This window comes from Sesamum indicum, unplaced genomic scaffold (genome assembly GCF_000512975.1).
Source record: "Sesamum indicum cultivar Zhongzhi No. 13 unplaced genomic scaffold, S_indicum_v1.0 scaffold00132, whole genome shotgun sequence".
In the NCBI taxonomy this organism is placed as follows: domain Eukaryota; kingdom Viridiplantae; phylum Streptophyta; class Magnoliopsida; order Lamiales; family Pedaliaceae; genus Sesamum; species Sesamum indicum.
In genome coordinates this window covers 169,129-239,641 of record NW_011628056.1, presented here as the reverse complement: position 1 = coordinate 239,641, position 70,513 = coordinate 169,129, and the positions used below count along the sequence as shown (strand labels likewise).

Genomic DNA, 70,513 nt, shown 5'->3' with positions numbered 1-70,513 from the left:
GAGATTTTTGTCATCGTTTTCAATAGACTGGAAAAAATCTGATGCATCCATATGGGTATTGTCTGATATTCCAACCTCAATAAGATTAGTCTCAACTTCTTTACCCTTTGCTTTCACAGAAGCCTGGTATAATTTGACTAGATGTTGTGTCGTACGACAGGTACGGGACCAATGTCCAGACATCCCACATCTATGGCAAAGATCTCCATTTGTAGTTTTCTCTTATTGATTCTTTGCCTTGTTCCCATTGTTCTTTTGAATATTGGGATTAATCCATGTATTACCACGACCATTACCGCGACCACGGCCACGACTGCGACCGCCACAACCACGACCATAAGAATGGCCTCGCGGTGGGCCATGGTATCGACCACGCCCCTTTCGTGAAGAAGTAGCATTTGCTTCAGGCAATGCCGTTGAAATTTCAGGAAGTGGTTTGGAACCAGTGGGTCGGGTGTGATGGTTATTCAACAAAAGCTGATTATTTTCTTCTGCAACAAGCAGGCATGAAATCAACTCTGAATAGGTTTTGAACCCACGTTCCCTGTACTGTTGCTGGAGTACAAGATTGGATGCATGAAAAGTAGAAAATATTTTTTCCAACATTTGTTCATCCGTCACATCTTCTCCACACAACCTCAACTTTGATACAATTCGAAACATTTCAGAATTATATTCAGCAATCGTTTTGAAATCTTGCAGTCGTAATTGTATCAACTCATATCTTGCACGTGGTAAGATTACAGTCTTTTGATGGTCAAATCGATCCTTTAAACTTTTTCAAAGTTGAAAAGGACTTTTGACTGTTAAATATTGAGACTTCATAAACATCAAGAGCAACGAAATCCAATTTTGTGAGATTGGCCATTAAGCTACAACAAGTTAATATTCACTTTTAGCATAATATTCAACATATACATATAAGTAAAATGAAATGTATTACACATAATATAAAATAAAAATGACATGAAACATTATTAACATTAAGTTACATATAAGTTACCATGTAATTAGTATGAATTATTATGGCATGCATACATGGAATTAAATATATTTAAGTTTGGCTTAACTCTTATAATGTTACAAATAGCAATTAGATGGTATTCATGCCAAAATTATTTTCTTAACAAATAAATTTTGTTGCATATACTAGCAAAACATACAAAATACATACATGGGCATATGAAACAAAACAATGTTATCGAAAAATTATCACAAATCAAATAAATAAACGAAGAAGCATCAGGCTTCTTGATCAAGCCATTATCTCAAAACACTTCAGGTGGTGAGAAAATTAAATATTATATTATCATCGCTTCAGGGATGATATTGCACATAATTGGTACAAAATATTTCACCTACTGCTGGAAATGATTTTAACTCATTACTTATTTCAGGAAGCAATAAAATTTTATATAACATATCCACTTCAGGGGATAAAATCAAGAATTATATGCATACTTCTGGAGGCAATATCACATCCACTTCAAGGGATGAAATCGATAATTTATATATATAATATATACATGTCTACTTCAGGAGACATTGAAGTATATAATATAATTACTCATATTTTAATATGAAGAATCAAGAATAAAAGTAGCTATGATATTCTAGAGGTAAACAAACAAAGAATAAAAATTATACTGATAAAATTAACATTTTACCTTGGTCGATCGTAACGTTACGTCGTGCTGATAACGTGTTATAAACTTAGAGAAATTCTAAGTTTATTAGCCTATCACTCTTAATAGAATATAAAGAAAACAATATATGTATTTCTCCAAAATCACTTTATTATTCTCTCCAAAACTATTTACAAATGAAATACATGGTGGTATTTATAGACCACAAAAAATGTGGTTACAAAATACACCATAAATCAATATAATAACAAATCATAATGGGGGATACAAAAGGGTATAACATAATGGGTATTAAAAAAGAATATGAAGAGGTGTATGCATTCATATATACATATTATATATAATACTTGTTCAATTTTTGTAATTTTTTAGATGATTTAAGTATTTTAAGAAAATTAGATTTTCTGGTAAAATATTTACCTTTATTTTCAGTTTAATGTGTAGAAATAAAAAAATATTTTTTATGGTAATGTAGTCGGCAGCGCACAGTGTGCGCGCTCGGGCGCGTGCACTGCACCTAGGCTGTGCGGCCGCTAGGCTGCTACTGTCACTACGGCCGACGGCTAGGCCGTTTTTTACAATTTCTTCCGAAAAATTAGATTTTCTAATTTCTCCATATTTTCTTAAAGATATTTATTTTTTCTGATTGAATTGTTGATAATATTAGATTTTTTCTAGAGTTAAATTGCTTTAATTATTTGGTTGGTTTGCGTGCATTGGATGCATGAAACTTTGTCATCCTTTTAAATTACAAACATTAAACTTGTTGTTTTCTACATATAATTGTTTGTCGTGATATTGGATATTATGTTGTTTTTCTTGGGATGTTCATTTTTTTTTTATCTAGCATGATTAATTGTTATTATGTGGTGGTTGAATGTTAGTGGATGATCACGAAGCCTTAGACTGCATGTATAGCTTTCTATTTTGTTGGGTGGGCCTGTGCCCTTGTGATTTATTTTCTCCTCTCTCTCTTTTTATGCCTTGGAATAATAAGGCTTGCTCTCATCCCCCATATGTACTCCCCCGATTTTTTATCAGGATTTCTTATTTCAATTGTAATGATAGTAACATTGGTTTTCGTTGAGGTTTTATAATTTCTATGTAAAAACAAGCCTATGGAGATGAAGGCCTGCGAAGAAGGAAGGAGTTTGAAGGCCTATTTATATGTTGATGGGTAAATCACTATTCTAATAGCATAGGGTCACCTTGGGCAGTCCTTAGACTCACTGAGCCCACTCACTGCGGGCTCAGTGAGTCGCATAGGTTGGGCTCTTGATCATCCAACAGGGGTTCCTAGGTTTCATTGCATGCGATGCGTTTACATAATGCTTTAAATATTTTATATTTGTGCATGCAATATTAATATGTGATGAGGTCTCGGTCTAAAAACTCAATATTAACTCTCACTTGGTTGGACCAAGTTAAATATTAGGCCTATAATGGACTTCGATCGAAATGGTTTTGATCCGTCCAAGCCTTCCATCCACAGCAATGTGGTGAGGAAGCTACCGATACCCAAGTGTGGTCTCATGAGTCGTGATACATTTAGGATAGAGGAAAGCTGCACCAGTATTGTGAACAAAGGAACATGTTCACCGTTATCCTGTCTCACGAGTCTTGGGGTATGCGAATGAAATGTGATTTGGTTGATGAGTGGGGCGGTTGATGAGTGGGGCCTATCACCGAGTAACAAGATTGGCTTGGAGTCTCGGAATCATGTGAAAAGGTGAGATAAAGGATCTTTGGAATCTCATGAAATGAGAATGGTATTGGATACCTCCCACGAGGCCTTTGGCATGTGAATTGTATAAGTGGGGCATAACAAATTGGCTTGTGGATCCTAAGGTTACTAGAAAATGTTATTCCCAAAAACCCACTTGAGAGTGGTGGGCTTCTGTATAAATAGTGGGAGAGTTAAAGACTAAAGACCAAGTCTTAAGCATAATTCATAATATTTCGGTAAATGTAAATTTCATTAAGTAAAAGGGTACATAAGTACAGTACAACAAGCATCAACTAGGTGAATTCCTCGACAAACCAAGGAATCTGCCATAAACGATAAAATGAGCATGTACTAACTGCACACGACAGTTGAACAGTAAGAATCCTCTGTCGCACATCGTCAAGAATAAGTGTACCCAAAGTCCGTGAATCACGATGGCTCCCATCAAAACGTCGAAGATTACGCTCACGCTAGATGTGATAAATCAAGAAACCAAGTAAGGCACGATAGGACGCATATATCATATGCTTGCCCCTCCATCTGTTAGCAGCCCAGAACACGTCGGTAGGCCACGGGCAGTTCGGCCAAGGGAAGTGAAGTGCGAGTCGAATCACCAGCAAACAACTTCTCGAATAGGGGCAGTGAAAGAATAAGTGATTGTGATTTTCCACCGCACCGTCCGTAAGAAGAACACAGGAGCTATCCAAGTGAGATAACCAAGGTCTGTCGATGGTAGAAAGCTTACCAAGTATGGCTAGCCAAAGGACAAAGGTATGCCTAGGGATATTAAAGGGGTCCAACAGTAGTGAAGACCATCCTACCTTGGGACCCTCAGCCCGGAGCGATCGGAGTACCGTAGTTGACGTTGGAGTCGCTGTCTGAGTCTGCCATAAAATACGGTCATTACAACCATGAATGTATGGAAGGGAATGCATAATCTGTAGAATATCCGCGAGCGATCTTAAAGGGTATGCATGGGATCGCAGAGCGGCCAACGTAATTGTCCATCCTCAATACAAGCAACAACTCTGTCTGTTAGCCATGTATTTGTGAGGCTAGGTCCATTTGGAAACTATCGAATAAATGGGCCTAACTCATGACAAGGATCCTACCATAAATAGAACATAGCCCTATCTCCAATAACATACTCAGCAAACGGTTGAATGAGGGGTCGAAGATGGAGGAGTTTTCGCCAGCCCCATGAACCCCTTCGATCTGACACCGTCCAGATAGTAGTATCTCACAGTCTCATATGATAGATCCAATCTACCCAGACAGATGCCCTATTGCCCCGAATAACTTGCCACAGTTTAACTCCCATAAGAGCACGGTTGAGGGCAGTGATGTCTTGGTTACCTTGACCACCTTCATTAATAGGTCGACATACACAATCCCAAGCGACCTTCGCATTTTCACGAGCAGTCGAATCCTTCCATAGGAAAGCCCTCAGTCGCTTTTCTTCCTCCCGAGTGAAACCCTTAGGCAAAATAAAAGCAGAGGCCCAATATACACGAAGAGCAATAAGAACAAATTTAATAAGTTGTACTCGTCCCGCATATGATAAAAACGTATCTTCCCAACCCTTGTTACGCTAATCGAGTTTCTCAAGCAGGGGTATACAATCCAATAGAGTAAGTCGCAACGATATAAAGGGGAGTCCCAAATACTTCATCGGTAAGTGTCCCTCCTAATCAAAAGCTGATCTTGAGAGAATCATGTGACTCTTTTGTGTATTAATGCGAAGGCCCTTAATTCATAATACTACAATCATCTGCTGCTTTTTATTTAATTTTCTATTTTCTAGAAAATATCTAAGAACCCTTTAACCATGATAATGGAGACTAACAAATTCAATGTCACGAACTACAACGATTAGCTGCGAAATATGAGGATTGTCCTAGATTTCGTGAACCAGGACTATATCTTGGACAAGCCACTCCCAACAGCTTTGCGAAAAGGATCCTCGCTTGAAGAACTTGTCACGTTCGAGAAGTAGCTTGAGGACAACCGCAAGGTCCGCAGTATCATATTGGCTTCGATGTCTAGTGACATCCAAAAGCAATATGATAGACTGGATTATGTTCTCTCGATAATGTTAAGGAAGTTTATGCAGTTCCTAATACGCATATTATATATGTCACCACAAAAGTATCCTCCGGGACCAAGATGGCCCAAGCATCGTCTGTACAAAGTCACGGGGTTAAGATGCTATCGCTAGTGGAGAAGCTCAATGACCTCAAAGTTGGGCTTGACAATGACAGGTACATTACCGTGATCCTTCAATCGCTTCCTCTGTCCTACGACCCTTTTATTATTAACTACAACATGAACGGACTTGAAAAGTCTATTCATCAGTTAATTAATATGTTGGTCTAATATGAGGTGATGACCCACAAATCTATGTCGGCGGTATTGGTAGGAGAGGCTTCAACCTCTAAAGCGAAAGGCAAGAGGGTCGAACGGTGGAAGAGGAAGAAGGGCAAGGGAAAAGCTGCCGCAACCACGATTTGAAAGCACCATGAAAAATGCGACTGGATCAGCCTGGAAACGCACAAGCGGAAGCGGTAATATAAAATTACATAAATTAAAACCAAACATAATAAAATCAGAATTTCAAGGGGTGTACCCTTGGAGTTCCCGAGCGTTCGATGTAGTTATGCAAATATAACAATAAAATAAATAGGGCTATGATTGAATAAAAAATGAGAGATACATAAATCATAAATCAAGAATTACCTTTTGATTTGTTTTATTTTGAATACCCTTTGTCTGACCCGTTCACGCATGGTTTTAACGTAGAAGCCCTTTAAAGTTGCATCCACACCCACCGAAATTTAGGATCCCTCAATCCTCTTTACTAGAGAAAAGTTAGGGAGAAAAATACACACCAAGTGTGTATACAAGAGGGTCGGCTAAGAGGTGGAGTTGGGTGTAGGAAATTATTTTGTGTATTATGTATTTTTTCATTAGTTATTCCAAATAACTAACACACATATATATACCTTGTATTGATACATTAAAATATGTGTAGGTTCATTTAACCATGTATAAAATAATAAAATCCTTTATTCAAAATAAATAATGACTAACATGGCACTTTCCGAAAGTTAACTTGTTAGTAAATAATTTTCTTTTCTAATCATTTCCCCCAACTTAATTAAGGGGCTTGGACCGATTTTAATTAATTAAAATACAAGCCCCAATAATTTTAATTATATTCAATTTAATTAAAGCCCACTTACTTAAGTCCATTATATATTTAATTCAATTAAATATATGAGCCCAATAAGTCTTTATTAATTAATAAATCTAGCTTAACAAATAATAAAGACAAGCCCATCATAAATTAATCCTATTAATTTATTCTTGGGCTTATCCATCTAATGGATCCGTCTTATTTATAAGTAATCCAATAACTTATGGAATTAATTCTCAATTAATTCCTCGTCCCTTCTTGGTGATTTGTATATGACTTTCTTAGTTCACCTTTCAGCTAGACTTGGGTTAGTGTCAAATACTATTATTAATTAAATTCAATTTAATTAATAATTCTTGATCAACCCTTGATCAAGAAAGCCCGTGACCATGGGTGGCCGTCTAGCAACGGTATGTGGCACTAGAGACCAGGCGAATATCCATGTGAATTTTTAGGCTCTCAATTCCATACGGTTATGGTCCTTCCATTTACCATCTCCTAGCCTTAGTCTAGGGCATGGAATTGGGTGTTGGTTTTCATCCTATACTAGGCGTCTATGCTTAATACTTGGGATCGCGTTATGCCAAATTGCTGGACATAGTAACCTCTTTTCCTATTCGAGCAACGACTGTAGCAACAGCTTTATAAAGTGTAGACGCATCTCCAAGTGCATAGGAAATACCTCTGTCACACTTTGACAGGGAGCGGATCCTCTTCTAAGGAACTCACCGTCCTCACTACATACTTTGACTACACTAAACTAGGCTTATGATGACCATGTCTGAGTTACGATCACCTCTCGAACAAATCTAAGATACAGTCATCGCATGCACGTGACTGTCATGATTCTCAAGTCTGAAGACTACTCTCGTACTATCGAAGTCGGGATTCGAGTATTACCGACCAAGCCTTCTAGGCTTCTTTATAATGATCCTTACGAGTCAGTTCAATCGATTCCACACGTAGCCAATCGACCCACTAAGATCCCATAAACATCCCACATTTTTCGCCGATGAAATACGGCACTCATCAAATGAATGCGACTCTTAATGCAATGCTCAGTAGGAGTCTCGATGCCCAGTCTCAAGGCCCTCAACTTGGAACATTTCAAACCCAATCCTTGGCAGTTTGTTTCATGACCGCCATCCAATCCGCAGTCCAACTGTTCTGTGGTTGTTAAAGTGGTCAGTGGGCATCTGTTGTGATGTCAAAGCAGTACTTGACGTAATTTGGTAAGCACAAGAGATACATGTGCGGAAGAAAAATTCTTACCATATTCGTCGGGAAAATATTGCTTAAGTAAAAATTGCTTCAATGAATCTCAAAACCACCAATCCAATTGGCTTTTGGTCACCCATCCCAACTATCTCCCACTTGACCTTAAAGCCAACTACTCATGTTTCCATATTAAATTGATTATGAGCAATCTGCGATATCGGCTAGGTCTTATGGGTCTACTTTTTGTTTCTGCCGATTTTCTGCAGTCCAACCGCACATTACATCTTCCTATCATCACTCAAAGCAGATAATGGTGTGTAAGATTCTTTTTCTTGAGCTTGTGATGAGATCTCGGGCCTTTTATCTTATGCGTAGCTTAGTTATCATCCTCTAAGGTGATTACTGGTGCGGCTATGCTAGGTAGCATACCCAACAAACGGGTGTTGTTTTTCGTTCCTAACCGTTTTCCAATCATAACTTTAAAATTACCAGACATCAATTTTTCATGATAAGGTTCCTTGTGGTATACCATTTTGGAACTTTTCCAATATTACCACATTATCATAAATCTCTAATGTACGTTCATTTTGAGATTAAATATTATTCATATGATCTAGGAAGCTACTATTGCTATAGCCATCTAGAATATATTCTCCATCAATGTGCGTCAAGAGATGTTCTTCAATCCTTATTCAGGCATCAAAGATAGCCCTTCAACAGTTATATGTTGCCTCGTCAGTGCACACTCAACATCTGTTGTTATGCTCAAAAAACATAAGCAACATCGATGTTTAGTGCATCGAACAACATTACATGCTGCTTACAGCAAAGACGTAGGGGATATCAAACATCTAAGCCCATCAGCAATCCACTATGACTGAATCTTGGATAGCTTATCCATAAATAGGAATTTAATTCCTACTATGGAGAATTTTTTAACAATGTTCAAATTTTAGACTTCCATAGACGTCTTTCTATCATTCCAAATGATTGAGACATTCTAACATCTAAAAAACTTGGAACACAATTGAGCTCGCATTGATCTTCCACCTTGTTTTTGACCAAGTCATGTACCCCATGATCTTGTCAAAACAAGTATGTAGGACGCTCAAACCTAGTTTCAACTCCATAGCAAATTTCATGGCTCCACGTCTTTATCCAGATCGATGTCCTACATCGCTTCTCCTTGTTCGATTTTAGAAATTCGTAGTATCGGGTAGACGGAGTTTTCTAATCGTCCTTTGGAGAACTTTAGATATGATCAATTAAAGTTTCGATACAAGTGATGTTTACATTATTCCATATCGAACATATATAAATCAGACTCCGACCCTAATTTTCCTCCCACTAGTCCTTTGACGTGTGCAGGATCATTGCTCATACTCAAGACTTTTGCAGGACATAGGTTTGCCATTCCTTATCAAATATGGTGTCTGGATTGCGACTTAAGAAAACGCCATGCTTTACAACTGGACGATTTTTTGAATGTCCATATCCAGCGGCCCAACTAGTTCAGTGAAGTATCGATTGAACCATGTCCAATCAATGTTCAATTTCTCCCTTACCAGAGACAGTTCAACATCGTCTCTTCCGAAGAAATTTCACTGAATGAGAATTTCATTCTCATTTTCGGATGTTTCAAGAACTCCCAATAAATAAGCATCACCTGGATCCCATCGAGGGGTTTGTCTCAATAACCAGTTTGGTTCTCCACCTCAAGTCTAATTTCTCCAAACTTTCTAGAAGTTCTTGAACTTGTGAACCCTGTACTTGCATTTGTGTATTTAGTAACTTACAGATGTCCATTTTGGATCCAATCCAATAGATCATTTTTGAAAGCATTCTTTGTCCCACAAAGTGCATTCACAACTTTCTTCCTTCTCAAAAAGGATCCACAAGTTAGTGAACTCAAATCATCTATTACTATACTCTTTGAATCTACCAACCTACTCATCCTATCTAGAAGGATATGGCCCTAGCTCATGCATACCATTCTATGTAAGTTATGTTCTTGACCATCCATTTTAGTCATTTATTTTGAGAATGCATACTCCAATTATGCAGTATGATAATAACTCAGCAGACTCGAAAGAATCTTTTATTGATCACGTTTTGTAGTCTAATTTGTCCAACAATTGACGAACGACTTCATCACATTGGGTTACATAATCGTATACTATTTTGACATGAATACTATTAGCTAAGTCTATTTAGTCTTATTGTTTTTCTAGTAATAGCCTAGCTATTCCTTAGCTTTAAGACTACTTGACTTAGCGTTCTATTCCCTTTCATTTCTTCAAATCATTTGGGGAAATGCGTTTCGAGAGCAAGTGTCCAACACTTGGGAATAAGAATAGTAATCATGATTTCTCAACAAATGCCATAGTTGGGTGAAGGGGAGTTCACGACACTCCCTCTTCTAATGCCTTTTGGAAATTATATGCAAACATCATAAGTAAAATTTTACTGGCAAACCGTTATTCCATTTCCTTGTACCCTCGCCCATCAAGGCGACAGGAGCGCAAAAATGTTTGCAATGGCTGACTTAGCTTCATCCTTCTTTCTCATTTGGCGCTATCTCCCTTGCCTTTCGCTCTTGAGGTTGAAGCTTCCAAATTCAATACTAAAGGTGCAGATTCTTCAATCATTGCCTCGTATTGGTTCAACCATTTTATCAACTCATGAAATGGTCTTCTTAAGCCCATTTAGAATTTGTGATAAATAGGTCGAAGGAGGGATGAGGGGACCGAAGGATTACGTCAATGTACATCTGCTTTAAAGATCAACATTGGGGTCTTAGAGCTTTTCCACAGGGGATTGCATCTTAGCCCAATGTTTATGTACAGACGACCTCCAGTCATCTAGGTTTCAAAACGTACTTTGGCTCCCATTGGTATGGACCAAAATTGTAAAAAAATAGAAAGCGATAGGACCTATTTTGCAAGTCTAGTAAGATAAAGAACTAATATGCCAAAATATAAAAAATATAGGACAAAAAAATTGTTCCAGCGAAAATTGACCAGTCGGATTATATTCTTATTCAAATTGCAACATCTCTAAATTTTCTTATTCTTCACACTTGCAAAACTTTAGGCTACATTTTCATTCTGACTATTTTCATTCTTTGTAGTGTTTTGGTCCATAGTGGTGGTGTGCACGGCGGACACTATTATGCTTTCAATAGGCCAACTCTATCCAACCAGTGGTAATGAGTTAGTTATGGAATTTAATCCATAAAAAATTGCATTTCTATATTTGTAAATGTTCTTTAGCTTTGTATAGTCTGAGAAGCTTAAACTTAATGAGCTTCATTTGAAATACTATGTTTTTATTAGGCCATTAACTAATACTTTTTAGGAAAAAATTGATTTCACGTCCTACAAGTTAGTCTCTTTGCGATTTTGGTACACTATTAATTTTTTTATGAAATAAATTTAATAAAATTAAGGCTTGGCATGCAAATTGCAAACTTTTTGGAGTTATGGAATGCAATATGGTGATTTTGAAAACAATGGGACCAGATATTGCCAAAGACTAACTTGTGAGACGTAAGGAAAAATTGCATTTTTGGTCCCATATGTTAGGGCCATTTTCACTTTAGTCGCATTTATTACGATTTTCTTACAATGTATCCCAAGAGTTGAAAAATTTCTCAATTTTAGTCCTTAAGCACATTTTTCATCCAATAATTAATGGAACCCTCATAATCCCCCTTAAAAACCTTCTAACAGCTCCATTAATTATTGGACGAAAAACTATAATGAGGACTAAAAATGAGAAAATTTTGAACTTATGGGTTGCAATGTGAGAGAATAACAACAAATGGGACTATTTGGAAATGGCCCAAACATATGGGACCAAAAATGCTATTTTCTTGAGACGAATGCAAGTTTTCTGCTTTTAGCAATAGATTACATGTAGATCTCTCATTGCAAACTACATAAAGAAAATCATTCTGAATGATTTCAGGTATAAATTCGATGATGAACGAGTGATAGAAGAAGGCATAATCAAGGCTTTAGACGAGCTTTATGGAGGTAAAGAAGAAGTAAGTTTTTCTTTTATTTTTCCGAATTTTGTTAAAACTTGTTGATACTTTGTTACCTTTTCATTTATGTCTTCACAGTATGTAATGACGACAAATCCAAATAATGCCCTCCTCAAGTTTACGAGGCAGTCTAATGCCTATATGCTGGTGTACATACGTGAAAGTGACAAGGATAAAACACGGTGCGACATTTATGACAGAGATATTTCTCAGCATCTTAAAAGGTTTGATAAAAAATCAGCTCAAGTCATTTTTACTTCTATAAAAGAAACTTAGAAGGTGTTTGGCTAAGTTTAATTGAAACATCTTATGCTTCTAGATCTTTTAAGATTTTATAAATATTTATTCTTATTTTAAAAATAGGTTCTTAAATTATTTGGATAAATATGATGCTTGAGGTTGTATGACATTACAGCGTTAGACGTAATAAGCTTTTGGATTAATTATATTTTGTCATCCGCACTATGACCGTTTTTATACATTGGCATCTAAACTTTTTTATGTCAACTTACCATCTTAAATTTACAAAATTTTACACTGCCATTTATAACTATTTCTCAACCAAGTTTTTATCAAAAAAATATCATGTGATATTTTTCACATATGCACAACATGCAATGTTCTTCCGGCATAAAATCAATAAAAGGACGATCATATATGGCAAAGTACTAATTTCGCAAAGTTCATATGCTAAGTTGACACAAAACAAAAACTCTATAGCGAAGTGTAAAAATAGACGTAGTTCGAATAGCAAAATATAATTCACCCTAAGCTTTTTATATTGTACTAATAACCAAAAAATTCATCAAACTGTTAGAATTTAAAATTATGCAAATAGATAATTTTGTTTTGGGGAGATGTAAATTATATGAAGGTTAAAACTGAAATACTAACAAAATTATGAGTGTGTTTTTGTTTTTTGGACATTATTTGAAGAACTTATAAGATATTTTAAAAACAAGATAGGTGAAGTAAACCTTTTCTTAAAGAGCTTATAAGATCCAAAACATCTTACTTAGGATCTCATGAGCTCTTAAAAAAAAAAAAATTTACTAAATGGTTCTAAAGAGCTTATAGGGTTCTAAACAACTTATAAAATATTTCGATCATGTGCTTATAAGCTTAGCCAAACACCCTGTTATTCTTTTTCTATATATTTCGCATTTAGTAAAATTTTTTGTTCGTGTAGGAGAGGTTGAAGAGGGAGCAAAAAGAGAAAGAACTAAAGAAGAAGAAAAAAAGCAGAAGCTAATATGTACATGATTATAAAGGTAAATTATATTGACATTTCTTCTACGTAGTTGTTGTTGTTGTTATTCTTGTTGTTACATGTACTATGTCGGGAAAATAGCATGTTTCATCCAGTAAGTTAGTAATTTTAACCATTTAGCATTCTACTATTCCTTAAATATCTATAATGTAATTAAAGTTGTACTATGTCACTGGTACTATGTTGGGAAAACAATATTTTTCCTATCGTAATTTAGGGTCTTTCTACTTTTTGTCCAATTGGTTATGAAATTCTCAGTTTTGTCCATGTAACTTATAAAAAGTAACACTTTTGGTCTCATTACACCTTTCTGTTAGATATTTTAATGAAAACATGTGGTCGTTGGACCTTTACACGTTTGGTCCCTTGGTTATATGACTCTCACTTTAGTCTGAACTTAAAAATACAACACTTTTGTTCCCATGCACTTAACAATCACATAGTTTTTTTCGTTAATTATTTAATAAAAATGTGTCATGAGAATAAAAGTGCTAAGTTTTGAAAGTTAGTAACCAAAAGTGATAGTCGCATAACCAATAGGACCAAAAGTGGACGGCTTTATTTTATGGAAGAAAAATGTTATTTTTCCATACTTGTACTATGTTCGTATTAGCTAAAATAGGAGATGATTGACACGAAGAGATTGCTAGAGAATTTCTTGCACCAGTGACTTCCAGCGTTTCTGGCTATGGGGAAAGAGCCAAAATAAAACTCATCGTCCTAATCGGCCATTGACACTCCTAGAGCAGTCCTATACCGTAAACATCTTATGCTTCTTAATTATTATTTTTATCACTTTTGCCACATCATTATGCGGTTTTTCCTGATTGTGTTCACATTGGATTTTCTACTCCTAATGCATCTTCTATTTAGTTTCACATATATATTTTGACGTGTATAAAATCTTTTCTCTAGATAAAATTAATAACATAATCCTTATACACGTGATATGTATATGTGAAACAAAATTGAAGATGCAACAGGAATTATAATAGAAAATATAGTTCGAGTCGTGTTGGGTAATATATAGCATTAGCTTCTTGTTTTCTATTTTCTTTTGGGTAATTGTAAGGGTATGAGTTCGACAAAATTTTAAGATTCAAACTCAAGTTCGGGCTCGACATAACTTGAGAAGGAAAAACTAAGTTCGAACTCAATGTTATTTATTAAGAAAATTTAAAATTTTGATTGGGAAGATAACTTTAAAATATTAATGTATTTAAAAATATTTATCAGACATGTTACACAAACAAACGAAAGAATTACCTTATGTTTAATCACAAAAATATTTTTATATATATACATTTTTTTTAATCAAAAGTAGTTAATAAATTCTGAGAGTATAATGGCAATTATAAGTTATGAAAGTATAATAGCAATTAATATGAAATTGAATTTATAATAATATTTAAATATTTTTACTAATCGATTATTATAAAATATAAAATTTTAAAAACTTCTTACTTATGCTAATTATACAAAATAGATTAGTTTAGTTAGCAAAGATGTGTAAAGATACAAATTAAATTATGTAAATATTTATACATAACTTGCTAATTTACATATTTTAATAAAGTATAAAACATATAAAAAATATTCAGTATGTCTTGGAATTTTTCATTACTATAAAGAAGATTATCTTACAAATATTTTTTGTTCTGAATTAATTATATAACAGAATTTAATAATATAAATATATATGTAATTGAAAAGGTAATTTTCTAAAAGTAAAACCAATCTGATTATGAAATAATTAAGATACTGCTATAGCAATTTAAATTATTATTTTGTTAATTATGTAAAATAAAATATATATCTCAATGTATAGAACAACATAAAAAATACTAAATCATTTATTAATCATAACTTTTGGTAAATATATAAGTTAAATTATCAGATTATTTTATAGAATTCGAAAAATAAGATATTCATTGAACGCAATTCTAATATATTGTACATTATAGTATTAAATATGTATTTATTTAGGGATAATTAGACCGTGTTTTCTTTAAGTTTAGTATAATTATATATAGACTTTATGTGATTTGAAAAATTACATCTAGTACTTCTGATTTTATTATCATCTAACAAATAGTTCTTCCCGTTAGCGAAAATTCACCAAATGTGCTGATATTAGTAGAACAAAATTGAATGAAAATCCAGATTTACCTTTGATTGACTTATTACTGATCTATTGTAGGTCAAATAATTTTTTTCTATTTAAACTGCTCTTATACATATTCACGTACGCTAATGCATGTGATGAGGTATATCTTCACCCTTATAAAGGTTGTTTTGCTAGGAGAAATTTGTTTGACCTGTAATAAGTAGTAAGTCATTCGCGGATAAATATAGTTTTCCATTACAATATCTTTTTCCTAATATATAAGAAAATTTTATAAATTTTGACTAATAGAGGGATTAAATTATTGAATGAAAATAAAAGATATTGTTACTAAATGTAATTTTTCAAACTACAAGCAGTTTATGTATAATTACATCAAATTTTAATAAAGGATTGTATAATCATCCCATTTATATAAAATGTCTGTAAAACTAAAAATATATAAGTATTAAAAAAAAAGAGAAAACTTGCAGATAGAAACATATGTGGAAGGCGTGATTAGAGTTTGTTGATTGGCTCTGCTTTTGATCTTGATCGACACCATTTCCACTTTGGAGTTACTTACATCGGTACTAAATTGAAGACACTTAACATTTTGAATGTCAGCCATATGATTGTATGAACATTTCAGATTGTCATATGATTGTAGGTCAGCCATTTAAAGAGGTTATCAAGTAACAATCCCAGTGATGACAAATAGAGCGTGCATAGGTAATTCATGATAAATCCAAAGGTATGCAGTAAAGGAGCTTTGAAGGCCTTTCTTTACATCATTAGTCTTATTAAATTTTTGTACTATGATTAAGAATTTGCGCGCCAGCCCTCTCCCTGATAAAGAAAGTGATGACATTTTACTGTTCTTTAAACGTTATGAGCCTGAGAAAGGGGAGTTAAGGTATTTTTCTTGTTGCCTTGTTTCCCATGAGGTTCTGTGTGGAGAAAATATCTATAGAAAAGATAGACACGAGTAATTCCCTGAAAAGTAAAGATAAAAGAATGGTATTGGCCTTTAATCTATTCTCATTTCATACTAGATATCCTGGAAGACATTTTGTCAAGAGCTATGACAAGCCATCAGATATTCTAGAGAAGTTAAATCATCTTGTAGGCTATGCTCCTGATGAAGAGATAGAACTCTTCGAGGTTTGTTCCAATATATAAATGGAAGAGATAGTATTTGCTTATTTCTACATCCTGGTAACAATCCTAATAGAATGTTGTTAGCTGCAACTTAAAATGAAACCCACTTGCAACTTTTTTCATTAAATGGAGCTATTATTGCATCTGTCAAATGTCATGTAGATGAACATAACTCATGTTACATGCAATTTCTTTACAAGGACTTAAAAATTGCTATGCATATGGAATACAATGCACATATTCATTTTAAATGGTGAAGACATCTTTCATAACATGCACATATACTGTTTAAATGTTGAAGATATCTTTCGCAAAATGCCCAAATATATTTTAAATGGTGAAGATATCTTGTGTTTTTTGCTTCTCAGGAGATAAAGTTTGAGCCCACAGTCATGTGTGCGTACATTGACACGGGAGTTACATTTACATCTACCCACGTATATGAAATCACAAGCACAAGTATCTTGTCAGGACAAAGATTGTATTTTGATAACTTTCCGATTTCTTTTATTGCAGCTAGAGAATGGGGACATTGTCTTGTATCAAAGTCACTGCCTGCTCAAACAAGGAAGCTATTTCGTTGCCCGGATATTCCATCTTTCCTTAAATACCAACATAGCCTTCAAGTACATTTTCATAAATATTGTGTTCATATTAATTAGTAATATTTATCTATATGCATTTGCATCCTAGGTAGAATCAGTATATTGTAGTTACAAGATATATGTTTCACATGTCATATTTCATCCTTATGTTGATCGTGTTGCTGGATTTTGGGAATATCTTTTCCTAAAGTATCAAACATAATCCATATTGGTCTAACTTGGACCTTTTCAGCATATAGTTCATATCGATAGCTCATTAATGTTTTCCGAAATTGCCTCTTTCATAACTAGCAGTTCTTCATATTTGAGCTTTTCTTTAATATAAACACATCAGTCAGAAGATGTCCAATCCTCTTCTTCTGTTTCCCCTGGTTGCTTGTTGTTGAATTGCATATCGAGGAAGACAAACAAGGCAAAAGCAATTTTGGAGGAAGAGGAGTTCTTCATTTCTGCAGTCTGTCTTTGTAAATTTTCTGTTACAATAAAAACGATGACTCCCCTGACTTATATATATACTGTCCACGTAAGCTAACTGCCAATGTAACAAACGAACCATATGGGCAATGAGTTGGCCAATGACAATTCGAATACATTACAAGGCAGGCCACATAAGTAACAGAACAAACAAAATAAAGAAGACGTGTTTCCCAAATGTGTTTTAATTAAAACGTTTCATCCAGCATCCAAAATGCCAATGTCTGCGTCTACTTCCTCAAGCTATTGCTGTTGCTGCTTAGATTGCTACTGCAAATGGAGATGATCAACTTTAACAGCCCCCCCACAAGTGCGACGGGGATCGAGAGACACCAAGCCCAATTTGGAGGTAAGAGAAATGAACATCTGCAAGGGTAAAGCCTTTGTAAATACATTAACCAATTTCCTAAAACCAGGAACAAAGGAAGGAGAAATAAAATCATCCTTGAAGGCATTTCAAACGAGATGATAGTCTAATTCAATGTGCTTCGTACGCTCGTGAAAGACCAGGTTCGCTAGAATATGTAACACGGCCTTATTATCACAAAAAAAATCAATAGGCAGTGAGATAGGAATGTTGAAATCAGAGGGAATGTATGATATCCAATGAAGTTCACAAACAGTCGAAGCCAAACTCCTATATTCAGACTCAGCAGTGGAACGAGAAACGGTGGACTACTTCTTGGTTTTCCACGACACCAACGCATCACCGAGGAAGATACAATATCGCGCGAGAGAACGCCTAGAGTCCGGGCAAGACGCCCAATCGGCATCACAGAATGCACGAAGAGGCAAGGAATTACTAGCTGGGAGCTACAGTCCTTTGGAGGGAGATCCCTTGAGATAACGAACCACATGCAATGCTGACTTCCAATGCTAGTCACTAAGCTGCTGTACTGAGTAGGAAATATCCGATCGCGTGTAGCCAAGATGAAGTAATCAGCCAACCAATCTTCATTAAGAATCAGAACGCGAGAAAATGGGACCAGAGCTAGCAGCCAGCTTCAAACCAGAGGGAAATGGACTAGACGCAGATTTTGCTTGAGCCAACCCAGTGTCCTTGATAATGTCCATCGCATATTTTGTCTATGCCACATAAAGACCTGAAGCACTACGAGCGATTTCAAGTCCGAGAAAGTACCTTGCATCTCCCAGGACTTTACTTGTGAACAATTTGTGAAGATACCGCTTAACTTGATCAATATCATGAAGAGAGGGACCTGTAATGAGAATATCGTCTACATTGACGAGTAAAGCCATAAGACTCGAGCATCAAGGCTTGACAAATAAGCAGTACAGATTGAGCAAATCCATAAGCAACAAGCTTCAAAGTGATCTCTGCATTCCATTAGGTTGTATAAAGGTCGCTATATTTCCACACCAAGTTGGAAGGAACATCATATCCTTTAGGGGGCAACATGAATATGTCTTCCCAAGATAATCGTGTAGAAATGCATTGTTAATGTCTAACTGCTAAATAGGCGAAGCATGAGCAGCAACAATGGCAAGAAAAATACGGACAGTCACAGACTTCGCACTGGCGAAAAACTATCTGTATAGTCGATGCCCTCAATCTAATTGAAGCGCTTTGCTACCAAGAGTGCTTTGTACCTCTCCAATGATCCATCTGCACGTAGCTTAGTTTTGAAAACCCACTTACAACCGATGGTGCATTGACCCGGCGGCAAAAGGGCGACTTTCCAGGTATGGTTAGCTTCTAAGGCCTGTAGCTCCGCATCCATGGCCTCTCTCCACTCCTTGTGTTGAACGGCTTCAGAGAAAGAGTTGGGCTCCTGCAAAACAGACAAAGAAGCTACAAACGATTTGTATGCAGAGGTGTGTGTAAGAAGTGAGGATGAGTTTTTTTAGTAGAGCAAATAAAATCGTTCAACCAAGTAGGACATTGAGAAATTCTAGCAGAACGTTTGGGTAATGGTACTGGAGTAGGGGAAGAAGCTGGAGTAGGCAATGTTGGCTCAGAAGTAGGAATTGAGGCAGGCACAGTATCAGGAAAAGAAACAAAATCATCAGCTGAAGGAGATAACATAGGAAGGGGACAAGAATGTGAGGTCTATGTAACAAGAACAGAGTATGGAAACACCTTTTCATAGAACTGAATATCTCTAGACACAATGGCACGATTGTTATGTATGTCAAACAATTTATATCCTTTTTGGGGGATATCCCAAGAGAATGCACTTGAAGGCTCTGGGGTGAAATTTACTCCTATGGAGCTCAATATTTGTGGCATAACATAGGCTGGCGAAAATGCGAAGATGGTGATATGTGGGAGGATTACCAGTTAGTCGCTCAAAAGGAGCTTTCCATTGAAGAATCTTGGAAGGTGTTCTATTTATGAAGTAGGTGGCAGTAAGAATGGAATCGCCCACAATTTAAGGGGCAATGAGGCATGAAGTAACAAAGCTCTAGCTATATCTAGGAGTTATATGTGTTTCCGTTCTATTCTATTGGTTTGTTGAGGAGTGTAGGTGCAAGTGGTATGATGTATAATACCCATCTCTTGACAAAACAATAGACAATCTTTGTTCAAGAATTCAGAATCATTATCTGTTCTGATCACTTTAATATTCCTAGAGTGTAGAGTTTTAACTATAGAGAAGAACAACCTTAGGACAGAAATGTCTTGAGATTTTTTTTTCAAGAGGTAAGTCCAAAGAGAATGGGAATTGTCATCTAGGATAGTTAAAACATAGCTGCAGTTTGAGATTGTATAAGTAGTGTATGATCCCCAAATATCTAAGTGAAACAGATCAAAAGGAGCCTTGGATTGTGATTCACTCAGATTAAAAGAAGTTCTGCATTGCTTGGCTTTATGGCAAATATCACATGGATCAATAGGAATAATGGTAGAACAGTTAGGTAGTTGAATATGTTTCATTACGAGCAAGGGAATGTGCACCAATCTATGATGCCAAATTTGAGTGTTATAGAAAAAATCAGCAGAATTGGAAGAGGTGTTACATAGTACAAAGGTGCGAGGAATACTGCATCAAATCTATCTAACCATGTGTATGTTCCTAGATCTATTTGCCTAAAAGAGAGTGGCTTTATTTGCTTCGTCCTGCAAGAGACACTTAGAAATAGTAAATCTAAAAAAATAAGAAGTATCACAACAAAGTTGACTGACGGATAAAGAGTGAGAAGCTCATTTTAAACAAACTATGCCAATATACGTAGCAGCTTTGTAAGTGCCATCTAGTATGTGTATGTGTATAGGTTGTGCAGGAGTTGTGAAGGTTAGCAAAAATATGGTTCGTAGCTCCAGTGTCTATAATCCAATAGTCCAAGTCAATCCCTGAAGGTCCAATGAGATCTGCTATCATCTCAGTCAATTGCTTAGTACCAGAGGTATCTGTAGACATTGGTTTCTCAGCAATTGCAGCAGCTGCAAAGGACTTGCAACTCACCACCTTCTTCTTCTTATCACCCAAGTTTTTGTACCAATCTGGTACACTGTGAATTTGAAAGCAAGTATCCATCGCATGTCGAGTCCTGTGACAATGCATACAAGTCAGGTTCCTTTTTTTTACATAAGGTCTTCTTTTATTCTGGAATCTATCACCTCCATCCCTCTTGTTGTCCTTAGATTTGAAATGATAGGCCATGTGCTGAGGAGTTGTAGCCGTCTCTGTGTGTATTTGCCTCTCTTTTTCCACTGTGAAAAGCATGGAAAACACCCATTCCATAGTAGGCAAAGGATCCTGCATTAATACTTGACTTCTCTCGCTGTCAAAAGTCTCGTGTAACCCCATAAGAAATTGCATTAGTTGCATATGTTCATTTCATTCACTTTGTTCACTCCGCAAGTACAACAACCACAAGTGCACCTTGGATTAGGTGCTAAAACCAGCAGCTCCTTCCAATATTTCTTCAGCTTGGTTATGTAAGCTGTTAAGGACAAATCAAGTTGTGCGATGGATGAAATCTCGCGCTGAATTTGATATATTATCGGTCCATTGCTCCTGCGATATCAACCCTGTATTTCTATCCAGAGTTCTCGCGAAGAAGTAACACACATAAAGGATTCAACAATCTCCTTTGAGATAGAATTCCACAGCCAAGAGGTAACCATCAGGTCTACTCGATGCCACTGCTCAAAATTTGTTAATCCTATCACCAGCCTAGGGAACGTGCCATCAATGAAGCCAAGCTTCATTTTCATTCCTAGAGCTACATAAACAGCACTACTCCAAGTCAGAATGTTTGAACCATCCAACGGAGAAGAGGATAACGCCAAACTTCAATTTTCCAACAGATGGATGTATAGTGCCTCGCATTCCAGCTGTTCTTCCACTTTTATTCAAATTTGCCATAGCTCACCTAATCAATGTGGGTAAGTGATGCGTATCCGAGAGACCTTCATATAGAAGGCTCTGATACCATGTTGAATTGCATATCGAGGAAGACAAACAAGGCAAAAATAATTTTGGAGGAAGAGGAGTTCTTCGTTTCTGTAGACTGTCTCTGTAAATTTTTTGTTACAATAAAAACAATGACTCTCCTGACTTATATATATACCGTCCACGTACGCTAACTGGCAATGTAACAAACTAACCATATCGGCAATGATCTGGCCCAATGACAATTCGAATAAATGAAAAGGCAGACCAAATAAGTAACAGAACAAATAGAATAAAGAAGACGTGTTTCCCAAATGCGATTTAATTAAAACGTCTCATCTAGCATCCAAAATGCCAATGTCTGCGTCTACGTCCTCATGTTGCATCTGTTGCTGGTTTAGCTACTGTTCCTGCTCAAATTGCTGCTGCAAATGGAGATGATCAACTTCAACACTTGTTTTGCAGGAATATTTTAAATATGTTGGGTGTTTCCTTGTTATTATTTGACCTTGAACCAAAAAATCTTTTGAAGGATGTTTCATTTGATGAGACTGAAAACCATGTACAAATTCAACTTTATTGCAATTTTTTGGTTATTCAAATGTAGAGAAATATGAAACCTCTCGTACTTTCCTCCTTCCGTACCTAGACATGGATGAGAATGCAAGTCAAGCTGACTTCTTTCTCAACCTTCCTCCCTCCAAACCTAAACATGGGAGAGCATGCACATCATGCTCACTACTTTTTCAGTTTCCTCCCTCCGAAGTTAGAAGCGAATGACCATGTAAGCGAATGAGCATGTACATCGCACTTACACCATCTAGACCTAGATGCGGATCACCATGCAAAAGCTCATTTTTTTTTTCACCTTCCTCCCCCTGAACTTAGATGCGGATGAGCATGCAAGTCACAATTACTCCATATCTTCCTCCCTCCAAACCTAGATGTGGATGAGCATTTACAACAAGCTCATGTTCCTCCCTCTAGACCTAGCTGCCGATAAGCATTTACATCAAGCTCACTTCATGTCTTCCTCTCTCCCGACGTATATGCGGATGCGCATTTATGTCAAAACTCACTTTATACGTTCCGCCATCTGGACCTAGGTGCAGATGAGCATGCACGTGCGTACTTCCTTCTAGTTGTCTCGAGTTTATGCTTATCCAATATCTCGCGCCTAGAAAATGAATCGTTAAGTTTTTACTTGAATTTATTACTTAAAAATAGCAATTAGACGGCTAGCATAGATGAGACTCGTATTTGCCACATTGGAGCTTGCTATTACAAGCACCCTATGCTGCAAATCTCTTAAGATGAACAACCCATTTATTGCACCGCCATATTAGACATTTGCGTGCTTTCTTGCTCTCGAACTTATCTTTTATTTTTCTCTACGTGCTTCTCCTCCTTGAGATAGTCCCTTTTATCACATGCTTAGTGATGTGCTGCATATTGACTATTGTATAAGCTACTTAAAGATAGCGTAGTTAAATTACTTTCCTAGCCCATATTATTTGTTTCATAAAAAAGTTTTACCTATTTGATGCAATTATTCGCTAAAAATTATAGAAAATATAAGACATGTACATTGTCTCTCCAAGAAAGCATGATTCATTCTGGAGTATAATGTTATATTAACCCGAAATCACTACTTAACCCTATTCTTCCACTATTCAGCCGATGCCTCTTCCTCTCCCTCCTTTCTATCTCTGGTTTTGTTCCTCTCAAGTTTCTAATGCACTTAAAAATCTCTCATCATCTCACCTCTTTCTATCTCTGTTCTCTGTGTTCTATCTATGTATATATATATTTGTCTTCTATGGTTTTAAAGAGATAGAACAACAACAAAACTAAAATCCCTTTTTGTGAAATACTTTGTTAGAATATTTGCTGAGTGAGAAAGAAACTTTTTAGTGGAATTTTCTGTGATTCTAAATGAAGCCTAATTGGTCTCTTTGTGGATCTTTGTATCTTGGTGGCTTTGTGGGTTTTTTGCAACCATGAGGGTTGTCGGCCGGTGGTGGCGCTTGGGCATTCGGTTGCGAGATTTGGCTCCTGAGCCGGTTACTTACTGCTTTTCGTATTGCTATTTTTCTGTTATTCTTTCTTTATTCATTTATCTGAAATTATTGTATAAGGGTTTTCAAATACACAATTATCTCTGTAGTTATTGTTTTATTTGCGTTCATCACTTTGTGGATAAATTCCTAACAAATCTCATCATATTATCTTCCATGATTCTTTGAAATTCCTCGCTCTTTCTATTTCTCCCTCTCTTGCTCCTTCTTTCTCGTTATCTTAGAGTGATGCCTATGTTTGTGTGATTTATTGCTCTTCGACTTCTCTTTTATTTTCTCACTTTGCATTTCTCCTCCTTGAAATGGTCCCTTTTGTCACATAGTCGATGTTGTGCCTCATATTGACTATTGCTTGAAATGGTCCCTTTTGTCACATAGTCGATGTTGTGCCTCATATTGACTATTGTATACGTTAATTGCCTGAACAAAGCATTATTAATTACTTTCCTAGCCCGTATTATTTGTTTCACTACTAAAGGTTTTACCTATTGAAGTATTTTGGTATTTGATGCTATTATTTGCTTAAAAATATACAAAATATAAAATTTGTACATTGTCACCTCCGAGAAACAATGAATCATACGGAGTATACTATTATCGAGTGATCTCATCATATTATCTTCCACGACTCTTGAAAATTTATTCTCTTTCTCTTGCACCTAGTCTTGATTCCCATTATCTTAGTGTGCATGTGCGTGTGCATACCTGGACAGAATTAGTTACTCAATGTACCCCATTTATAACATCTATTTCCTTTCAGTGGCCCCAAAATAATGGTTCGAAGTGTTAAAGTATTCTTTTTCCCCGTAACTACCTTCTTGTTAAAGCAATGATGTGATGCTTCTAACTTTCATGTAATATATCCTGACTTTTTGGGTTTGTAATTCTGCAGGTTATCTACTTTTGCTCCTTGCAAACGTCTGAAAAGGATGAATTTTGTTTACAACTGTGAGTTCAATAACAAACAGTCTTTTAATTCTAGCGTGTAATTTCCTGTGTTATGTTAGGTAATATTGATCCACTTAACATTGCTATTCAAATTTCACTAACTGTGAAGGTCAAAGCTTGATTCATATGATATAGTTGTTAATAGAGTAGCAAACCAACTTGGAGTCGATGATTTGTCCAAAACTACGGCTTACGTCGCGCAATATCTACTCCCAGCGACCAAAAGCTCATCTTATAAGATGTCGATGAGTGGAAAACTTGTTAGAGATGCTGCTGCATTACGACCAAGTACGCATTGATTCAACTCTAAGTCGGGGTTCATATGATGAGGGTGTGAGACTAACAAAGCATTACTTTCTTGTTCAGCTTTTTGATATTCTGTACATTGAAGTAGTAGATATACCTTAGCTAGAATTGCAAGAGTTGAGAATCCTCAAACTAGTTTTCAGCTATGCGGAAAACTTTCAAGCGAGTATTCATTCATAATTGGACTTTATGCTCCTATACAAGTGCATACATATGCAAGACTTGCAAATTTATTATATATTTAGCAAACATTAAATATCTTATTTGTTTTCCATGTATAGTTGGAATACAGTATCAGGCTTCCAAAAGAAGGCACTGCGGGTGATGTGCTTGAGCATCTCAAGGAGAAGGAAATATAGCTGACATGTTATTACCAGGAGTGTGCGTGTGTGTGTTCCTAGAATTCTAAGATTTTTCGTGTAAGGCCCCCTACTCGCTACATCAAATTACCATTGTTCCATCCTCTCTTTAATTACAATTTGTGTTATAAGTAGTCTCTTCTTAACCTGTACAATAAATTCTCATTTATCAATTAATATATATATCAAAAAAGATAATAAATACTACGAAAAGTTTATATGTAACTCTGACTAAACGTCCTCATGTACATAACCTCAAGGAAAGTAGTACCACAACTTTAAACACCAACCCGATTAAAGACTATAATATTTAGCAATCCAAACAGCCAAAAACTCTGACTTCAGATGTCACGGCTGACCCACCTATTAAAGAAGACAAGACCGCTAAAAGTCCAATGTGGCTAATCAGTGTGACTTATTCCCTGAAAAGTACGTGGCAAGGAATGAGCTGCTTACTCAATAAGTATAGCTGATCAGTCTATATATATATACACAGACAAAGATTCACGTACATGCAGTCACACTGACAACAGTCATTTGTCATATAGCAACATCAAATATAAGCAGTAATACGTACTCACAACTGTAAATCAATCCACAACATAATATTCATTTGTTATCATTTATTAGTTAAGGGCCCCACTTACTCTAGCTGGAGTACATCAGTCAATGGTTTCGCCGACCATCATCATATCATATACAACACAGGATACCCGTTGTATCTGATATCCCCACACTCTTTTACTCCAAGTGTGTAGAAATATAGTACAGGGCATCACAACAAAAATAGTACCCCCACACCACCCCAGTGTGTAGCTAACAACACAGGATATTCCCTGCTGCCCCGGAATACCCCGGTACCCTACGCGCCATGGTACCTAGCTTAATTCAGATATTTCTCATATCACATTATCAATCACATTTTCATAAACCATTAACTGTGCTTCCACTAGGTAAGCATCATCTTTTATTTCAATTCAAAATCATCATTCTATTCTTTATAATAATTACTTCCTCAATAATAGCCTCCGAATTAATTTCATACAACAATCAATTATACGATCACGTAATCATACCACTCTCACGTCCAACCATTACAAACATATAACACATAATAACAATTTCACCAATATTAGGATAATCTAACATCCACAACTAATTATATAAACAATCAATATACGAAAGCCATGTATAATAATATAAAGCCAAGTCCATAATCGGATCCAAGAAACCAATATATATAATATATACGATACTACACACACACACACACACATATATATATATATCCAATTAGCTATACTTACCTTATATCTCAAAATGCTTCAATTTTACGAAGGATGGCTCAACCCTCTACTTTGTTGTCATGTCCTATAATAGAATGTTGTACGTATAATCAATATATTTAATTTACCAAATAATTCATAAGAATTCACTTAATCAAACCCCTTATATATTTATAACTATCATTTTTAATAACATTTGTAAATTATATTACCACTGAAACCTTATTTTCCCTCATTAATAACATAATATTTCTAAAATATAACTTCCGAAAATATTTCTATGAAATTTCTGTCAATTTATCGTTGCTATACAATTTAATTAAGCAATAATACATAGAATTACATATTTGGTTAATCATTCTGATGAAAATGTGTAAATTAGCTATAATGATAATTAAATCTAACAAATCAAATAATTTAATTGCCCAACTACATCATTTTTATAGCAATTGTGATATTTAATTTGACACTAATTTAAATAGCCAAAATCATAAAATACTCCAATTAAATAGTTCACCGCTCAATATAATCAACATTTAATAAATGAACTAATTAAATAATATAATTATATAAATTAATAAAAATTAAAACATAAATTCTTAACTTTCTGTTTCTTCGTCGCCCGCAGTGAAAGATTGCAAATTCCTTAAAGTAGCAATTGTATTACATAATGTAAATCTTATATATATTATATGTAATGGGAGAGAGGAGAGAGGTGTGGGGTGGGCGGTGGCCCCACTCTCATCCTCACCCTCATTTTTTTCACTATAGATATATATGTATATTACTATATATATAGTTATGTATATATATTATTATATATATAATATATTTAATTATATTTTTCTAAAATAACTTTCACGTCAGTCCTAATTTTCTTAATTACTATAGCTTATCAGTCGAGCTCAATTACATCGATCCAACTCTGCTTTTACTTTTAGCTTTAGTCGGCTGAGCGACTTTCCTCCTGGAGTTTGGAATCGGCAAGCGAGAAAGAGAAGAGGGACGTATTTTTTGGCAAGGAAGTGGAATCAATCCTGTTCCAGAGCTCCTTGACTCCTCAAGATGTTAGCTTCGAGCTGCTTCTACGAATCAGCTCTCGCCGCCTCTTTCGGAGGGAAGACAGGAACGGAGTGGGGGGTGTTAGGGTGGTCTCCCCCACAAAATTGCGACCAGAACTGTAGTACTCCTAAATGACTGGCGAAGCATGGGATTAACTAGAGCATAAGCAATTACCATTACGTTTTGCATTAACACACATCCCAAGCCCTGTTTAGATGCATTCGTATACACTATATATCCACCACTACCAGACGACAAAACCAAAATCAGATTGGAGGCCAGCCTCTTCTTCAACTCATCAAAACTTTGTTGACACTGTTCTGTCCACCGAAATTCTACCCCCTTTTTTAGCAACTTGGTTAGAGAACCGGCAATTATAGAGAAGCCCTCAACAAATCTCCTGTAATATCCAGCCAACCCTAAGAAGCTCCGGACTTCTGTGAAATTCTTTGGCACTCTGCATTCCATAATAGCCTTTACTTTGGAAGGATCAAGCATAATTCCATCACCAGATATTACATGCTCAAGGAAAACCACCTGATTTACCCAAAATTCACATTTGGTTAACTTAGCATATAACTCCTTCTCTTTCAAATTCTATAACATTATCCTCAGATGTTGCTCATGCTCTTCTCTACTCTTCGAGTATACCAAGAAGTCATCTATAAAAACAACAACAAAGTGATCCAAATATTCCTAAAATGTACGGTTCATCAATGCCATGAACGCCGCTGGTGCATTTGTTAACCCAAAGGGCATCACCAAGAACTCATAATGACCATAACGAGTACGGAAAGTTGTCTTCGGTATGTCTTTCTCTGCTATCCTCAACTGCCAATACCTAGACCTCAAATCGATATTTGAAAATATTCTAGCTCCCTTTAACTGGTCTAGCAGGTCATCAATCCTCGGCAATGGATATTTATTCTTCACTGTTACCCTATTTAATTGACGGTAATTGATGCATAACCTTATACTCCCATTTTCTTCTTCACAAACAGCACTGGTGCTCCCCACGGCGAAGTACTCGGCCTGATAAACCCTTTTCCCCAACAATTCTTTGATTTGCTTTTTGAGCTCATGTAATTCCACTGGGGCCATTCTATTCGGCGCAATAGAAATTGGGGAAATTCCTGGGAGAATTTCTATAGCGAAATCCACTTCCCTATGTGGTGGCAAGCCTAGTGAATCGTCAGGGAATACTTCAGGGAAGTCTCTCAGTATCGGGATTTCCTCCAATGTGGGGTTAACCCTTTCGGTATCTACCATATGGGCTAAATATGCTTCAGAACCCTCTATCATCAATCGTCTTGCCTCTATGGCTGATATTACACAAACTGGTACTACCTGACAATCCCCCATGAATATTACTTTTGATTCACCGGAACATTTGATCTTTTTATCACAATCAACTATTGCTTTATGTTGCGATCACCAATCCATCCCCAAAATCACATCAAACTCCTTCAAATCTAGCACTACAAGGTCTACAAGTAAATTTACATCTCCAGTCGTAGCCCCTACTCAAAACGATAACAACGATCCTCCTGCGTCGCTATTGCTTCCGGTGCATATTTGCTTATGCCGCAAAACGGAGTTCATATTCTGCCATCGTTTGATCATCTCGTTGCACTAAATTTAGGAATTTCATCCTCTTCTTGTCTCGGTACATCTTGGGTCTGTATTTATCATCAAACTCTTTCTAAAACTCAGCCCAAGTTATTTCTCTTTGTTCATATCCCCTCTTTACAAACCTCCACCAAATCAAAGCATGGCCCAGGAACAAAGAAACAACATACTTAAGTCGATTCTCTAGAGTGCAGTTTACCAAGTTCATCACATCTTCGACTTTTTGCCACCATCTCTCAGCAATCTCTGGGTTTAGGGTACCCTCAAATTCTGTAGCCCCCACCTTCCTGATTCTTTCATAACTACGATCAATTGTAGGGACTACTGGTGCTGGCACTGAAGTGGATGCGCGCGCCTGTGCAAGCAACTGCACTTGTGCTTAGTAATTTAATCCGTTCAAGTTTTATTATATCACAAATTCAATGTATAATTTATTTACTAATTAAATATAAATCTTAGTAATTACCAATTAGTCTCCCAATTACGTGAAAAATTATACGGACGGTACATGTCGCATAACATAGCGTTTATGATTTTTAACTGTTGCAATGATTATGTTAAACAGGTGAAACTTTCTCTTCCAAATCCAGAGCTTAGGTTGCTGGAAGTATTATCGTGCAAGATCTATAAGGTCCTGAATTATTGCATCTTCTTTTTGTTTCATTCATTAGTTTCGTAATATTAATATCAAAATAATATTCTTCTAAAATTTTACTTAATAATCCAACTTCAATAGTTAAATTCAATTTATTTTACGCTGAAAAATCTTGTATGGGTTGACTACACACAAATTGGACGTGTCGGAGATATGCACTCTGACTTGGAAGTTGAGTCTCAGAACTTGCTAGGTTTTTGTATTTTGCCCATGTGGCCTGCACTTAGTAAATTGTATATTGTGTTTCCAAAAGGATGTTAGAAATTTCTTATGTCTTGCCTTCTATGCTTATTTTTTAAGTCGCTGAAACTCCAAGTTCGTACAGATATATCCTAATAGTGATAAGATCGCAGCAATAAATGACAATCGTTGGACTTTACGAGCAGAGAAGGTCTGTTTCTATCTCTATATATATGTATGTCTATGTATATATATGCTTTCCTTTTTCAGGTGGTACACATAACAAAAAATATCTTGCTAATTGCTTTCCATGTTAGTACTGTGTCTTTGATAGGCTACAACCCTTTTTCATTTAAAATTAGCTTCCCCATATGTTCATCTTTCATATCAACAAATTCTCCACTTTTATAATTTCTCATTACAGATTCCAGAGGAAGACAAATTTCTTGGCCCAAGTAAATGTTTGATTCATGTGTGTCACTTCATGCATGATGATGCTCAAAACCAGACGGTAGTATTTTCAGTTCGTTACTTCATAGTTTTCCTCATATTTTTGTACTCGTTCTACCTGTCTATTTCAACTGCAAGTGCATCTCTTTCATTTTCTTCCTTTTAAATCTTATATATTCATTTTGCTTATGGCAGCGAATTAAAACTCTTGGAGAGCCATTTTTATTGATGATCAATGATGGTGAAACTTTGTCTCGTATCAAGGTTCGTGTGTAGAACAAGTTGCAAGTACGAGATTTGGAATTTTCGAAGGTATTCTAGCCCGAGCCTAATTGTTACAATCACTTTAAATGAAGATGATGGTATGATGCTTATGTGGTTAGGCATGCTACAATTTCTACTTTCTGCTTTAATATTCTCGATTTTATGCAGTGGAGATTTGCTTTTGTGTCGCATAATCAAGCAGAATACTTGGTGGACTCAGATACTTTGTTCAACCTGGTATTTATACCTTGTTTTATTTTCATTTTTTTTTAATAAATTTGATTTTGTTGCTCGATGTTGATAATCTTGCCGAAAGTTTTGCATAAAACCTAACACTATCTTTGTTTTCATTTTTAACTTATTTTGATGTGTTTTGTAGAGATAGAGAGAGAAAAATAAAGATAAATAAGTATGTGTTAGAGATAGTGTGTATGTTTGGATTTGTTTTTGGAGATAATATAAAATAAGAATTGTATGTTTGGTGTTATTTAGTAGGAGACAAAAACTAATGTTCATTATCAAATCATGTCTCTTTTATACATATTTATATATATGTATGAGTATGTATATAATATTTTTAGTTGTACGGCCTATAATTAGTGTAGACTTATTTTGACAAAAAACAAATGAAGCACTATTTCAAAACATCTCAAAACACCACCAAAACTTTCAAAATAAATCAAGGCAAACATTGTCCATGTTTTGGCCCATCTCGGAGATGAAGCAAAATGGAAACCAAATATTATGTAAAAATTCCATTTCATGCTACATGTCCTTTTATTTATCTATTGAACAATAAGTTGATTGCTATATTATGAGCCCTAACCATTACGTGCAAAAAGAAAACTTAATATGGCATGCTATAGAGCACAAGACGTACCTTAGTTGCTCCAAAAAAAAAATAAAGCATGCAACGTACTGAGTTTATGAATTCATGACATATATTTGTTTTATATCTGCAGTTGCAGTGATATGTTTGTGTTTTCTATAAGAATAGTTCTAACTAAGATCTACAATGACCTCTTCTTTTCAGTATCGCACCTCACATAACAAGCCTTTGAGGATATACAATTAGGAGTATGGCCGCCAGTGGGGTCCTTACATAGCCATATCTTGAAAAATCATAAGTAAAATATAAGGGAAAATACAAGCAACCCCTTGTGATATCAGAAATGAGCAAATTACCCCCTTATGAGAAAACAAATAGCGATTTGACTCGCAATAATTTTTCTAGTACACCTGTCTGTGTCCTTTGTTGTAAGGTTGTAGTACTCCTTGTTTAATGTTGCTCTATTTGTAAGGGAGTTGTACTCCTTGTTTATGGCTTTGTTAGAAATTCTAGGGAGGTAGCTCTCCTCGCTGTAACTATTTTGTGCATTTTAATATAGAAGGACCGGGGACTCCGAAAAGCTCCCCCCAGCTCTAGGTGGTTTTTGTACAAATTTGTTTTTTCCTTTAGCCTTGTCTAGTTCGGGTTTATTTTGTGTGACCCGAATTTTTGTCCCGAACAAGGGCATTTTTTGTTTTTCACAGTAAAGGTATAAATGATTATGCCATTGCCCAACATATGACATGTTGTACGTCTTCATCCTGGTTGCTTCAGTCGTGAGCAGCTTATTTTTCCAGATTAACATCCACCTTTTTCAAATAAGCTTTCTGCGAACTCAGTGCTCTTTCCTGTCATGGAGTTTAACTGGAACGATCCATTCATTTTGTTTGAGAAAATCTTGAATGGATACTTGACTTTGTCCATCTCTGTGAGACAAACCCATATCCCCAAGCTCTCCTAGTAGAGATACTATCTTCATTAATGGTTGATACCAAGAGAGCTTCTTCCGAGGCAGATTTGATCTAGTTGAAAGCTACCATATCTGGCCTCTGCAGCTTCATAAAATCAAATGCCAGATGAGACCCCTTTCCTGCAATTTCTGAAGCTACTGATACAAATTTTAACTCCAGAACGTCGCCTCTCTTTAAGTGGGGTTGTTTTGCCATGAATCAAATACCGCCCCACTAATCGACTCTGAAAGTTTAGAAATCTCCGGAAAGCTTGGTGACAAAGTATGAACTAAAGCAAGAGCTCCAAAATCATACCATTCTCGGACATCTTCTGGTTTCCACCCCTCTAACATCCAGACCCTGTTATATGTTTCAGATGTTTTGATAATGGTCTTGCCTAAGTTCACTCCTTTGCGAGAAATTAATTTTTTCCCACATTCGCTGATATTCCTACCAAACAGAAGAAGATATCAATTCATAAGTATTAGCCTAAGAGGAGTTTGTCATTGGCCTAAGGCTAATCTCTCCCTCCTTACCTCTATAGGTGCCGGGTTGACTTGAATATAGGAGTTTGCACTTCTTGTGACTCAATTATTGCCATTTCACCAGAGTCTGGTGATGGCCTTGTGCAATCGGTACTTGAATCCGATGCTATAGGTCTAGAGCCATGTACTCTAAAGGCATGTTTTGGGCCATGCTTTTTCAATTCGTGAGTCATCACCAAAGGTGAGGCCTTCCGAATTGCTTCTCGTAAATCATTCCATAGCGAGGTGGATGCTAATAAGGAATTCCTTATTGCGACCTGGATAGTGTCTAGATTAGCTATTCGAATTTGTCCAGCAACTTGGGCATTAACTGCTAGTTGTCCAAACTTTCTGTCAAGCTCCTCGATGTTTCCCTGGAGGTGCCTGAGTCTCAACATGATGGAGTTTGCTTCAGCTGCCTCCATCTCTCGTCAGAAAATTTGCAAGAACATTTTCATTAGATTTTATAACAATAATATTAGCATTCAACTTGCCATCTGATAATACGAGCGTTCTCTAATTTCGATTCTAATTTATTTTTTAAGAAAGCCTTAGCATTAGTATTATCAACTTTTAAATTAAATTCTTTAGCAAGTAAAAATAAAGGCCATTTCTTTAAAGCCTTCCAAACCGCAAAGAATTTTTTCTCGTTATATGCCAAACTTTTGGTTGTTATTCTGAGAACAACCCTCCTGTGTATCTACAAGATTCTTCCTCTGTAGTTGTCTTCTTCATGAGAACTTCTGCCCATCTATAATCATTGGCGTCTGTATAGACCATCAATTCATCCTCGTCCTGTGGTATAGCAAGCTTTGGCAGGTTATTGCAATCCTGTTTCAGCTCATGAACCCTTTTTGTGTGGATTTCTTCTCATTTCCACTTTGAACTCTCTGTTTCTTTCAAGAGTGGTCGAAAATCCTTTCTGTATCTTGCAAGATCCTTAATGAAGATACCTGCAAAATTAACAACTCCCAAGAAGCTCTACAAATGCTTCTTGTCTTTTAGTACGTCTGGAAAACTGCGGATTTTCTCCACAATATGGTTCTGTAATTCAATCTCTGTTTCGTCAATAAGAATTCCTAAAAATTCAATTTTATTGACAACTATAGTTGCCTTCTTTTCAGAAAGTACTAAACCTTCTCTATGGCATGCGTCAGAAAGTATTTCAAGATGTTTGATATGTTATTTAATGTTTTTAGACGCAATAAATATGTCGTCAATATAGACAAACATGAATTTAATATAACCTTTAAAAAGATTATCCATCTTTTTTTGAAATATCTGGGCTGCATTAGCTAAACCAATTGGAAGCACATTCCAGATATATTGTTCCTGTGGTGTGGAGAATGCGGTAAATTTCTTTGATTCACTCTCCATCCTAATCTGATAAAACTCAGATTTGCAATTGAATTTGGAAAATCACCACATTTGCTCCGAAAATTTATTGGCATTATCCTGTTAAATACTTTTCTCTTCGCAACACTTGTATCTCACTACCACAATTAGTAGTAAAGATTAACAGATTCCTTTGACTATCCTGCATATATCTTGCAAATGTTTGAATGAAATTGTTACATAGCAAGATATCGGCCCCTTACCATGAAAGTAAATAGGAGGTGTTTTTAACCTAAACCAAGGTGATCCAAATGCTCCTCCAATCATGATGTTAGCTTCTCGTATTCCCTTATTGAGTATCAGGATTTTTTGTGAAAAATTCCTTCCTTTAATAACGGGTAAGATTTTCCTTGCTTCCTTAGGGAAAACTCCAGGTTTTGCCGTGCAAATTCCTGATCCTGAATCAATATAAGCTGCAAAATATTATGTCTTATATTGATCATACAACATATCAAGAGATATGTATATAGAAAAGGGACTTGTCATTTAATCTTTATGGTGACACAATAAAGACTGAATTTCATTCCGTTACCTTTCCTTCCCCATGGTTTATGGTCTTCCAGGAAACTTACCCCCAAAGTCATACACCAACTTTCTCGTTCTGCAATTCCTGCAACTAGAATTTAATGGCCTGCTATTTCTAACATGCCTTCATATTTTCTAATAACAAGTTGCTGCAAATGATGTAAGTCATCACAAGGAAAAAGTTTTCTTTCTTAGTGATGTCAAATATATCTTATATTTCTTTTCATCCTTCAGGGCATTTAAGTTTTACGTTATCCACCCTAATCTCTTGAGGAGTTAATGCTTTTTATAACTCTTTCTCCTTTCCTTTGTAGCCTAGAATCCTATCTTCCGAAAAGGACATCCGACTACTCAACTCAGTTTCAGAGCTAAGTGTTCTATCTAAAATTGGGTGATCTTTTATAATAATATCGAAACCACCTATTCTAGGTATCCTAATAGGATCTGGTGTCATTACCTTGGCGAATTCCTTGAAAATTCTAGGATTCTCAATATACTCTTTCCTAAGAAACAAATATGAATGATGTGTATTAGAAAGGGCATAAGCTATTCTATAAGTTATAGAATATTGAAATCTTGATGAAGGGTTAAGACTCTACTACAATCTTGGTATGCTAGGTTGTATGCAATCCTAGGATGAATGTCAAATATTAATTTTCCTGCATAGAAATTACCTATCATTGTTCCAAGACAACCATCCCTTAGGTTATTGATTCTTTTATGCATTATTGATAAATGAATATTCGAATAAATTCTTTCCTTAAAAGTCGCTTTTATTACTACTTCAGTAGTTCCTATGTGGATCCATTTCATAGTAATAGCTACTTCTTCTATAAGCTTATTTAATTCTTAAATAATTTCTTCTTTAGAAATTAGTTGCATTTCCATCACATTACCAGTAAGTTCCATGGGTATAGCAAACTCACCTGAACTTACTTTGTAGATTATGTGATGCTTCCTTTGGTTCAGTCCTATCTGGCTCAGGATTTTCCCAATTCCACCAACCCTAAATTCATCGTATTGGTTGAGGTTGGAATCTTGCCGCATGATTCTTTCCATGGTTTTATTTGACACCGTCATTCTGGAAAAGTACCCTGATAGGCTTTCGAAAGTTTGTAGCCTATCTCCCTCATTGTAATTATTCTGACTCGGTTGAATATCCATCCGAATCGGTCTCTATTTCCTCCTCATAGACGCTTTCATCTGAAGGAAGATCTTCGAATTGGTAGATGGGTACAAAATCGCCATAGTAAACTGCATCTAAGAATATCATTTGTGGCTTCAAATATTCTCAATTCACCATGTTTTTGCGGGCAATCGGGAGATATATGTCCTTTTGCTCCACAAGTCAAGCAATTGCAGTCTTTAAAACTTTAATTGGCTCGGGTATGGGCTGGTTTTAAAGTTCTTCATGTAGGGGTTCTTCCAGTGGATCTTGCATCTGTTCGTCTAGATGAAACCCTTGTCGGTCCTGTTCTTTGTCCTTATTTATATGATCTAGCTTTGGACTTGGACCATCATGATCTCTGTCGGGAAAAGGTTCTTCTGAAACTCTTGGGATAGGAGTCCCTATTTTGCTTCCTCCTTTTCCTCAGCTCGCTTGATTTTCCTATAGTAGTAAGAAAATCATTGTTATCACAACAGAAAGGAGTTGGTTTGATTTTACCTCTCAATCTTTGCATGTTTTTCTAGATGGGCGCTTAATAACACCAATTCTTCAGTTTGTCTTTGAGGAAAGACATTCTTCACACCATTGAATCTAGCTGTCCTTCAGGTACTTTGTATGATTGGATCAGCATTTCCCTCCATGGACTGTATATTTTTGCGAAGAACATTGGAGCTGCTACTTCTGTTGCTACTCCACTTTGGAAGAAATACTTGCGGAACCAATAGATATATTCATCTACTGCGCAAATACTTCTTAATTCAAGGCTGAAGAGAGCCTGTGCATATTCTCTAGCCTTTTCTGCTCTGTTTCCTTCAATTATCCATCTCTGATGAAGTGTATCTTGATAGGCCTTCCTACTCGGTCTGCTATCGTGCCTTTTGAATCTCCGACAAGGATGCTGGCTCTGGTATCTTCTGAGGTATTATCCCATCCGATATTCATAGATCCCTCCAAACTCAACTGCACAAGCTTTGTGAAGTTTTCTTTGTCGAGCTCTAGGATAGTTGTTGCTATCTTGATGGCTGCAACCCATTCGTTTATCAATTTCTCAGTATTTCGAAAATGGATAATATCTAGGTTTAGTATAGCGCCATATGAATGTAAGGGCTGGATCATGGTCCTTGCTCAAGGTGTATTTTCAAGCACACTTTTTGGATTTCTCCTTGGATTTTACTTTGGCCTAGTTACCACAAACGTTGGAGTGGCATTAGTGTGGAAATCCGTGCTTTCCCTTATCGGTTGATCCTGTGGAGGATCATTAGAACTCGTACTTCCCTCCGGCGGTGGTAGTGCTGGAGTAATTTCATTTGTTTGGATATTGACCATATCCACAATCCCGAGTTGGAAAAGGATTCTGCCAATTCTTGTAGATCGGATAGATCAACTCTTATTACCTCCATTATTTTATAGATCTAATAGATGCAATAATCATATCCTCTCTGGATTTCGGCTTCAGAATCTCTGTGGCCTTCCCTTTCTAATTTAGAAGAGGTACTGTTCCTAGAGCGTCCCTAATTCGCTCATGTCTGGATCTTGATGTCTCAGGGTTTTCCCTCTGGTTTCTTTTTAGATCTTTAACTTCTGCCCTTAGATCTTAAGGACCTCGTCCACCTTTTAGCTCAAAGATTTTATTTTCATAGTCTTGAACTGTCTTTTGTATCTCCCTCAGATCTTGGGAAATCTTTGATGTATTTGGCTCGAGTTCTTTCCAATCAGTCATAATATTTAGAACTAAAATTATGAAGGAATTTCTCGTTCCGCTTCTCATGGCTGGGATTCTACCATGGACTTCAGTGGAGTGTAGACGCCTCACTGCATTCCCCGGTAGTACTTGTCGAACCTTAAAATTTCCAGCCACTCTTGTTCTTCTTTTGACATGAGAAGTTTTGAATCAATCGTGATGGGACCATTGTAACATTTTTCAAGAATTTGCATGAGAAATTCTCTTATTTTTATTTCCAAAATCTGGAAATATTCCCTATTTTCAGAGTAACTCTAACTTTAGTTCGGTTTCATTTTCCCTCGGAGAGTCTCCTCTATTAGTGGATAAATAATATCAAAATGGAATATAATCAGATATTTCTTCAATAAACCTAGACTTTGATACCATTCTAGGTGAGCATTACCGAAAAAATATGAAATGAGTGCATATAGACTAAAACTGCCTTTTAAAACTTGCATAGGGGTAAAATTGTTCGAAAATCTAGTAGAGGACTAAAAGCAAGCAATTTCATAAGTTACTGGACCTAAACAAATATGGGCATAGTTATCGGACTAAAATTAAAATTAGGCATACTTAGCGGACTAAAATGATACTTTTCCCTACATAGATAGATATATATATGAAGTGATAGATTGAAGAGCTGTTGAAATTGTTTCTGCTATTCTACTGTAATTTTTGTTTATTTTATTGTTTTAGTCTTGGCCATTGTGCAGTTCTATCACTATGTTTTGAAGCCTTCAATAACGTTAGAAAATTGTGGTGGTTTAATCAATATAACATTACATGAAAATATTTTATGCTAGGCTATTAGGACATTGTAATGTCATATTTTAAGGTTAGTAGGACTAAACTTCTCTTATGTAAAAGAACATGTGAAAGGACAAAGTAACAAATCAAAGTGGATAATTACCTTATCCCCTGAGATTTAATGTCAAAAGTAACAAATCAAAGTGGATAATTACCTTATCCCCTGAGATTTAATGTCAATATAAATGTTCATTTAGCTCTTGAGATATATGTGGGTTTTTATAAAATGTTAAGTCTGAGGAAATAGATTTATTGAAAGAGATATGTACAGTAGGGGGTTTTGTTTAAGTTTATTTATTTACTTTTTTTTGGGTAAACGTAAGTTTCATTAATAAAAAGTTACATGCGTACAGTACAACAGTCAAATATCGATTTCGCCTATGACAGGCCATGGGAACGTATAGTCTATATAATACAGAAGTACTAACAGAGTGTGATAAATTAGCACTAATAATTCTCTGTCTAACATCATCCACTACGATGGCAGCGATGGTGCTCGGTGGTCGATCAACATGCTCAAAGCGGCGCAAGTTCCGCTCTCTCCAGATATGATAGACACATGCAGCGAGTAGATCACGGTAGGATAAATTGACGATATATTTCTCTCTCTACTTCCTAGTAGCCTACTCCACGTTTAAGGCCCAGTCTCGATTCGGCCATGTGAATCGAATATCCTGTCTCACAGCTATGAGTCATCGTCTGGCATAAAAACATCAAAAAAATAAGTGTGTATATGTTTCTATTGCGCCTTCATCACAAAGAACACAGGTGCCAAGATAAGACAACCACGTTTTGTCTATCGTGGATAGTTTCCCTAATATAGCGAGCCACAGTATGAATGTGTGTCAAGGGATCTTCAGGGAGCCCGAGAGTAGTGAAGTTCAGCCTACCTTGGGTCCCGACGGGTGTAATATACGATATAGCAATGCAACAGTGAGACATCCATTCGTATCTCGCCAATGAACACGATCATCGTCTCCATGGATTATGGGCAAATTCTTTACAATCTCCAAACATGTCCGCGATGAGGCCGAGTGCCAATGCCCATCCATAATGACCCTATTAAGTTTCTCCGAGAGTTCAAGACCAGTGAGTTGCGTGCCACGTGGGAGCCTTTGAATAAGTGGTCCGAGGGGGTGCCACGGGTCCTGCCACAAATAGAAGGTAGCTCCATCACCCACTTGGTAATCCACCAATAGTCGAATAATGGTACGTACGCGAAGGAATTTTCTCCAACCCCACGAACCTCCGTGCTTAGGAATTGTCCAAATGAACCTGTCACGCAAGCGCCCATGGTACAACCACTCCACCTATATGGATGTTCTATCACAATGAATCACATCGCAGAATTTCTTACTCATTAAGGCACAGTTAAAAATAGCGATGTCTCTTATGCCCTGTCCTCCCTCTGCAGTTAGCTTACATACATCTATCCATCCTACCTTTGCATAGCCCCCACTAGTAGCACTTTTCCATAAGAAGGAGCGCAATTTCTTCTCGATCTCCCCTATAACACCTTTAGGTAGAATGAATGCGGAAGCCCAATAGATACTCAAAGCTATGAGAACGGATTTAATAATCTAAATCCGTTCCTCAAATGATAATGTCTTACCCTGCTAATCCTAGATGCGACTCAATTTTTGCCAATAGAGGTTGGCAATTCGCTATTCATAGTTTGAAAGAGATTAGAGGAAGCCCAAGGTATCGCATCGGTAAATGCCCCTCTTGAAACCCAAGCACTGCTAATAACTGGTCTCTCATCCCGTGTGCCGCTCATGATAAAATGAGACGGCTCTTTTGCACATTAAGCTGAAGTCTAGATAACTCAGCAAATCGATCCAGACCCCGTTTAAATACCCCAATGGAGGCCATATCAGCTTTACAGAAAAGTAGTAAATCATCGACAAATCCAAGCTGAAATAATTTAGATGGTCCACATTACCAATGAAACGAGAATAGCATGTCCTCATCAATCAATCGAAGTAAGAGTAAATGAAGTAACATCATCACTAAGACAAATAGGTACGGTGACAACGGATCTCCCTGTCGTAACCCTCGTGACCCTGCGAAAATCATGTGGTTTTCCATTAAGACACTGGGGAATCGTGCGAGCAATGTATCATTAATAAGCATCCGGTCTAGTCACTTCCATAGACTACGCGAAGTCGTGCTGCAATTATGTCATGCATAACATTCACCCTGCATGAGAAGTGAATGCAAAGCAGTTGACTGAATACATGCAATAAATTCCTCCATGGCCATCCTTATGTCTCCAGAGGTGCCACAGACCTCAGTGAGATCACGTACCGCATTAAAAACACCCCCCACTAACCACAACTCATCCATCGACTGATTACCCAACATATTTAAAGATTCTTATAACTGACGTCGATCAATAACTTCATTAGCACCATAAATAACTATAATATACATCGGTTCATTGCATGCACGTATAATCACACGACAATGTATAAATTGGGATCCCAGATCAAGCACATTAACATGAATGAAATCATAATGCCATGCTATCCATATACAATTCCTAATAGTATCATTGTCAACAAACCATTTCCACTAAGGTAAAATAACAGCCAGTGTACGATATACATTATTCACACGTTTCCGGGTTTTCATGAGGCCAACAAAATGTAACCTGAACTCAGCCACTAGGTCCTTCAAAGCTAGCAGGTGGTCCCTCTTGTTTAGGCCGCAAACGTTCCACAATGCAGCATTCAACATGTGTCACCGCTAATGGGGTTGTTGATATTAGGACCCCTCGTAGATGCTTCTGCATCATCAATGAAGTTTAATGCGTCAAAGGAATTGAATATGACTACTTCCTTACCCTTATTTCTTCTGTTTGCGTTGATTTGCTTGCTAGGAGGCTCACGAGCAACTTGCGGCTGCAAGGAAGCATCAACCGATTGCTAGAAGGACCCGTTATTGGATCTGACATAACGGAAGGCGTCTATGTAATGCTAACCTCCTTATCAACCTGGGGGATAGAGGCACTGACTTTAGGAACATAGACCGCTACAGGGGGTTTTAATTACTTTGCACCTTTGTTCAACAAGCATTCCTTAGACGAATGCCCCAAGCTCATTCAACTATTACATTTGGGAGGGAGCTATTCGTCTCCACGTCCACTTTGCATGGCAATTCCCCTCCATCCTCGTCCGGGGTCATAATGATGATGTGTTTAGGTAATTTCAATTTGATATCAAGCATAGCGTATAGACAAGCCAAATTCAGTCTCGTGCATGTTCTCGTAATAGCATCCGGATACAGTGGCTTCCCTACTCCATAGACAAGCCAAATTCAGTCTCGTGCATGTTCTCGTAATAGCATCCGGATACAGTGGCTTAGTGGCTTCCCTACTCCACTAGCCACTGTGCCTAATCCTTCTGTTCTCCAAAGCTCAACCGGTTGGTGTCTCAATCTGATCAACACTAGGACTTGTGTGTGTTCGAGCTTACGCATTACCATTCCTGGTTGTAATTTTTGGAGCACGATCGGTTGCCCCTGGTATAGCCACGACCCACCTTCTATTACATCTTCCATATCCATAACCATTTTAAACTGGAAGAAAAAGAACCCATTCATCGTGGCAGTTACCTCCCTCAGTGAATGCCAAATTGAAGTCACATACTCTTTCAGGTGATGGAAGTACGGGCGTTGCCCAAAAAATACCCCACTGCTGTTGCCTTCCACCAACGAGACCCATCATGAATCGATTCCAACGTCGGTGATACTATGACTTCACCATTTTGCATTACCGGTGCAACATACTATAAAATTGTTTGGGAGGAATTATTTAACGCAAAGCAATTTTATCATCATAAATTGGGATTTCAGAACTAGTACGTAGGGGAATATTTCCAACAAACAAACCCGTATTACCGGACAAGATATTAGCCACTGTCGGATTTGCATGTGTACACCCAAAGTCCAGTGAATTTCAGTCGCCGAAGTTGAAACTATCACTGAAGCAAAAATAGACGGCCAGGCAGGTTGCAAAAACAGAGATTCTGCACAGAAATTCCCGCGCCGTTCATCGCCGGCCAGTAAGGCACTGTCGCCGTGTGCACTGACCCATCCCCTCCTCCATAGCCGGTCATTTTCCAGACGAATGATGCAGCCCAAATCCGTCAATCTGGCGCGATTGCGACGCTACAGCAGAAATCGTAGTACTGTTCGTCGCCGGCAAGATCACTGGCGTCGCCTGTTCCATGTCCTTCTCCAAAGCCGGCGACTTTCCAGATGGTTGAGACTTGCCCAACACCCCAGCCTCCATCATCGCCGGCGCTGATATAGCAACAGATACTCCCAAAAACTTTTTCGCATCTAGGGTTTGCGCTGGTGGCACCGCCTTCCTCATCTGGTCCATATCTGCTGCTGTAACCATATTCGCTGGCGACGGGCCAACAACAACAGCAGAAGTCGCGTAGGTCATCTCCTTCGGTGCAACAATCGCGAGGACAGGTTCAGTAGAAATTTCAGAACCCAAATCTGCCTGATTCTCGAAGACAGCGGAATTCCATCGCGCCCATCGAAAAACTCACACCAGCGGATTCCCTTGGGTTGGGAAAATGTAGAGTGGACGGAGAGGGCCAAACCGCGCTTCCCACTTCTATTTTAGAGTTTCCAACGCCGCAAGAGAAAGAACATTGCCATCATCAATAATCTTCTACGCCAAATTAAAAAATTCTGCAATATTGAAGGAGGCACGAATCTCATCCGCTAGCCGCGCTGGTCAAGCAGTAGAGACGCCATTGTCGCTGGTTCCCTGGTCGATATAATTTTTGCGAAGTATAGTTTCAGACACATCCAAGAAATGGAGACCATCCTCTCCCCAATAATCCGCATACTCGGCAACAGGTTTGCCGACATCACCGTGGAGGAGAGTTGTAGTGTGTGTTTGTGAAGTTGTGCTAGTGTGTGCGAGAGAACAGAGAGTGTTTGGAGAGTCCATCCTATCAAAAAATTTATTTTCTTTTTTTTAATTGAGTGGGTGTTTATATATACGATTACATTAATATGTTACCTCTATTCATTTTTGGCCCATCTCCGAGATAAACCAAAACAGGCCACATGTTTGGGTCGATTTAATTCACCTGGATTGTGTTTATTTTGTTTTGTTTAGGGTTTTGCCTTGTTTCTTACAAAATTCATTTGAGTACATTCTCACGTTTTTCTCCCACCATCACTCCTCCCACCGTCCGTCATCTTTCGCCGCCAGGTTTCAAACCGCCATCGCCCACATTTTGTGCACCAACTGTTCTGCCGGAGATGGTGGGGGAACGCGCTAAACCGAAAATATGTTACCTTGAGCATCCCTTCTTTGTGCAGAAGTTGATTCTGGAGCTTCAAATCATGGTTGTAAGCACCGCAGTTGTGGCAAAAATCAAGTATTGGTGGTTGATTTGCTGGGTTTTTCTTGTGGTTGTGGTGGCAGTTTCACTCGTCTTTGACGTATTTCCAGTGGAAGTTATGACCGCTACTGAGCGGTTTCTTAGCTCTCCTGCAGCCCAATTTGGGTTAGAAATCAGAGTTCTTCCCACTCTCTGCATTCTTTGGTGGAACTCTCTAATCTAGCAAACAAACACAAAAAGAGAAATGTATTTGTTAATTCTATAGTATGGTACAATTTATTAACTCTATCCTATTTAAATTTATACATAATTATAGATATGGTGTAATTAATACCATGCAGCCTCCTGCACAAGGCAACCTGGCACACATTGATGACTTTGTAGGTACAAATCAAGTTGTTACTGTTTCTGCGCATACCTCTTTGTCCTCTTGGGTCATAGAGATGGGGGCAACTAATTATATATATGGCAGTACTTGCACTTGATAATCTCTCTCCTCACACTCATCTGACCTTTGTCCACTTACCTGATGGAACTTCTCGATCTGTCACTCATATAGGGAGTGTTGTGCTTCACAAAAATCTACCTTTAACAGATGTTTCCTTGGTGCCATCTTTTCAGTTCAATCTCCTGTCCGTTCACAAAATTTGTTCGTCTTTACTGATCGAAGTTGTTTTCCACCCATCTTATTGCCTCTTTCAGGACCAAAAGACTATGCATGTCATAGCGGTGGGCAGGCAAGTTAGAAATCTATATCACTTAGATGCGACCTCCTTCGATCCTAATGTCATTCGTCGTTCTTCTCATACTACTTGCTCTGTATTTCACAATAATGACAGCGTTTTGTGGGCCAAAAGATTGGGTCATCCGTCACCCTTTGTAATCAAACATATCCATGTTCCTGACATAAAACATTGATCGGTTTCTTTTAATCATGATTGCGATATTTGTCCTTTGGCAAAGCAGCAAAGACTGCCTTTTCCTGTTAGCACTACCAGATCATCTTCCCCTTTCAAACTATTACACATTGACTTGTGGGGGCCTTATCACATTAGCTCGCTCACTGGTTGCCATCATTTCCTCACCCTGTAAATGACTATAGTAGAGCAACGTGGACCTTTCTCGTTAAATATAAATCACAAACACCTCAAGTCTTATATAACTTCCTCGTAATGGTGCGAACTCAGTTCCAAAAATCCATTCAGGTCGTCCGTTCCGACAATGGGACTGAGTTTGTCAATTCTAATTGTAAATCTCTCTTCCTGTCGAATGGTATAATACATCAAACCTCTTATCCATACACACCACAACAGAATGGAGTGGTAGAACGTAAGCACAAACATGTCATCACAGTAACTTGCTTGGATGTCACACTTGCCCAAACACTTCTGTGGAGAATCTGTCCTCACAACGACCGACCTCAGAAATAGACTACATACACCGATACTCTATTTTAATTCTCTATTTTACGAAATTTTAAAATGCTTATAAAATTTGGAAAACCCGACAAATTTAGTCATATACTTTAAAAATTTTTCAAAATGGTCCAAAAATTGGAAAAACATGACACATTTATTCCCACAAATCTCATAAAGTAGAGGACTAAATGTATCGAGTTTTCCCCATTTTGAAACTATTTTCGAAAATTCCATAAAGCAGTGGACTAAATAGGCCCAACATTTTGAATTTTGGAATCATTTTGATATTTATATAAAATAAAAGACTAAAAAAGTATTGAATTCCTAACTAAAAATACAATTTTGCCAACAATGCATATATAGGAAAAAAATGCATATGTATGTGTTCATGATTGGATTGTCTCAATATACATAAGGTGTTTGCAAGAGCTTAAAATAAATTTTTATTAGTATATTGCTGAAAATTAATTGAAAAAATGCTTTAGAAACTTTGATTTTGAACAATTTAAAAATTAAGTTGATTTACGTCCGAATGTATAACTAGCAATCCCTTCCAACTTCTACAATTTATTTGAAAAAAATATGTGTAAAGTGGTTTATCCAAACAGTCCAATTTCAACTGTTTTTTTCTCACTTTTAAATTTTGCTTCAAATACTTTCAACTTTGAACAGCTAAACTTACAACCTTTTTACAGCTATTATTCCCACCAATACGGTAGAAGCTATATACTTGATTTTGAACTAAAAATAGTGTTTCTTTACTTGAGTACCATATTTCTTTGATGTTTGAACTATAAGTAATGCTTTTGAACTATAAGTAATGCACATAAATTAATTAATTGTGTCATTAAATTTAAATTTTGATGTTTGATATATTACTTTGAGTGAATAAAATTACTCTGAGATCACATTACGTAAATTTTATTATCCAGTAATATGTTATAAGTTTGTTGAACTATATAAATTTTCACTTTTAGAATGATCACTCTTAAATATTCTTTTAAAGATATTTTGTTGATATATATAATGTTTGTAAAAATATTAATACGAAATTACATTTATATCTATTATACATACACATGTATAATATATAAAATACATACCATACACATATAAGCAAATTTATATATATATAAGCATCTGCATTTTCCACCTCGATCTCTAATATGTCTTATATTGGTTATATATATATATGTGAGGATGATAGATGATTTTTTTTCAATTTTATCTGTCTAACGTTCTTATCCCTAAGAACGACATTATATATGACAAGGATAATCTATTCACGTCAAAATTGGATACACATTGCTCTATTTATACATGATATAAATATAAAAAATCTTAGAGAAAGAACTGCAGAAAATAGCAGTATATGTGAGTCAGTGTGTATGTACATATACATTTATATAAAATTATATGCATATAAATAATATTGTTGTACGTAGAACATTTATTAAGGTATCTGCTATAAGTATATCACTATATTGAATGTTTAAGGTCTATACTACTCCTAATACTCCAAATATGCTCTTAGAGGTGTGCCAAATTCTGCAAAATAAGAGAGTGTTAAGGCCAACCAACATGAGTTCCAATGATGGCTCTCCTACGTTCAAGTTAATATGGGGCTCAAGGTCTCAAAGAGAATGAGTGTTAAGATTTTGGGTAGCAAAAATTATACCTGATGCGGGAGAGCCAATACTTATATGTGTTGGTAGGTTCTAGAATTTTACGTACACCCTTCATCTAAAAGATGATCTACGGTATGCAGTGGCCGCACATACAAAAATTGAAATAGTGACAGACTGTGTCCCAACAGACAAAGTAGTGCTTCTGTTAGTGAAGAATGCTTGTTGTTGTCAATAAATACAAAAGTATCTTGGATACCTCGGGTATTTAGGAGAAATAAATAATGATACAATCTCTTCAATAAGCTTCTAATAATACTACTTCAGAAAGTCTCCTGGCAAGCCCTATATAGTAATTTTGTTAGAATGGAGGCCTTTGTCAATTTAAAAGGTCCCTAATGTTGAAGGGAGTGCATTAGCCCGGGAAGCGCCGCGAAAGCGCAAAAAATAAAATAATTACGATTAAAGCAAACAATCAAATCCCATTAATGAGGTGTACGCTTGAACTTTTACCGAGCGTTCAGTGTAAAATAAAAAACAAGAACCATAGAAAAATATAAGAAAAGCAAGAGGCATAAATGTAAATGGAATTTACCCTCGTTGTCCTTGTTCGGCGACCAGTGCAGTCGAAGTATGTAGCGGGGACGGTGAATTCAAAGAAGAGGATCCGTGCCATGTTAGTATATGACAGAGGTATCTTCTATGTACTTGGAGATGTGTTCACATTGTATAAACCTGAGGCCACACTTATTGGTCAAATAGGAAAAGGGGTTCCTATGTCGAGCAATTTGGTTTAACGTGATCTCAAGTATTAAGCATAGACACCTAGTCCAGAATGGGAGCCTACACCAATTTTCATGCCCTAGACTAATGTCGGAACACGATAGACAGAAGGACCATACCCCTATGGACTCGAGAGCCTAAAACTTCACATGGATATTCACCTAGTCTCTAGTGCCACAGACTGTTGCTAGACGGCCACCCATGGTGATGGGCTTTCTTAATCAAGGGTTGATCGAGAATTATTAAATAAATTATATTAATTAATAATAGTGTTTGACACTAGCCCAAACTTTACTAAAAGGTGAACCTAAAGAGACACACAAATTATCAAGAAGGAATGAGGAATTAATTCAATAAGTAATTAAATTACTTGCAAATAAGATAGATCCATTGGATGGAGCCAAAGGATAAATTACTAGGATTCATTTATATTGGGCTTGCCTTTATTATTTAATAAGTTAGACTTATTAATTAATAAAGGCTTATTGGGCTCATGTATTTAATTTGATTAAATATGATGAACTTAAGATTAAATTAGATTTACTTAAAATTAGTTGGGCCTTGTATTTTTATCTTAATAAAATCGGCCAAACACCCTAATTAAGCCTGTTGAAAAACTGACTAGCAATTATCACTTTTGAAGAGTGCTATGTTAGTCATTTTTTATTTGGAATAAAGAATATATTACCTTTTGAATTGTAGAATGAATCTAGACACATTTTAGTACATTCATACATGGTATATATATTAGTTATTTTGAATATCTAATAACATAACACAACACAAAGACTAATTTCCTACCCTAGAGCTCCAAATTGGCCGCTTCCTTCTTCTGCACACTTGGTGTGATCTTTTCTCCCTTATTCTTTTCTAGCAAATTGAATTAAAGAATTTCATATTCTGGTGTTGTTTGGACGTGTCTTTAGAGGGCTTCTACTTTGAATTCTCGCATGAACAAATCAACGGAAGAAGGTTTGAAGTAAATCAAGTAAAGGTAATACTTGATTTACGTTTCTTGCATCTTCTAGTTTTAATTTTACCATAAGACCTATTTTAGTTTATTGTTTATTAAATGAACTAGATCGAATGCCCGGGAACTCCAAGGTTACACCCTTGGAACCATGATTTTATATAATTTGTTTTTTAATTTGTGAATTTTTATTTACAGGTTTCGCTTGCGCATTCACGGGCCGATCTACTCGCATTTTTGTTGCTTTCAAGTGGTATCACGAAGCCTTAGACTGCGTGTATGGCTTTTTATTTTGTTGGTGGGCCTGTGTGCCCTTGTGATTAATTTTCTCCTCTCTCTCTTAATATGCCTTGTAATAATAAGGCTTGCTCTCATCCCCCCTGTGTACTCCCCTCGATTTTTTATCGGGATTTCTTATTTCAATTGTAATGATAGTAACATTGATTTTCGGTGAGGTTTTATAATTTCTATGTAAAAGCAAGCCTATGGAGATGAAGGCCTGCGAAGAAGGAAGGAGTTTGAAGGCCCATTTATATGTTGATGGGTAAATCATTATTTTAATAGTATAAGGTCATCTTAGACAGTCCTTAGACTCACTGCGTGCTCAGTGAGTCACATAGTTTGGGCTCTTGATCATCCAACAGGGGTTTCTAGGTTTATTGCATGCGATGCGTTTACTTAATGCTTTAACTATTTGATATTTGTGCATGCAATGTTAATATGTGAAGAGGTCTCGGTCTAAAAACTCAATATTAACTCTCACTTGGTTGGACCAAGTTAAATTTTAGGCCTATAATGGACTTCGATCGAAATGGTTTTGATCCGTCCAAGCCTTCCATCCACAGCAATGGTGAGGAAGCTACCGATACACAAGTGTGGTCTCATGATTCGTGATACACTTAGGATAGAGGAAAGCTGTACCATTATTGTGATCAAAGGAACATATTCACCGTTTTCATGTCTCACGAGTCGTGGGGGATGGAGAATGAAATGTGATTTGGTTGATGGGTGGAGCCTAACACCGAGTAACATGATTCGCTTGGAGTCTCGGAATCATGTGAAAAGGTGAGGTAAAGGATCTTGGGAATCTCATGGAATGAGAATGGTATTGGATACCTCCCACGAGGCCTTTGGCATTTGAATCGTAAAAGTAGGGCATGACAAATTCGCTTGTGGATCCTAAACTTACTAGGAAATGTTATATTTGAAACCCCACTTGAGAATGGTGGGCGTTCGTATAAATAGTGGGAGAGTTAAAGACTAAAGACCAAGTCTTTAAGCTTAATTTATAATATTTCGATAAATGTAAATTTCATTAAGTACAGTACAACAAGCATCAACTAGGTGGATTCCTCGACAAAACCAAGGAATCGGCCTTAAACGATAAAGTGCGCATGTACTAACAGCATAAGGCAGTTGAATAGTAAGAATCCTTTGTCGCATGTTGTCAAGAATAAGTGTACCCAAAGTCTATGAATCACTATGGCTCCCAACAAAACGTCGAAGATTACGCTCACATTAGATGTGATAAATCAAGGAACCAAGTAAGGCACGATAGGACGCATATATCATGTGCTTGCCCTTCCATCTGCTAGCAGCCCACAATAGGTCGGTAGGCCATGGGCGGTTTGGCCAAGGGAAGCGAAGTGTGAGTCGAATCACCTGCAAACAACTTCTCGAATAGGAGCAATGAAAGAATAAGTGGTTGTGATTTTCCGCTGCACCGTCCGTAAAAAGAACACAGGAGCTATCCAAGTGAGATAACCAAGGCCTGTCCATGGTAGAAAGCTTACCAAGTATGGCTAGCCAAAGGACAAAGGTATGTCTAGGGATCTTAAAGGGGCCCAAGAGTAGTGAAGACCAACCTACCTTCGGACCCTGAGCTCGGAGCGATGGGAGTACCGTAGCTGACGTTGGAGTCGCTGTCTGAGTTGACCATAAAATATGGTTATTACCACCACAATGTGTGGAAGGGAATGCATAATCTGTTGAATATCCGTGAGCATTCTTAAAGGGTATGCGTGGGATCGCAGGAGGGGCCAACGCCATTGTCCATCCTCAATGCAAGCAACAACTCTGTCTGTCAGCCGTGAATTCGTGAGGCTAGGTCCATTTGGAAACTTTCGAATAAATGGGCCTAACTCATGACAAGGATCCTACCATAAATAGAATGTAGCCCCATCTCCAATAACATACTGCACAAACGGTCGAATGAGGTGTCGAAGATGGAGGAGTTTTCGCCAGCCCCATAAACCCCTTCGATCTGACACCGTCCAGATAGAAGTATCTCACAGTCTTGTATGATAGATCCAATCAACCCAAATAGAAGCCCTATTGCCCGGAATACCTTGCCACAGTTTAACTCCCATAAGAGCAAGGTTGAGGCAGTGATATCTTGGTTGCCTTGACCACCTTCATTATTAGGTAGACATACACAATCCCAAGCGAAGTTGAATCCTTCCATAGGAAAGCCCTCAGTCGCTTTTCTACCTCCCGAGTGACACCCTTAGGCAAAATAAAAGCAGAGGCCCAATATACACCAAGAGCAGTAAGAACAGATTTAATAAGTTGTACTCGTCCCACATATGATAAAAACGTACCTTCCCAACCTTTAATACGCAGATTGAGTTTGTCAAGCAGGGTTTATAATCCAAAAGAGTAAGTCGCAACGATATAAGTGGGAGTTCCAAATACTTCATTGGTAAGTGTCCCTCCTAATCAGAAGTTGATCGTTAGAGAATCATGTAACTCTTTTGTACATTAATGCGAAGGCCCTTAATTCATAATATTACAATCATCTACTGATTTTTATTTAATTTTCTATTTTTTAGAAAATATCTAAGAACCCTTTAACCATGATAATGGAGACTAACAAATTCAATGGCACGAACTACAATGATTAGCTGCGAAAAATGAGGATTGTCCTAGATTTCGTGAACCAGGACTATATCTTGGACAAGCCACTCTCAATGGCCTTGCCAAAAGGACCCTCGCCTGAAGAACATGTCACGTTCGAGAAGTGGCTTGAGGACAACCATAAGGTCCGTAGTATCATATTGGCTTCGATGCCTAGTGACATCCAAAAGCAATATGATAGACTGGATATTGTTCTCTCGATAATGCTCCACATGAAGGAAGTTTATGCAGTTCCTAACAAGCATATTATATATACCGCCACAAAAGTATTCTCCAGGACCAAGATGGCCGAAGGATCGTCTGTACAAAGTCACGGGGTTAAGATGCTATCCCTAGTGGAGAAGCTCAAAGACCTCAAAGTTGGGCTACACAATGGCACGTACATTGACGTAATCCTTCAGTCGCTTCCTCTATGCCACAACCTATTTATTATTAACTACAACTTGAATAACTTGAGAAGTCTATTCATCAGTTAATTAATATGTTGGTCCAATATGAGGTGGCGACCCACAGGTTTATGTCGGCGGTATTCGTAGGAGAGGCTTCAACCTCCATAGTGAAAGGCAAGAGGGTAGAAAGGTGGAAGAGGAAGAAGGGCAAGGGAAAAGCTATCGAAACCACTATTTGAAAGTAACGCGAAAAATGCGACTGGATTGGCCCGGGAACGGGCAACCGAATGCGGTAATATCAAATTACGTAAATTAAAACAAAGCATAATAAAATCAGAATTTCAAGTGGTCTACCCTTGGAGTTCCCGAGTGTTTGATGTAGTTATGCAAATATAACAATAAAATAAATGGGGCTATGATTGAATGAAAACTGATAGATACATAAATCGTGAATCAAGAATTAGCTTTTGATTTGATTTATTTCGAATATCCTTTGTTTGACCCGTTTATGCAATGTTTCAACGTAGAAGCCCTTTAAAGTTGCGTCGACATCCACCGAAATTTGGGATCCCTCAATCCTCTTTGCTAGAAAAAAAGTAGGGAGAAAAATACACACAAAGTGAGTATACAAAAAGGTCAGCCGAGAGGTGGAATTAGGGTGTAGGATATTATTTTGTGTATTATGTATTTTTTTTCATTAGTTATTCCAAATAACTAATACACATATATATACCTCGTATGGATGCATTAAAATATGTCTAGGTTCATTTAACTATCTATAAGCTAATAAAATCCTTTATTCAAAATAAATAATGACTCACATGGCACTTTTCAAAAGTTAATTTGTTAGTCAATATTTTCTTTTCTAATCATTTCCACCAACTTAATTAACGGGCTTGGACCGATTTTAATTAATTGAAATACAAGGCCCAATAATTTTAATTAAATCCAATTTAATTAAAGCCCACTTACTTAAGTCCATTTTATATTTAATTCAATTAAATATATGAGCCCAATAAGTCTTTATTAATTAATAAGTCCAACTTATTAAATAATAATGACAAGTCCATCATAAATTAATCCTATTTTATTTATTCATGGACTTATCCATCTAATGGATCCGTCTTATTTATATGTAATCCAATTACTTATGGAATTAATTCTCAATTTATTCCTCGTCCCTTCTTGATGACTTGTGTATGACCTTTTAGGTTCACCTTTCAGCTAGACTTGGGTTAGTATCAAACACTATTATTAATTAAATTTAATTTAATTAATAATTCTTGATCAACCCTTGATCAAGAAAACCCGTTATCATGGGTGGCCGTCTAACAACGGTCTATGGCACTAGAAACTAGGAGAATATCCATGTGAATTTTTAGGCTCTCAAGTCCATACAGTTATGGTCCTTTCATTTACCATCTCCTAGCCTTAGTCTAGAGCATGAAATTGAGTGTCGGTCCCATCCTATACGAGGCGTCTTTGCTTAATACTTGAGATCGCGTTATGCCAAATTGCTCGACATAGTAACCTCTTTTTTCTATTAGATCAACGACTTTGGCGACAACTTTATATAATGTAGACGCATCTCCAAGTGCATAGGAGATACCTCTGTCATATTTTGACAGGGAACAAATCCTCTTCTAAGGAACTCACCGTCCTCACTACATACTTTGACTGAACTAGACAAGGCTTACGATGACCATATCTGAGACACCTCTGAAATAAATCTAAGATACAGTCATCACAAGCACGTGACTATAATGATTCTCAAGTCTGGGGACTACTCTCGTACTATCGAAGTCGGGGATTCGAGTATTACCGACCAAGCCTTCAAGGCTTCATTATAATGATTCCAATTTAGTTCAATCGATTCCATACCTAGCCAATCGCATAAACATCCCACATTTGTTGCTGATGAAATACGGCACTCATCAAATGAATGCGACTCTTAATGCAAGTCTCAGTAGGACTCATGATGCCGAGTCTCAAGGCCCTCGACTTGGAACATTTCAAACCCAACCCTTGGCAGTTGGTTTGATGATCGCCATCGAATCCGCAGTCCAACTGTTGCATGGTTGTTAAATTGGTCATGGGCATCTGTTGTGATGTCAATGCAGTGCTTGACGTAATTTGGTAAGCACAACAGATACGTGTGCCGAACAAGAATACTTACCATATTTGTTGGGAAAACAAGGATTGCTTCAATGATTCTCAAAACCACCAATCCAATTGGCTTTTGGTCACCTATCCCACAATCTCCCACATGACCTTAAAGCCAATTACTCATGTTTCCATATTAAATTGATTATGAGTAATCTGCGATATCGGCTAGGTCTTATGGGTCTACCTTTGTTTCTGCTGATTTCCTGCGGTCCAACCGCACATTACATCTTCCTATCATCACCCAAAGCAGATGATCGTGTCTATGATTTTTTTTTGGGCTTGTGATGAGATCTCAGGCCTTTTATCTGGTGTGTAGCCCACTTGTCATCCTCTAAGGTGACTACTAGTGCGGCTATGCTAGGTAGCATACCCAACAATTCGGTGTTGTTTTTCGGTCCTAACTATTTTCCAATTATAACTTTAAAATTGCCATACATTCAATTTTTCATGATAAGGTTCCTTGTGGTATACCACTTGGAATTTTTCTAATATTACCACATTATCATAAAGCTCGAATGTATTTTCATTTTGAGATTAAATATTATTCATATGATCTTGGAAGCTACTATTGCTATAGCCATCTAGAATTTAGTGTTCTAAACATCTTATAAAATGTCTCGATCATGTGATTATAAGCTTAGCCAAACACCCTATTATCCTTTTTCTATATATTTCGCATTAGTAAAATTTTTTGTTCGTGTAGGAGAGGTTGAAGAGGGAGCAAAAAGAGAAAGAACTAAATAAGTAAAGAAAAGCAGAAGCTAATATGTACATAATTGTAAAGGTAAATTATATTTACATTTCTTCTACATAGCTGTTGTTGTTGTTATTCTTGTTGTTACTTGTACTATGTCGGGAAAATAGCATGTTTCGTCCAGTAAGTTAGTAACTTCTTTGTAAAATTCATGAAACAACAGCTAAAGAGTGCAAAAGCAAAAAGAGAGCACAACACAAGGATCTAGGCAATTATTTAGTTTTAGGATTCTGGGGGGATGATGGTATTAAGTACTGGGAATACTCGTGCGCGCGCGGAACAGCCTTACTTACATCAGTCTGTCGTGCTCCTCACCCGAGGATCACTCCTTCCTCTTTTATACCATTTAACATTCTACTATTCCTTAAATATCCACAATGTAATTAAAGTTGTACTATGTCACTTGGACTATGTTGGGAAAATAATATTTTTCGTATCGTAATTTAGGGTCTTTCTACTTTTTGTCCCACTGGTTATGGAATTCTCACTTTTATCCCTGTAACTTATGAAAAGTAATACTTTTGGTCTCATTACACCTTTCTATTAGATATTTTAACGAAAACACGTGGTCGTTGGGCCTTTACACTTTTGGTCCCTTGGTTACATGACTCTCACTTTAGTCTGAATTTAAAAATACAGCACTTAACTATCACGTAGTTTTTTCGTTAATTATCTAATAAAAATGTGTCATGAGACTAAAAGTGCTAAATTTTGAAAGTTAGTAACCAATATCTAATAAAAATGTGTCATGAGACTAAAAGTGCTAAATTTTGAAAGTTAGTAACCAAAAGTGATAGTCCAATAACCAATGGGACCAAAAGTGGACGGCTTCATTTTATGGGAAGAAAAATATTATTTTTCCATACTTGTACTATGTTCTTATTAGTTAAAATAGAAGATGATTGATAGGAAGAGATTGCCAGAGAATTTCTTGCACCAGTGTACTTCCAGCATTTCTGGCTATGGGGAAAGCGCCAGAATAAAACTCATCGTCCTAATCGGCCATTGACACTCCTAGAGGAGTCCTACACTATAAACATCTAATGCTTCTTAATTATATGTTTTATTACTTTTGCCACATCATTATGCGGTTTTTCATGATTGTGTTCACATTGGATTTTCTACTCCTATTGCATCTTCTATTTAGTTTCACATATATATTTTGACGTGCATAAAATCTTTTCCCTAGATAAAATTAATAACATAATTTTTATACACGTGATATGTATATGTGAAATAAAATATAAGATGCAACAAGAATTATAATAGAAAATGTAGTTCGAGTTGTGATGGGTAATATATAGCATTGGCTTTTTATTTTCTATTTTCTTTTGGGTAGTTGTAAGGGTATGAGTTCGACAAAATTTTAAGATTCAAAATCAAGTTCGGACTTGACATAACATGAAAAGGAAAAACTAAGTTCAAACTCAATGCTATTTATTAACAAAATTTAAAATTTTGATTGGGAAGATAACTTTAAAACATTAATGTATTTAAGAATATTTATTAAACATATTACTCAAACAAAAGAAAGATTTACCTTATGTTTAATCAAAAAATATTGTATATATACATTTTTTTTAATCAAAAGTAGTTAATAAATTATGAAAGTATAATGGCAATTATAAATTATGAAACTGAATGTATAATAATCTTTAAATACTTTTACTAATCGATTATTACAAAGTACAAAATTTTAAAAACTTCTTACTTATGCCAATTATACAAAATAGATTAGTTTAGTCAGCAAAGATGTGTAAAGATACAAATTAAATTATGTAAATACTTAAACATAAATTGCTAATTTACATATTTCATTAATAAAGTATAAAACATATAAAAAAATATTCAATATTTCTTGAAATTTTTCATTACTATAAAGAAGATTATCTTACAAATATTTTTTGTTCTGAATTAATTATATAACAAAATTTTTTAATAATATAAATATATATGTATTGAAAAGATAATTTTCTACAAATAAAACCAAACTGATTATGAAATAATTAAGATACTGCTATAGCAATTAAAATTATTATTTTGTTAATTATGTAAAATAAAAGAGAAGAACAAGTAGTATTATATCTCAATTTATAGAACATAAAAAAAAGTACTAAATCATTTATTAATCATAACTTTAGTAAATATAAGTTAAATTATCAGATTATTTTATAGAATTCAAAAAATAAGATATTCATTGAACGCAATTCTATTATATTTTACATTACAGTATTAAATATGTATTATTTAGGGATAACTAGACCGCCTTTTCTTTAAGTTTGGTATTATTATACATAAACTTTATGTGGTTTGAAAAATTACATCTAGTACGACTAATTTTATGTTCATCAAACAAATAGCTTTTCCCGTTAGTCAAAATTCACCAAAAGTGCTGATATTAGCAAAACAAAATTGAATGAAAATCCAGATTTTGCCTTTGATTGACTTATTACTGATGTATTGTAGGTCAAATATTTTTTTTCTATTTAAACTGCTCTTATACATCTTCACGGACGCTAATGCATATAAGGAGGTATATCTTCACCCTTATAAAGGTTGTTTTGCTAGGAAAAATTTGTTTAACTTGCAATAAGTAATAAGTCATTTGCAGGTAAATAGAATTTTCCACTTCAATATCTTTTACTAATATATAAGAAAATTCTATGAATTTTGACTAATAGAGGGATTAAATTATTGAATGAAAATAAAAGGTATTGTTACTAAATGTAATTTTTCAAACTACAGACAGTTTATGTATCATTACCTCAAATTTTAATGAACGATTGTATAATCATCCCATTTGTATAAAATGTCTGTAAAACTAAAGTTATATAAGTATTAAAAAAAAAAAGAGGAAACTTGCAGATAGAAACATATGTGGAAGGCGCGGTTAGAGTTTGTTGATTGGCTCGGATTTTGATCTTGATCGACACCATTTCCACTTCGGAGTAACTTACATGGGTACTAAAAGACACTTAACATTTTGAATGTCAGCCATATGATTGTATGAACATTTCAGACTGTTATATGATTGTAGGTCAGCCATTTAAAGAGGTTATCAAGTAAACAATCCCAATGCTGATACATAGAGCGTGCACAGGTAATTCATGATAATTCCAAATTTATGTAGTAAATGAGCTTTGAAGGCCTTTCTTTACATCATTGGTCTTATTAAATTTCTGTACTATGATTAAGAATTTGCGCTAGCCCTATCCCTGATAAAGAAATTGATGACATTTTACTGTTCTATAAGCTTTATGAGCCTGAGAAAAGAGAGTTAAGGTATTTTTCTTGTTCCCTTGTTTCCCATGAGGTTCTATGTGGAGAAAATATCTTTGGAAAAGATAGACACGAGTAATTCCCTGAAAAGTAAGGATAAAAGAACGGTATTCGCCTTTAATCTATTCTCATTTCATATCAGATATGCTGGAACACTTTTTGTCAAGAGCTAGCCATCCCATCAGATATTCTAGAGAAGTTAAATCAACTTGCAGGCTATGCTCTTGATGAAGAGATAGTATTTGCTTATTTCTACATCTTGGTAAGAATCCTAATAGATTTTTGTTAGCTGCAACATAAAATGAAACCAACATGCAACTGTTTTCATTAGATGGAGCTATTATTGCATCTGTCAAATGTCATGGAGATGAATTTAACTCATGTTATATGCAATTTCTTTGCAAGGACTAAAAAATTGCTATGCACATATAGAGTTTAAATGGTGAAATATCTTAAAACAAAATGCCCAAATATATTTTAAATGGTGAAGATATCTTCTGTTTTTTGCTTCTCAGGAGATAAAGTTTGAGCCCACAGTCGTGTGCATACATTGACACGGGATTTACATTTACATTTAACCAGGTATATAAAAATCACAAGCACTAGCATCTTGTCAGGACAAAGATTGTATTTTGATAGCTTTTTGGTTTCTTCTATTGCAGCTAGAGAATGGGGACATTGTCTAGTATCAAAAGTCATTGCCTGCTAAAACAAGGAAACTATTTCGTTGCCCGAATATTCCATCTTTCCTTGAATACCAGCATAGCCTTTAAGTACATTTTCATAAATAATGCGTTCATATTAATTAGTGATATTTATCTATATGCATTTGCATCTTAGGTAGAATCACTATATTGTAGTTACCAGATATATGTTTCACATGTCATATTTCATTCTTAGGTTGATGGTGTTGCTGGATTGTGGGAATATCTTTTCCTAAAGTATCAAACATAATCCATATTGGTCTAACTTGGACCTTTTCGTCATATAGTTCATTTCGATAGCTCATTAATGTTTTTTGAAATTGCCTCTTTCACAACTAGTAGTTCTTCATATTTGAGCTTTTCTTTAATGTAAACACATCACTCTGAAGATGTCCAATCCTCTTCTTATTTTCCCCCTGGTTGCTTCTGAAGATGTCCAATCCTCTTCTTATTTTCCCCCTGGTTGCTTGTTTTGTAGGAATATTTTAAATATGTTGAGTGTTTCCTAGTTATTCTCTAACCTTGAACCAAAAAATATTTTGAAGGAGGTTCCATTTTATAAGACTGAAACCCATGTACAATTTTCAACTTTCTTGCAATTTTTTGTTATTCGAATTTTGAGAAATATGAAACCTTTCGTACTTTCCTCCCTCCGTACCTAGACATGGATGAGCATGCAAGTCAAGCTGACTTCTTTCTCAACCTTACTCCCTCCAAACCTAAACATGGGAGAGCATTCACATCATGCTTACTCCATGTCTTCCTCCTTCCAAACCTAGATCCGGATGAGCATTTACGAGAAGCTCAGGTTCCTCCCTCCAGACCTAGATGCATATAAGCATTTATGTCAAGCTCACTTCATGTCTTCCTCTCTCCCAACATAGATGCGGATGCGCATTTATGTGAAAACTCACTTTATACGTTCCTCCATCCGAACCTAGGTGCAGATGAGCATGCATGTGCGTACTTCCTTGTCACATTCAACTTTTAGTTATTTTTAATAAGCGTATAACTCTACTAGATTTTTTCCTTGTTATTCCTTCAAATAGTTCCTTCTCACTCCAATTCTCTTCTATAGGTTCCCTTTATAGTGTAATATTAATAGTTATTTATAATTTTAGACTTCATATAGTAGCTTTGCATTTGAATGAAAACCATGTCTCTAGCATTCTCGAGTTTACACTTATCCAATATCTCGCGCCTAGAAAATGAATCCTTATGTTTTCACTTGAATTTTATACTTAAAAATAGCAATAAGAGAGCTAAGATAGATAAGACTTGTATTTGCTACATTGGAGCTTACTATTGCAAGAACCCTATGCTGCAAATCTCTTAAGATGAACAGCCCATTTATTTCACTGCCATATTAGACATTGCATTCTTGCTTGCTCTCGAACTTATTTTTTATTTTTCTCTACGTGTTTCTCCTCCTTGAGATAGTCCCTTTTATCACATAGTCAATGATATGCTGCATATTGACTATTGTATAAGCTACCTAAAGATAATGTAGTTAAATTACTTTCCTAGCCCATATTATTTGTTTCATAAAAAAGTTTTACCTATTGAAGTATTTGGATATCTGATGCAATTATTCGCTTAAAATTATAGAAAATATAAAACATGTACATTGTCTCTCCAAGAAAGCATGATTCATGGGAGTATAATATTATATTATCCAATGATGTTGTTGGATTTTTTGGCCCATGCCCCCCCCCCACTTGGATGACAGCCCACTTACTGCCCGGCCCATTACCTGACCTGAGCCTTCTTCTACTTAACCCTATTCTTCCACTGTTCAGTCGGTGCCTCTTCCTCTCCCTCCTTTCTATCTCTGATTTTGTTCCTCTCAAGTTTCTATTGCTCTTGGAAATCCCTCATCATCTCACCTCTTTCTATCTATGTTCTCTGTGTTCTATTAGTATATATATATATTTGTCTTCTATGGTTTTCAAGAGATAGAACAACAACAAAACGAAAACCCCTTTTCGTGAAATAATTTGTGAGAATATTTGCTGAGTGTGAAAGAAACTTCTTAGTGGAATTTTAAGTGATTCTAAATGAAGCCTAAGTGGTCTCTTTATGGATCTTTCTGTCTTGGTGGCTTTGTGGTTTTTCTGCAACCATGAGGGTTGTCGGTCGGTGGTGGCACTTGGGCATTCAGTTGCCAGATCTGGCTCCTAAGCCGGTTACTTTACTGCTTTCCGTACTGTTATTATTCTATTATTCTTCTTTATTCATTGATCTGAAATTATTGTATAAGGGTTTTCAGATCCACCATTATCTCTGTAAATATTGTTTCATTTGGGTTCATCACTTTGTGGATAAATTCCCAATAGATCTCATCATATTATCTTCCACGATTCTTTGAAATTCCACGCTGTTTCTATTTCTCCCTCTCTTGCTCCTTGTTTCTCGTTATCTTAGTGTGATGCCTATGCTTGTGTGCTTTATTGCTCTTCGACTTCTCTTTTATTTTCTCTCTTTGCATTTCTCCTCCTTGAAATTGTTCCTTTTATCACATAGTTGATGTTGTGCCTCATATTGACTGTATACGTTAATTGCCTGAACAAAGCATTATTAATTACTTTCCTAGCCCGTATTATTTGTTTAACTACAAGAGGTTTTACCTATTGAAGTATTTTGGTATTTGATACTATTATTTGCTTAAAGATATACAAAATATAAAATTTGTACATTATCACCTCCGAGAAACAATGAATCATATCGGAGTATAATATTATCAAATGATCTGATCATATTATCTTCCACGATTCTTTAAAATCTTTGCTCTTTCTCTTGCACCTGGTCTTGATTCCCATTATCTTAGTGTGCATGTGCTTATGCATACCTGGACACTATTAGTTACTCAATGTACCCCATTTATAACATCTATTTCCTTTCAGTGACCCCAAAAAATAATGGTTCTAAGTCAAAAAGTATTATTTTTCCCTGTAACTACCTTCTTGTTAAAACAATGATGTGATGCTTCTAACTTTCATTTAATATATCCTGCCTTTTTTGGTTTGGTGTTCTGCAGGTTATCCAGTTTCGCTCCTGGGAAAGGCCTAAAAAGGATGAATTTTGTATACAACTGTGAGTTCAATAGAAGATAGACTTTTAATTCTAGAGTGTAATTTCCTATGTTATGATTGGTAATATTGATCCACATAACGCTGCTATTCAAATTCCACTAATTATGAAGGTCAAAGCTTGATTCGTATGATGAAGTTGTTAATAAAGTAGCGAACCAACTCGGAGTTAATGATCTGTCCAAACTACGGCTTACATCACAAAATATCTACTCTCAGCGACCAAAAGCTCATCCTATAAGATATCGAGGAGCAAAAAACTTGTTAGAGATGCTGCTGCAATACGACCAAGTACGCATTCATACAAATCTAAGTCGGGGTTCATTCGATGAGGGTGTGCAACTAACAAAGCATTAATTTCTTGTTCATCTTTCTGGTATTCTGTACTTTGATGTAGGGGATATACCTCTGCCAGAATTGCAAGAGTTGAGAACCCACAAACTAGCTTTCAGCTATGCGGCAAACTCTGAAGTGAGTGTTCATTCATAATTGGACTTTGTGCACCTATACAAGTGCATACATATGCAAGACTTGCAAAGTTAATATATATTTAGCAAACATTAAATATCTTATTTGTTTTCCATATATGGCTGGAAACTCACAGTATTAGGCTGCCAAAAGAAAGCACTGTGGGTGATGTGCTTGAGCATCTCAAGGACAAGGTAATATAGCTGACAAGTTATTACCGGGAGTCTGCGTGTGTGTTCCTAGAATTCTAAGATTTTTCGCTTAACATAGCGTTATATGATTTTTAACTGTTGCAATGTTTACATTAAACAGGTGAAACTTTCTCGTCCAAATGCAGAGCTCAGGTTGCTGGAAGTATTATCGCACAAGATCTATAAGGTCCTGAATTATTGCATCTTCTTTTTGTTTCATTCATTAGTTTCATAATAATAATGTCAAAATAATATTTTTCTAAACATTTACTTCATAATCCAACTGAAATAGTTAAATTCAATTTATTTTACGCTGAAAAATCTTGTATGGGTTGACTACACACAAATTGCACGTGTCGGAGATATGCACTCTGACTTGGAAGTTGAGTCTCAGTACTTGCTAGGTTTTTGTATTTTGCTCATGTGCTCTTCACTTAGTAAATTGTATATTGTGTTTCTAAATGGATGTTAGAAATTTCTTATTCTAGCCTTCTATGCTTATTTTTTTAAGTTGTAAACTCCAAGTTCCTATAGATATATCCTAATAGTGATAAGATAGCAACAATAAATGAGAATCGCTGGACTTTACGAGCAAAGGAGGTCTATTTCTATCTCTATACTTATGTGTGTCTATGCATAAAAATGCTTTCATTTTTCAGGTGATACACATAACAAAAAATATCTTGTTAATTGCTTGCCATGTTAGTACTGTGTCTTTGATAGGCTATGATACTTTTTCCTTTAAAATTGGCTTCCCCATATGTTCATCTTTAATATCAACAATTTCTCCACTTTTATAATTTCTCATTGCAGATTCCATAGGAAGAGAAATTTCTTGGACCAAGTAAATGTTTGATCCATGTGTGTCACTTCATGCATGAGGATGCTCAAAACCAGACGGTAGTATTTCAGTTCGTTACTTCATAGTTTTCCTTAGATATTTGTACTCATTCTACCTCTGTATTTCAACTGCAAGTGCATCTCTTTCATTTTCTTCCTTTTAATTCTTATATATTCATTTTGCTTCTGGCAGCGAATTAAAACTCTTGGCGAGCCATTTTTATTGATGATCAATGATGGTGAAACTTTTTCTTGAATCAAGGTTCTTGTGCAAAACAAGTTGCAAGTACGAGATGAGGAATTTTAGAAGGTATTCCAGCCCGAGCCTAATTGTTACAATCACTTTAAATGAAGATGATGGTATGATGCTTATGTGGTTAGGCATGCTACAGCTTCTACTTTCAGCTTGAATCTTCTCGATTTTATGCAGTGGAGATTTGCTTTTGTGTCGCATAATCAAGTAGAATACTTGGAGGACTCAGATACTTTGTTCGACCATTTCTAGGTCTCACTCACCCTCTCACACAGACACATTCTGTGAGAATATTTATATGCAGATGCGCTTAAATTTCATACTATGTTTTGACTCTACAGAGAAGCAGTATTTGTGCTTCTTGGGAGCAATATCTGGGACTGGAACACGTTAAGAATACCCCTAGAAGGCTCCTACAGCAAATTAGGTAATCTATACCTTGTTTTATTTTTATTTTTTTTTAATAAATTTGATTTTGTTGCTCGATGTTGATAATTTTGCTGAAAGCTTTGCTAAAAACCTATTTGCAAAACTTTCGGCAACATTATGAACATCGAGCAACAATCAAATTTATTAAAAAAATGAAAATAAAACAAGGTATAGATTCCCGAATTTGCTGCAGGAGCTTTCTAGGGGATTGTTAACATGTTCCAGTCCAAGATATTGCTCCCAAGAAACACAACTACTGCTTCTCCGTAGAGTCAATACATATTATGAAATTTAAGTGCATCTGCATATAAATATTGTGGCAGAGTGTGTCTGTGTGAGAGAATGAGTGAGACCTGGAAATGGTCGAACAAAGTATCTGAGTCCTCCAAGTATTCTGCTTGACTATGCTACAGAAAAGCAAATCTGCACTGCATAAAATCAAGAAGATTCAAGCAGAAAGTAGAAGTTGTAGCACGCCTAACCACATAAGTATCACACCATCATCTTCATATAAAGTGATTGTAACAATTAGGCTCGGGCTGGAATACATTCGAAAATTCGTTATCTCGTACTTGCAACTTGTTCTGCACACGAACCTTGATATGTGACAAAGTTTCACCATCATTTATCATCAATAAAAATGGCTCGCCAAGAGTTTTAATTCGCTGCTGAAGCAAAATGAATATATAAGATTTAAAAGGAAGAAAATGAAAGAGATGCACTTGCAATTGAAATAGAGAGGTAGAACGAGTACAAATATCTGAGGAAAACTATGAAGTAACAAACTGAAAATACGAACGTCTGATTTTGAGCATCCTCATGCATGAAGTGACACACATGAATCAAACATTTACTTGCACCGAGAAATTTCTCTTCCTCTGGAATCTGCAATGAGAAATTATAAAAGTGGAGAAATTGTTGATTTTAATGATGAACATATGGGGAAGCCAATTTTAAAGGAAAAAGTGTCGTAGCCTATCAAAGACACAGTTCTAACATGGAAAGCAACTAGCAAGATATTTTTTTTTATGTGTACCACCGGAAAAATGAAAACATTTATATACATAGACACACATATGTATAGAGATAGAAACAGACCTCCTCTGCTCGTAAAGTCCAACCATGTCATTTATTGTTGCGATCTTATCACTATTAGGAAATATCTGTAGTAACTTGGAGTTTCAGCAACTTAAAAAATAAGCATAGAAGGCTAGACATAAAGAATTTCTAACATCCATTTGGAAACACAATATTCAATTTAACTAAGTGAAGAGCACAAGGGAAAAATAAAAAACCTAGCAAGTACTGAGACTAAATTTCCATGTCGGAGTGCATATCTTCGACACGTCCAATTTGTGTGTAGTCAATCCATACAAGATTTTTCAGCATAAAATAAATTAAATTTAACTATTTAAGTTGGATTATTAAGTAAAAGTTTAGAAGAATATTATTTTGATATTAATATTACGAAACTAATGAATGAAACAAAAAGAAGATGCAATAATTCAGGACCTTATAGATCTTGTGAGATAATACTTCCAGCAACCTGAGCTCTGCATTTGGACAAGAAAGTTTCACCTGTTTAACGTAAACATTGCAACAGTTAAAAATCATATAATGCTATGTTATACGACAAATCCTAGAATTCTATGAACACACACACGGACACTTCCGGTAATAACTTGTCAGCTATATTACCTTCTCCTTGAGATGCTCAAGCACGTCACCAACAGTGCTTTCTTTTGGAAACCTAATACTGTGGGTTTCCAGCTATATATGGAAAACAAATAAGATATTTAGTGTTTGCTAAATCTATACTAAATTTGCAAGTCTTGCATATGTATGCACTTGTATAGGAGCATAAAGTCTACTTATTAATGAATACTAACTTCAGAGTTTGCCACATAGTTGAAAGCTAGTTTGAGGATTCTCAATTCTTGTAATTCTGGTAGAGGTATATCCACTACTTCAAAGTATAGAATATCAGAAAGCTGAGCAAGAAAGTAATGCTTTGTTAGTTTCACAGCCTCATCAAATGAACCCCGACTTAGAGTTGTATGAATGCGTACTTGGTCGTAATGCAGTAGCATCTCTAACAAGTTTTCTACACCTCAATATCTTATAGGATAAGCTTTTGGTCGATAAGAGTAGATATTGTGTGATGTAAGCGGTAGTTTGGACGGATCATAGACTCCGAGTTGGTTCACTACTCTCTTAACAACTTCATCATATGAATCAAGCTTTGACCTTGACAATTAGTGAAATTTGAATACCAGCGTTAAGTGGATCAATATTACCAATCATAACATAAGAAATTACACTCTAGAATTAAAAGTCTCTCTTTTATTGAACTCACAATTGTAAACAAAATTCATCCTTTTCAGGGCATTCCAAGGAGCGAAAGTGGATAACCTGCATAATTAAAAACTAAAAAGGTCAGGATATATTAGATGAAAGTTAGAAGCATCACATCGTTGCTTTAACAAGAAGGTAGTGACGGGGTAAAATAATACTTTTAGACTTAGAACCATTATTTTGGGATCACTGAAAGGACATAGATAATATAAATGGGGTACATTGAGTAACTAATAGTGTCCAGGTATGCATACGCACATGCACACTAAGATAATGGGAATCAAGACCAGGTGCAAGAGAAAGAGCAAAAATTTTAAATAGTCGTGGAAGATAATATGATGAGATCACTCGATAATATTATACTCTGATATGATTTATTGTATCTCGGAGGTGACAATGTACAAATTTTATATTTTGTATATTTTTAAGCAAATAATAGCATCAAATACCAAAATACTTCAATAGGTAAAACCTTTTGTAGTGAAACAAAAAAAACGGGCTAGGAAAGTAATTAATTATGCTTTGTTCAGGCAATTAATGTATACAATAGTCAATATGAGGCCCAACATCGACTATGTGATGAAAGGGACCATTTCAACGAGGAGAAATGCAAAGAGAGAAAATAAAAGAGAAGTCAAAGAGGAATAAAGCACACAAACATAGTCATCACACTAAGATAACAAGAAACAAGGAGCAAGAGAGGGAGAAATAGAAAGAGCGAGGAATTGCAAAGAATCATGGAAGATAATATGATGAGATCTTTTGGAAATTTATCCACAAAGTGATGAACCCAAATAAAACAGTAACTACAGAGATAATGGTGGATTTGATAACCCTTATACAATAATTCCAGATCAAATGAAACCCGAGTTAGAGTTGTATGAATCCATACTTGGTCGTAATGCAGTAGCATCTCTAACTAGTTTTCTACTCCTCGATATGTGATAGGATGAGCTTTTTGTGGCTGAGAGTAGATATTGTGTAATGTAAGCCATAGTTTGGATGGATCATCAACTCTGAGTTGGTTCGCTACTCTCTTAACAACTTCATCATATGAATCAAGGTTTGACCTTCACAATTAGTGAAATTTGAATAGCAGCGTTAAGTGGATCAATATTACCAATCATAACATAGGAAATTACATTCTAGAATTAAAAGTTTGTCTTTTATTGAACACACAGTTGTAAACAAAATTCATCCTTTTCGGACCTTTCCAAGGAGCGAAAGTGGATAACCTGCAGAATTACAAACCAAAAAAGTTAGGATATATTAGATGAAAGTTAGAAGCATCACGTCATTGCTTTAACAAGAAGGTAGTTACGGGGAAAAAGAATACTTTTAGGCTTAGAACCATTATTTTGGGGTCACTCAATGGAAATAGACTTTATAAATGGGATACATTGAGTAACTAATAGTCTCCAGGTATGCACACGCACATGCACACTAAGATAATGGGAACCAAGACCAGGTGCAAGAGAAAGAGCAAAACTTTTAAACTGTCGTGGAAGATAATATGATGAGATCACTCGATAATATTATACACCGATATGATTCATTGTTTCTTGGAGGTGACAATGTACAAAATTTATATGTTGTATATTTTTAAGCAAATAATAGCATCAAATTTATATTCTGTTGAGAAACAAGTAATAGCGGCTAGGAAAGCAATTAATTATGCTTTGTTCAGGCAATTAACGTATACAGTAGTCACTATGAGGCACAACATCGACTATGTGATAAAAGGGACCATTCCAAAGAGGAGAAATGCAAAGAGAGAAAATAAAAGAGAAGTCGAAGAGCAACAAAGCACACAAACATAGGCATCAACTAAGATAATATGATGAGATCACTCGAAAATATTATACGCCGATATGATTCATTGTTTCTCGGAGCTGGCAATGTACAAATTTTATATTTTTTATATTTTTTAGCAAATAATAGCAAAAAATACCAAAATACTTCAATAGGTAAAACGTTTTGTAGAGAAACAAATAATACGGGCTAGGAAAGTAATTCATTATGCATTGTTTAGGCAATTAAAGTATACAATAGTCAATATTAGGCACAACATCGACTATGTGATAAAAGGGACCATTTCAAGGAGGAGAAATGCAAAGAGAGAAAAAAAAAGAGAAGTCGAAGAGCAATAAAGAACACAAGCATAGGCATCACACTAATATAATGAGAAACAAGGAGTCAGAGAGGGAGAAATAGAAAGAGCGATGCATTTCAAAGAATCATGGAAGATAATATGATGAGATCGGTTGGGAATTTATCCACAAAGTGACGAAACTAAATAAAACAATAACTACAAAGATAATGGTGGATTTGAAAACCATTATACAATAATTTCAACTCAAATGAACCCCGACTTAGAGTTGTATGAATGCATACTTGGTCGAAATGCAGCAGCATCTCAAACAAGTTTTGTACTCCTCGATATGTTATAGGATGAGCTTTTTGTCGCTGAGAGTAGATATTGTGTAATGTAAGTCGTAGTTTGGACGGATCATTGACTCGGAGTTGGTTCGCTAGTCTCTTAACAACTTCATCATATGAATCATGATTTGAACTTCACAATTAGTGAAATTTGAATAGCAGCGTTAAATGGATCAATATTACCAATCATGACATAGGAAATTACACTCTAGAATTAAAAGTTTGTCTTTTATTGAACTCACAGTTGTAAACAAAATTCATCCTTTTTAGGCCTTTCCCAGGAGCGAAAGTCGATAACCTGCAGAATTACAAACCAAAAAAGTCAAGATATATTAGATGAAAGTTAGAAGCATCACATCATTGCTTTAACAAAAAGGTAGTTACGGGCAAAAAGAATACTTTTACACTTAGAACCATTATTTCTGGGTCACTGAAAGGAAATAGACGTTATAAATGAGATACATTGAGTAACTAATAGTGTACAGGTATGCACACCCACATGCACACTAAGATAATGGGAATCAAGACTAGGTGCAAGAGAAAGAGCAAAAATTTTAAAGAGTCGTGGAAGATAATATGATGAGATCACTCGATAATATTATACACCGATATGATTCATTGTTTCTCAAAGGTGACAATGTACAAATAATATATTTTGTACATTTTTAAGCAAATAATAGCATCAAATACCAAAATACTTCTATAGGTAAAACCTTTTGTAGAGAAACAAATAATAGCGGCTGGGAAAGCAATTAATTACGCTTTGTCCAAGGAATTAACATGTACAGTAGTCACTATGAGGCACAACATCGACTATGTGATAAAAGGAACCATTTGGAGGAGGAGAAATGCAAAGAGAGAAAATAAAAGAGAAGTCGAATAGCAATAAAGAACACAAACATAGGCATCACACTAAGAAAGTTCGAAGTAAATCAAGCAAAGGTAATCCTTGATTTACGTTTCTTGCATCTTCTAGTTTTAATTTTACCATAAGCCTTGTTTTAGTTTATTGCTTACTTAATTAACTACATCAAATGCCCAGGAACTCCAATGGTACACCCTTGGAACCATGATTTTATTTAATTTGATTTTTTTAATTTGTGAATTTTTATTTACCGCTTTCGCT

The 70,513-nt window shown here is 36.1% G+C and overlaps 2 pseudogenes; both read left to right on the top strand.

The window, feature by feature from the left end:
* Nucleotides 1-10,313: 10,313 nt before the first annotated feature.
* On the top strand, nt 10,314-31,997 carry LOC105179286 (annotated as a pseudogene).
* Nucleotides 31,998-61,290: 29,293 nt separating this feature from the next.
* LOC105179285 lies at nt 61,291-64,416 on the top strand (annotated as a pseudogene).
* Nucleotides 64,417-70,513: the final 6,097 nt, after the last annotated feature.